The 72,089-nt window shown below is 39.5% G+C and overlaps 2 long non-coding RNA genes across 3 annotated transcripts; both read left to right on the top strand.

Moving 5' to 3' along the window:
* Window positions 1–47,869: 47,869 nt before the first annotated feature.
* LOC142181946 (uncharacterized) lies at window positions 47,870–56,890 on the top strand. 2 transcript variants are annotated; one of them, XR_012710846.1, is made up of 2 exons: window positions 47,870–48,370; window positions 55,162–56,890. It is a non-coding gene; the product is annotated as an uncharacterized LOC142181946 (long non-coding RNA). The 2 variants fall into 2 exon arrangements; XR_012710845.1 differs by having other exon boundaries at window positions 51,343–56,890.
* A 445-nt stretch (window positions 56,891–57,335) lies between these two features.
* LOC142181945 (uncharacterized) lies at window positions 57,336–66,040 on the top strand. The gene is made up of 2 exons (XR_012710844.1): window positions 57,336–58,013; window positions 65,749–66,040. It is a non-coding gene; the product is annotated as an uncharacterized LOC142181945 (long non-coding RNA).
* The last annotated feature ends 6,049 nt before the right edge of the window (window positions 66,041–72,089 follow it).

Raw genomic sequence — 72,089 nt, 5'->3', positions numbered from 1 at the left:
TATTACTGCCATAATACCATAATGAGGTTTAACTAAATCCTTTATAAGCTCGCGCAACACAAACCATCTAGTACTTCAAATCGTCTGCATATCTCGCACTCACCCTCGTAACAATCAAGACTACCCTCATACGCGATCCAAACTCAAACTACAGCACATGTAATTCTCTGGTGAAAGAGGACTTTCAACAAAAAACATAAGGATCACACAAACTTCAGAACACTCCGTAAGAGATAATCCACCTACTCTGCCTCAAACTAACTTCTCTTTATACCATTCCACCGCCATAAACATCACGCAATCGCCTAATATTCATGAGTCTGAACTCATATCACGACATAAAATCTGCCTCACTCCCTAACTAAACAACATGAAAAGATCCTTCAACACACCCCTAACTCGAGACTATACATCAAATAAAGATGGAAATAAGCACCAAATAGTTTTTTCTACCCTCGAGCAGACCCTTCTCGTTACATTCAAATTATATGAACACATATCGCAGTAACATCATGTTACGCCCCGCAATATTACATAGATATTACGCCCTGCAGTATTATATTACGATGATGTTACGCCTTGCAATATTACATTATGATGATGTTACGCTTCACAGTATTATATTACGACGATGTTACACCCTATAGTATTATATGTGAAATTGCCATAAGATAATTGACCTCAATTCAAGGACAAGATTATTTGGAGATTATAAGCATTATGCGATTTCAAGCAAGTGATGAGTAAATTCGTGAAGGTGAGAGGGGAAGCAAGTCAAAGAAAATGAATTTTCGTCCAAGTTTGACATGTTGGATGAAATACTGCCCGAGCTAAAATACTCGATATTAATGGATTAGTACCATACAAGGTACCACATGGCCATGATAGTAAGGTGTATAAGGTGTGTTAAAAGTGAGTAGTATTTTGAGTAATTTGAGATAATTCTTAATTATGTGGATATTTGGTTAATTGTGAATTTTTCGGGGAGGATTAGCAATTAACTAAGAAATTAGTGAATAAATCTTTGGGATAACCCTTTAATTTAACGTGATAGCAAGTGAGGAAGGGCTCAAAGCCCAAAATGTGACTCTTAAGTCCATAATATAAGGTGGCACATTAAGAATGTCTTTATGGCCAAGTCATCTTTCAAATGGGTCCCACAACCATATTAATAAAAAGGCCTCCCTAATTCAATTCATAAAATAAAGATTCTATATTTTTAAAGTTACGGAGAGAGCCACAAAAAAAATCATACGAGACTTCACAATATTATAGCAGCGTGCAATTGCGATTCTAAGAGAGCTCGGTATAATCTTTCTCAAGAATATCACACGGATTTTTTTCCTACTTCAATCTGATGTTACGTGTTGTCACAATCAACGGGTGTTAAAGGGATTGTCAAGAGAATCGGTTCAGGTATGTTAATGCTATCCCTTCTTCTTTTTGGCATGATCCAAATAATACAAATGAAATGAGCAAAATACGCAACTTTCATAAATTAGTCTATTCATAGAAATACTAGGGGTGTCTATATCCTTGATTCCCTATGTTAATTATTATTATTATATCTTCTATTCATGGGTCTTAGAAAATTACGTATTTGATAAAGTTTATCCAAAAGTTATATTAATTTTTATGGCATTTTGAGAAAATCTTATTAACGTATTTCTTATGCATTTCATGCATTATTGACCCATGATTAGATGTCGTTATATACGCATATATATGTATATATATGTATATGGGATATGGGAAAAGGTTACGGAGTTATATACATACCACCTCATGATCAGCTGGTATACGTTGATGATTTTGCTCACAGTGGCCAAGATGATATGATGGGATGCCCTCAGAGTCTTGATGATGTTATGAACACATGTACCTATGCATGACATGACATTCATACGCATATGCATGACACTATAAGTATTTCATGATTTACAGATTTATCCAGACTTACAGGTTAAGTCATTTACTCTATAATTCTTCCATGTCTTGTACGTACTTATCTGTATGCCTTATATACTCGGTACATTATTCGTACTGACGTCCCTTTAGCCTGGGGACACTGTGTTTCATGCCCACAGGTCTCGATAGAGAGGTCGAGAGTCCTCCAAGTAGGCGATCAGCTCAGCGGAAGATGTTGGTACACTCCATTTGCTCCGGAGTTGCTTGTTTGGTTAGTATGATTTAAATGTGTATTGTTTGGTATGGCGGGGCTCTTTCTAGACCTTTATGACAATTATGTATCCTTAGAGGCTTGTGGACAGATATCATGTACGTAAAAGATTGTATGGCATTATCGGCCTATGTTTAGTGTATGAGTAGTTACTTTTGTCTTTTCGGCCTATTGTGACTAATAAACAGGAAGTGAAAATCAGAAGTGATATTCAAGATCATATGAGTGGTATGGAATTCCAACATGAGTGAGAACTAAGATATGCTAAGTATGAACGCAACAAGGGGGCAGAAAGACCAGGAAAAGTAATTGCTTACATATAAAATAACATAAAAGCTGAGAAGGAACGAAAAGAATTATTCAATTAATGACCCAGAGTACGTTATGAACGCAGTTAAGAGTTTGGAGTTTTATACATGTAGCATATATGTTGAGAATCATACAGACATAGAAGACTCCGGTATAAGTTAAAAGAAAGAATTGAGCCCAGGGTATAACAAAAGATTGAGTTGTTAGAATATTGTATCATGGATATTCCATAACGCTCATGAAAGGCTAAAGTAATAACTAATATCAGGAGCCGCAGATCAGAAGATAACTTAAGACCACATAAAGGCTATTCAGAAGGAAAAGGAAACTAAAGAATTACATCAACCAAGTAAATCAGGAGTTTGATTATTGGACCCAGACAATTATAGACATCATGATTGAGAATACTGCAGAATCACTCTTAATATCAGAGGTACAAGATAGATAGTACAGTAGCCATATTATATAACAACTCTACGAGAAAGCCAATTAGAAGAGTACCATCCTTATAGGAAGTCATTATGAAGCTCCCACCGGATTGTGCATGCACCAGAGGTGCAAGTATTACAATAGAGCTTCAAGTTATGGATGTAAATCATACCTATGTGGAAGGGAAGTTATGAAAGAGATAGAAGAGGCGATGCAAGGTTTCAAAGCACGTAAGATAAAGGTGAACAACGTATGAAATACTCAAATGTAGAAGGTTGTGAATAGTCCATACTTCAAATAGAAGGCTAGGATCGCTAGGATTCAGTATCCAGAAATGATAGCAGCATCGTCAGTGGCATATCTTCAAGTATATGGTTTCTAGGTATCGAGAGGTCTACTTAAAAGAGTAAAGAGGAGTTTGAGATGATGTGATGTCTCTCTTGATGTTCCAGAATAACACAAGGAAATCGATAATGCGGACAAGATGAAGGAAGGTTGCGAGTAGTATAAATAGATATGTGTAGGTCGCAATCCAAAGTATGGTATAGTGATAAGGTTTTAGGAAGACAGGAGTAAGGATAAGAAAGGGTAAGTGAGAAGGTGATGAGAATGGATAAGTCCTCAGGATTAAGCCCATGAAAACAAGAGAGCTAATCGTTTCTCTAAATTATATAAAGCTCAGTATAGTCTGAATGAGCTCAAAGGAGTCTACGACTAGTAGCATTTAGAAGATATGTAATGCTACCCTAATAGTAGAATGAGGTTGTAATTGTGATAGATAAAAGGATGACGTTTGGGCCTTCGATTGAGTAATGATTTCATGAATTGTACAGTATTAAAATACCCATGTAAGGTAAATCATATTAGGATGCTATGAAATATGATTATGGAAGTATAGTATCGTATCTCCCCTAGGTGGATCAGGAAAATCACTTCAAATGTTCCATGATGCAACGTAACCCTAGTGGCAAGATATTACATAAGAGGTTTCAGTTATCAGTGGTGGATTGTAGATCGATATTGAGGTGAATCAACAATGGATGGATAAAAGTTACAAAGTATGAAATGAGGTTAGGTCGTCACTCTTAAGATGAATAGTAATGAGAAAGAATTAAAGGACTTAGACTTATACATATAGGATAAGCAACGAGAGTAAGCTGGAATTTGGTAGCAGACCTCAGTAACGATAAATCAAAGTAAAAGTTATGGTATAGTATGACGTATCTCGATGCAGTAAAGTCATACAGATGGATAAACAGATCCATGGAATAAGGTATAGCAATATTCGTAAGTTCAACAAAGTACCGAGCGAAGAATTTCATTATACCTATAGATGCCCAGAGGGACATTTTGTCAAGCTCCGTATATGATCACAAAGTAAGTCTTAGAGATTGGCTACGCTGGAGGAAAAAGGAGAGAAGTGTCGCATAGGTGCACTTACAAGGTGAGAATCGTACATGTTACATAAAAGAAGGTAGCAACAGTTGCGAGATTGGAAGGATTCCAGCCACAAGTCGTGGCATGAGAAAGAGGCCTAAAAGGAGGAATGCTATGACCTTTGGGTTTATTCACAGAACAATTGCCTAAATGGCAAGAAGAGGATTAAGGTATTCACAAGAGCTATATGTTATGAAAATGATAAGAGCATCAGTCAACATTCGAGGATGAATGTTCCAAAGGGGGGAATGATGTTACGCCCTACAATATTACGTCGATATTATGCTCTGCAGTATTATATTATGATGATGTTACACCTTGTAGTATGACATTACGATGATGTTACGTTTCACAGTATTATATTACGACGATGTTACACCCTGTATTATTATACGTGAAATCGTCGTAATTTAATTGATCTCAGTTCAAGGACAAGATTATTTGGAGATTATAATCATTATGCTATTTCAAGAAAGTGATGAGTAAATTCGTGAAGGTGAGAGGGGAAGCAAGTCAAAGAAAATGAATTTTCGTCCAAGTTTGACATGTTGGGATAAAATACTGCTCGAGCTAAAATACTCGGTATTTATGGATTAGTACCATACAAGGTACCACATGGCCATGATAGTAAGGTGTATAAGATATGTTAAAAGTGAGTAGTATTTTAAGTAATTTGAGATAATTCTTAATTATGTGGATATTTGGTTAATTGTGAATTTTTGGGGGAAGATTAGCAATTAACTAAGAAATTAGTGAATAAATCTTTAGGATAACGCTTGAATTTAACGTGTGATAGCAAGTGAGGAAGGGCTCAAAGCCCAAAATGTGACTCTTAAGTCCATAATATAAGGTGGCACATTAAGAATGTCTTTATGGCCAATACATCTTTCAAGTGGGCCCCATAACCATATTAATAAAAAGGCCTCCCTAATTCAATTCATAAAAGAGAGATTCTATGTTTGCAAAGTTACGGATAAGAGCCACGAAAAAAAATCATACGAGTTTTCACAATATTATAGCAGCGTGCAATTGCGATTCTAAGAGAGCTTGTATAATCTTTCTCAAGAATATCACACGGATTTTTTCCCTACTTTGATCCGCTGTTACGTGTTGTCACAATCAACCATTGTTAAAGGGATTGTCAAGAGAATCGGTTCAGGTATGTTAAGGTTATCCCTTCTTTCTTTTTGGCATGATCCAAATAATACAAATGAAATGAGCAAAATACACAACTTTCATAAATGACTCTATTCATAAAAATACTAGGGGTGTCTATATCCTTGATTCCCTATGTGAACTATTATTATCTCTTCTGTTCATGGGTCTCAGAAAATTACACATTTGATAAAGTTTATCCAAAAAGTATATTGATTTTTATGGCATTCCGAGAAAATCTTATTAACGTATTTCTTATGCATTTCATGCATTTATACATGTACATTGACCCATGACCAGATGGCATTATATACGCGTATATATGTATATGAGATATGGGAAAAGGTTACGGAGTTATATACGCACCACCACCTGATCAGCTGGTATATGTTGATAATTTTTCCCACAGTGACCGAGATTATATGATGGGATGCCCTCAGAGGCTTGATGATGTTATGAACACATGTACCTATGCACGACATGAAATTCATACATATATGCATGACACTAAAAGTATTTCATGATTTCCAGAGTTATCCAGACTTACAGGTTGAGTCATTTACACTATATTTCTTCCATGTCTTTTACGTACTTATCTATGTGCCTTACATACTCGGTACATTATTCGTATTGACGTCCATTTTGCCTGGGGACGCTGCGTTTCATTCCCGCAGGTCTCGATAGACAGGTCGAGAGTCCTCTAAGTAGGCGATTAGCTCGGCGGAAGATGTTGGTGCACTCCATTTGCTCCGGAGTTGCTTATTTGGTCAGTATGATTTAGATGTGTATTATTTGGTATGATGGGGCTCTGTCCTAACCTTTATGACATTTATATATCCTTAGAGGCCTGTAGATAAATGTCATGTACGTAAAAGATTGTATGGCCTTGTCGGTCTATGTTTAGTGTGCGAGTAGTTATTTTGGTCTTAGAGGCATGTTGATACCCATTTTTTCCTTATATATTTTAATATGCATAAATACTTTCAAAATAGCATATAAATGCATATATAAGCATGCAAAAGGTTTTTATAATTTTCCTACAATTTTAAAAAAAATTAAATTGATTTATTTCCTTCCTTTTTACTCATAAAATCCCCAATAATTATCCCTGAAATTGTTGTTGGGGTGATTCAGTCATTTAAATTCTATATTTATCCCAAAATATTGTTAAAATATTTTTAGTGCATTTTTATAATTGCATTTGATATTTTTAAAGCTAAATTGCGTACAATTGCAATATTAACCTTATTAATGTATTTTATCTGTTATTTATTATAAATTATATAGGGATAAATTGGCTATTTAAAATATAGCCAGATTACATTTCAATCATAACCTCAATTAAACCCAATACCTAGCCAAATTCAGGCTAAAATACCCGACCCAAACCCTAAACCCACTTACCCGACCCAGAACCCATTAAATCATGGCCGTTGATCTGAGAGATCAACGGCCCGTATTAAATCTTGCCTCTTTTAACTCTAAACGACCCCTAACCCTAATTCATTCTCCCAAACCCGCCGCCTCTGTATTCTCTCATCTCCTCTCCTCTCTCAGCAACTCAATCAAGCCCTAGCCCTTCAACCGCCGACCTCTCTTCTCCGGTGATCTCTCATCGACTCCTAAGCCTCCAATGGCTTCTCTCATGCCATGCCTTCCTTCTCTAAGGTCTTCAAGGGCCTAGGGCCACGCCAGCTTGCACCTAGGGTTCGTCACTTGTCTATTCTTGACTACTCCAGTGTGATTTCGAGCAAAATCACGTTGTATTTGTAACGATCCTTGGGATTCTAGACAGGTTCTTTCATCTCTATATGGATTACTTCTGAAACCCTAATTTCTGCCTATATCTCCTAGATTTGTACATATTTAGAACGGTTTGAGTTGTTTCTTTAATGTTTTACACTGTCCTTGGAACCCTTTACGAGAATAATGTGATTTCAAGTGTTTTGGTCTTCTTCTAAAAATTAGGGTTTCAGAACTTCTTTTAAAACTTTGTTTAAATTGATTCTTTATGTTTAAACTTCTATTTCTTGATAATTTCGACTGATTCTATGATTTTACTACCTCTTCAACTCGCCTATGTTAAAAGCCCTAATTTTCTAGATTTTCTTCGTTTAGTTTTGTGTGTTAGCATGACTGATCGTTGATGGTTTGAGTTTCTGTGACTATCTTACTTCGAATATGTTCCTATTGTGTTTTTAGCCTAACTTATATCACCTCTATGTGCTTATGTTCATCTTGACTGTTCAGACTTGCCTCTTTCTATCAGTGGTGTTTAACCTGCATGTTTGCTATGTCTGGTTATTCTTATCTTACTCTATTTATATGCTAAATACTGAATCATGACTTCCTCTTTGATTGATTCTGGATTCCGTATTTCATGGTTTGATTGGAAGACCTTCCTTTAAACCCTCAATTTCTACCCTTTCTATTCAAATTAACTAATTCGCCTACCTTGTCTGCTATGGTACTTTATTCTTACTGACTATTTCCTTAATTAGAGTTTTCTGAACTTGGCCCTAATTGTTTACTCTATACTTACCTAATTTGAAATCTTTCCTTATTAGTCATACACTGATTTCATTCCTTATTTGTTACTTGCTCTTACAGTTTGAATTGATTCCCTTAACTTAAGGGAGTACTTGTCCTGATTTTGCTATAATTGGTTCTGAGTTCCATAATTACTATACTATTGTGATTCTTGCCTTATTTTACCTAATTTCGAACTACTATATATACACACTCTCTCATTAACACAAACACACGAACACAATTGGTTCAAAAACTTCCTCTCACAAAAAAACTCTCTTTTGCTCTCTTTTCTCTGGTTATTTGCTATTGTTCTAAGTCAGCTGGCTGATTACTCTATTTTCTTGATCCTCACTTTGTGTTTACTACTTTCTTTATTGGTATGTTCTGATTTCAATTCAAGTTCCAAAAATAATATGGTCCTTTTATTACTGCAATTCATCTTGTTTCTAGTCTGGTTTTACTTATGGTTTTGTTGTGAAACCTGTAGTTGATATATTTACATAATTAGCATGTTATGTACTCCCCTTCCTTAGGATCAGTATTAGCATGTTACCCCCTCTATGTATTCTGTCTCCATATGATCTTGCCCTATCTGGTTTCTGGTATGAATCTCCTTGTAAAGTAGTCTACACTCCTAAACTTGTATGATTCTGGGATTGATTTAAATCATGTTGATCCTATACTAAACCCTTTAAGCATTGCTGACTCTATGACTATGTCTAATCAATGTTTCTGGGCATATCTGTACCAATTCCAAAGACTTCTGCCTGCTATGTGTTTACCATTATGTGATTCACCTGTCCCCCAATTCCCATTTACCCCTGTGTGAAGGCTTGTGTTGCTAAACCTGTCTTGGTTCTTTGTTCTATGTGTGATTCTGAACCTGTTTTGGTTTTGAGATTGGTCTATTGTTTGTTGATTGCCCTACTCTTTCCAAAACGGTCTCATTGAATAACTCCTCTGTTGTTTTACTAAATTATTTCAAGCAAATCTCTTTTAAACATTGTTTTCTCACTAAAACCTTTCCAACTGTGTCAAGCACTCTCACTCTACTCCTAAGTCACTAGGTTCTGCCCCCTCCAGTGTGTGTACTACCTTGGTATCCTCTTGAGAACCTTCTGAACTCTGGCACACTAAGGCTGGCCCTTCCACACTGCACTTACTCAATTTGGTTACCAAGTCTAGGTGTGAGCACTGCCCGGGATCCGTGAGATCCTTAGGGAACTCTGACGCACCTAGACAATGACATTGTCTATGGGATTTGGGCATTTGAGACTATTGAAGGCTTTAGAAATCTAGGCCTATTTGTAGGCTCCCTATAGAATAACTTCTTGTTTTTCTTATCTACTTGTGTAATTCATTCATACGGTCTGTAATAATCTGTAAACGAATATTGGGGCAACTAGTGAAAGGGTAGGTAGTTACATATTTGTGGGGTAATACGGGTAGAAACCATGCCTATAAGACTTTATATTTTTTCTATGTTTTGCCTTACCATGTTAGAAATCATGCCTATAGGCTTCAAGTGGTTCCAATAATAGAAATCATGTTTATAGGTCTTAAAACCAACTTCACAAGTAGATAACATGCCTATAGGATATGATCCAGTTCAACTTCTGTTATAACGAATGTTTGCATGTGTTTTTCATTTATTATCATGCCTACAAGTTTCTAACATCAGTTCTTAAACAATTAGATGTCATGCCTATAGGAAACAACATCAGAAACTCTGCCTAGATCTAAAATCAGTTTAGCTTAAATAAGTCAATCCAGTCTGCGATTAGTTCACTTCGAAACTAGTTTAATTAGTGGTTTATCTTCCCTGAAATAAATCCTTTCAAAAAATGCCTTAATCTATCATTAGACAGCATGCCTATAGGGATTCAAGAGTCTATTTTAAAATCTGCCTGTTTTTTACTATATAAAATGTAGTTATCATTATTCCGCGTGTAGGCAAGCCTATAAGGCGTTTTCAAATCCTGTAACTCTGAAAACTATTTCTGTTACTTAATGTCGTTCTAATTTTAACAGATTTTTAAAAATCAGTAGGCAAACTGATAGGGCCATTACTTCTGAGTTTATAAAATAAATTGCCTATCTTCTATGTCCTTATATTCACTTAGACATCATAACTTAGGATACTGTTAACAAAAGTTCCTCATTTGTGTTTGAGTCGTGCTGCTTATGTGTATTGTATGAGGAGGTAAACTTGAGCCTCTAATTGCTCTCTTTTATCTTATGTTCTAAGGTCCTAATTGTGCTTGCTTGTCGCCTTAGTATTTTCACCTTTAAACCTTAGGGGTCTATCTAGAACTACCTATAGGTAGAGGTCCTAAATTTCCTCCAGGACCATTAAGAAGGGATGGGTAACAGCACACATTAGAGATCGCTGACCAACACTCGCTTTAATGACCACTAAAGGGATGGGAAGAGTAGATATGGGATATGATGACTACGCGCTAATATCACGTGTAGCCCCTCATTGAGGAGTGTTTACTGGACATTGTGTGGGGTGATCCTATAGGCTAACCAACCTAGGACTCCCCCTTTCCCAAAATTCCTTTTGTTTAAACTTTGTTTTATACGTATACAACTTGTTCAAAATTTTTGCCTTGTTATTTGAGTTATACAACGTCCAACGTGCTTTACTTGCAAAATATTTGATTCAAACTATTTATTTATTAATGGACTAATTCGTAAATATAAGTTCGGTTGGGACCCATAGTTGTGGACCGAGAGGGGTGCCTAACCACCTTCCCCTCAAGGTTACTTCAAGCCCTTACCCTAATATCTGGTAATGCAAACTAGTCTAAGAGTTAATCACCCTAGGTGCCCTAACGCACCATAATCTGTTAGGTGGCGACTCTTCAAATACCCAATTCCCAAAAAAAATGAGTTATTACCCCCATGAATGTCGAAACCCGGACTTCTCTCCGCGGAGGGAAAAAAGGGGAGCAACAAGGTATATGTCTTATATATAAGTTGGTATCACATATTGTATTGTACCTATTTCATGGCAGCCTCTCCGACTCAGTTATCTATGATAGTATGATACGAAAAGATACTTTATGTTGGTACTCGATTGAGTAAGGTACGGGGTGCCCGTCGTGGCCCATCGGTTTGGGTCGTGACACATCATGCTCATCACGTAGCCATCAATTCCACTGATAGGGACACTACGGAACATATAAATCCAAAAGCACATGCTTACACAATCAATACCTTAGTACTCAAGCTACATGAAAAGTCGGGCCTCAAGTCTTCTAGACTGTCCCAACATCAACACACGGACATAACATCTCGCCCCTCGTTCAGGGAATCACAAGCCGTCGATGCATAGCTGACTGAGTGCTCATGTGCGCACACAAATGCGTGGAAGGAATTCAAAGAGTTACATTTCAAGCTGAATCAATGCCGCACAATAAGAATTCAAGAATGTGGGATTTCCTAAAGGTTCTGCAACCTCTCGAAGATAAGTACTGATGTATCCGTATCGATCTGCAAGACTCTACTAAACCCGCTCATGACTCGTGAGACATATGTAACCTAGGCTCTGATACCAACTTGTCACGACCCAAAACTCATCCCGTCGTGATGGCGCTTATCATGGAATTAGGCCAGCCTCAACTCAACGCAACCCAAAACCATAATACTAAAACTAAATCATTTACGGAAAAACTTTTATCATTTTAAATAAATTGATTAAGACATAAAATAAAGATTTATATTACGATACAACCATCCCAAAACCAAGATTTCACCGAGTACATGAGCATCTAAGGTGAATACATGGTATATCAATGTTTCTAAAAAGGCAACTATAGTACAACTGGAAAAGGAGAAGGAGAGCCAAAGCCTGAAAATGCCATGCAGATACCTCAACAAACTCCATAGCCTGCAACCTCAATTAGCGACTGCCACTGGAGCCAAAAGTACCTTGATCTGCACACAAGGTGTAAGGGCTAACGTGGGTACACCAACTCAGTAAGTAAGAAGTCCAACCTTTGGACTGATAGGTAGTGACGAACGTAACCTCAACAGAAAACAGAAATAAGCTGTGCAGTAAAGTAGGCATGCTATTCTTTCAGGAATACAGTTCAACAGTGAAATAAATACATATTTGAATAATGAAAAATATAAGGCTCGACTAACCCTGCATGCCAATGTATGAAATGCAGCATGTGCTCCCACCCTCAAGTGCTCAACCACTCGGTACTGCATATGGCCACCCGACCCAGGGAAATCCATCCCGGAACATATATAACGCTGACAGCAAGTCATCCAGTACCAAGGAATAAGGGTAATCCAACCCTGAGGAGAAATCCATATCTAGGTATATTTGTATACACACTCAACCACTCGGTACGACATATGGCCATCCAGCCCATGGAAATCCATCCCGGAACATACTCACTAATGACTAGATGTCACTCGGTACCGAGGAAAAAGGGAAGTCCATCCCTGTGGAGAAATCCATATCCATATATCAATACTTCAGGCAAATCCATGTCTAGGGACATCCATCCATGTGGAAAATCCATATCCATATATCAATACTTCGGACAAGGCCATGTCCAGGGAAATCCATCCCTCAATAATATCATTCGTGCTCACTGGGGGGTGTATAGACTCCGGAGGGGCTCCTTTCAACCCAAGCGCTATAACAAGCCAACGAAGGCATAATCAATAATATGCTGCTGCGTGCAGCCCGATCCCATGACTTTACTCATAATCAGGCTCTCAGCCTCACTCTGTCATCACTCTCCAGTCTCACACACACGGGCTCACAATACCATGAAACTAGCCAAAATAATGATATGATTTGCCAAATAACAACAACCGAGACTGAGACATAATATGATATGCATGAACAAGACTAAGTATAGAATATCAATAAAACTAAAGAGATGACAGGAAGAAACAACCACTCGGGTATCAACAGTATTGGCATGAAGCCCTAACATGATAATTAGCATGATTTACAGTTCATTTCCTTAATCATATAATCACAACACAGATATCAATAAGAAACAGTCACTAAACTACATCGTGGAATGAACCAGGCCACAATTCTTATAGTGTATGCCCACTCGCCAGTCACTTGGCACTTGCGTCACCTCAATACAAATCATATAGCATAACGTTCGGGGTTTTGAACCCTCAGAACCAAGTTTGGAAGCGTTACTTACCTCAAACCAAGCCAAAACTCTAACCCATGGTGCCCTTGCCTCTCGATTCGGCCTCCAAATATCCGAATCTAACTAAAATCAGTATATTATCATCAATAAACGCTAAAGGAATGAAACCCATACAAAAATTACCAAATTAGATCAAAAATACCGAATTTTCTCAAACCCGGCCCCCGGTCCCACGTCTCGAAAACTGATAAAAATCACAAAACTAGAAAGCCCATTCACTCACGAGTCTATCCATATCAAATTCACCGAAATCCGATGTCAAATGGCCATCAAAATCCCTAAAATTTACTCTCCCATTCTCCTCCACGTTTTCCCCAAATTTTCACCCCAAATTCCCAATTTAGATGTTAAAAATCAAGACACAATCATGGAATCTAACCAAAATCAAGTGAAGAACACTTACCCCAATCACCTCTTTGAAATTGCCTTAAAAAATCACCTAATTTCGTGATCTCTAACTCAAAATATGAAAAATGGGCTCAAACCCTCGATTTGATATGTAACACTACTGCCCAGATTTTACTCTTCGCGAACGTGGTAGTGCCCTCGCATTCGGGAAGCACAACTGCATCTGTCCTAGAAATCCTACTACTTGAATCGATGCCCCACTCTCGAACGCGTACCTTAACCAACTCAACCATCGCGAACGCGACGCCCTCCTCGCGAATGCGATGCATACTCAGATCAAACCTTTGCGTTTGCGGCCTCCCCTTCGCGAACGCGAAGAAAAAAATCCCTCTGCTCTCAATAACCCTTCACAAACGCGAAGAAGGAATTCTCTGCAATAAAATACCAGAAATCTACCAAATTCTAAAGTAAAGAATTGATCCTTTAACCGCCCGAAACTTACCCGATGCCCTCGGGACCCCAACCAAACATACCAACACATCCCATAACATCATACAAAATTATTCAAACCTTCAAATAACTCAAAAAAACATCAAAATACTAAATTACCCTCGGATTCAAGCTTAAGAACATTTAAATTTTCTAAATTCCGCAAACAACGCCAAAACCTATTAAACTTCATCCAAATGACCTGTAATTTTGCACACACATCACAAATGATACTACGAACCTACTTCAACTTTTAGAATTCCATTCCGACCCTGATATCAAAATTTCCACTACCGACTGAGAAATGCCAAATTTCCAATTTCACCAATTCAAGCCTAATTATACCATAGACATCCAAATCACATTCCGAACGCGCCCCCAACTCCAAATCACCTAAAGAAGCTAACCAAATCATAAAAGTCCAAATCCAAGATCGAATACTAAAAAGTCAAAGCTTTCAAATTTAAAGCTTCAAGCTGAGAATCATTCTTCCATATCTATTCTGATTAACCTGAAAACCAAAATCGACGATTTACATAAGTCATAATACATCATACGGGGCTAGTCATGACCGAGAACTGGCGAGCAAAGGGAAAATGCTCAAAACAACCGGTCGGGTCATTACAGTAGCCATATCTCTTCGTTCGTCGATCTCATCGAGTTCTTGCCTTCTACTCTCATCATTACTATTACCGCATTTGTAGGAGTAACTTAGGCTGGATTCTCCATCTTTGAATAGTATGACTGCTTCGGTCCCATAGATCAGAGAGTAAGGAGTCTCCCCTATGCTTGTCTTTGGGGTCTATACGCCCATTGTACTTCTCGGAGTACTTCCAGCCATAATCCCTTAGTGTTTTCGAAGTTTTTCTTCATGATATTTAATATGGACTTATTGGAGGATAATGCCTGCATGTTACCCACCGGGTGATACGGGGTTGAAAGTATCCTCTTGATATGAAATTTCTCGAAGAATTCGGTAGTTTTATTTCCCGTGAACTGGGGTCCGTTGTCGCATATGATCTCTTTAGGTAGGCCGAATCGGCAAATGATGTTTCTCCGTATGAATATGATTACCTCTTGTTCGCGTTTTTGGGAGAACGCTCCTTATTCCACCTATTTAGAGAAAGTCAATTAAAACTAAAAGAAACAGAATATTACCTCGCCTTGATGGAAGGGGGGCCACGATGTCCATTCCCCACTTGATGAACGGCCACGAGGAGGTGACCAAGTGGAGATTTTTTCCTGCTTGGTGAATTATTGGGGCGTATTTTTGACATTGCTCACATTTCTTCACAAACTCTAAGGCGACTTTTTTCATAGTGAGCCAGTATTATCCTGCCCGTATGAGACACCTAACAAGTGCTCGATTGTTGGTATAAGCGCCACAATGGACTTCATAGACTTCTTCGAGGATGCGCTGGGTTTGGTTTGGGCCAAAACATTTCGCTAGAGGGCTTCCGTATGTTCTCTTGTATAGGTCGTTGTGGAGGAGGTTGTATCTAGCTGGCTGCATTCTTAGTTTTTTGGCTTCCTTCTTGTCGCTTGGGAGTGTGCCGTCCTACAAGTAGGCAATAATACGATTGCACCAATCTCAGGTTAAACTTATAGATCTTACCTCGATTTGGTCTAGCGACAAGTTGAGGAGGTGGACTACACTTTTACCCCCGGTCGTGCAGCTTTTGGTGGCTACAACTAATTAGGCTTTGCAGATACTTGCAGATCTCGATCTGATACTTCTGTAATCTCCGCTCTTTGATTTGGAAAGTCCTAGTAACTTGGTTGATGATGAGTTAAGAATCACAGCGTAGCTTCAATCGCTTCACCCCATATTCGAGTGTTAGTCTCAATCCTGTAATTACAGCCTCATACTCGGCCTCATTTTTAGTTATATCTAGGCATCTTATGGACTAGCAAATTACTTCGCCGGTAGGGACCTCGGGTACGAGTCCCTGTCCGAAGCCAGAAGCATTGGATGCACCATGGGTGTATAGGACCCAAAGGTATTTTTTTTGTAGAGAAGCTTGGATGGCTTCCTTCTCGTCCTCGGGCATTACCTTTGCCCTGAAGTCTGCGACGAAGTCGGTGAGCACTTGCGACTTTATCGCTATTTTGTTATACCCTGTGTGTCCCAGGTGACGTATAATGAATATGAGACTTGTAAATCATGATTTAAATGTGTTTAAAGTCATAATATGACTATATATGATGTTCAAATAGAAAATATAATTTTTTGGAAAAATCGGATTTAAGTAGCAAAAACGACTAAGGATTTGTCTTGTAATGGAGCTTTTTGAGACATAACTTCGTGTGCTATATGAGGACTTTTTGGGAAATATTATATACCAAATTGAAGGTCTTGGAATGTAGTTTCCAACGCACCTAACCATTCGTTCATACAACAACCGTATAAAAAGATATAAGTATCGGAATATGGTCCAATGCGAGGGTGCCAAGCTAGCACCTCTTTGACTTTTCAAAAGTTTATATATAGGTTTTAGCTCATCTCTCTCTTCACTTTTACATAGATCCCGACGAGAGAACACCATAAAAACCTATCCTTGAGCTCTCTAAAGGGTTTTAAAGAATACTAACGTCCCGGGTACGAAATCGAGAAGCGATAACATCAGAGCGATACCTATGACGTAGGTATCATTATACCGCCTTTTTTTTTCTTGAAGGTACTTAATAGTTAAGAAATGTCTAATTTCCATAATTAAGTATTTAAATATCAAGGAAGGTTGATAAATTTGTTTCCTAATAGTTAGAACTCACGGGACGGTGATTGGAAGCCGTGAGAGTTCGATTTTTTTCCACTTTTAGTGGGTTGTTTTGTAGTCCATTTGTGTTGGCCTATTTTGCTGCTGATTTATGGTGTTAGGAAGTATAAAAAGTCGTGGAGAAATGCCACATATGATAGGATAGTAGGTAGGTCGCTCGTCATTGCAGTTTCAGTCTAATTGATAACTTGTTGATTGAGTGTTTTATGGTATATTTGGGGTTTTTGTTGTATTGAAGGTCCCGAATTGTAATTAGGTTGGTTTTGAGTTGCTGATTGTATTGTGTTTATATCTCTCCTATTGTATGCTTGAGGGAGCAGTAAAATCAGGGGAAATGCTTCCCGTTTTATTTTAGAATCGAGTTTTTTTTTTTGATATATGTAATATACTAGTGCTATCTAAGTCGTACATGTATTTCTTTGTTATAGGTTTGGCGCACTAGTTATCATAAGCTTGTTGTGGAGCTGCATTGATGACTTGAGGTATGTTAAGGATATCCCTCCTTTTCTTTTGGCATGATCCATGTGATACAACGAAACGAGCAAGCAGACAACTTTCACAAATGATTCTATTCTTAGAAGTACTAGGGTTGCCTATGTTTTGGATTCCCCATATGTCCTACTATCATATCGTCTATTCATGGGTCTCATTACATTCCAAGAGATCTTATTGACTTACTTCATTATGCATTGCATCCATTTATACACATATATTGACCCATGATAAGATTGCATTATATATTTGCGTATAGTATATGCATATGGGGTATGGGTAAAGGTTATGGCGTTATATACACACCACCACCTGATCAGCTGGTATACGTTTATGATTTAGCCCATAGAGTCTGAAATGATATGATGGGATGCCCTCAGAGGCTTGATGATGTTATCTACGCATATACCTATGCATGACATGACATTTATATGCATATGCATGACATTGTAAATGTTTCATGGTTCATAGAGCTATTTAGACTTACATGTTAAGTCCTTTACTCCATGTTTCTTTCATGTCTTTTATATATTGATTTTTATGCCTTACATACTCGGTACATTATTTGAACTGATGCCCCTATTGCCTGTGGGCTTGCCTTTCATGCCCGAAGGTGCAGGTAGACATGTTGACGATCCCTCTTCTTAGGATCATTGCTCAACGAGAGTTGGTGTACTCCATTTGATTTGGAGCTGTTATTGAGTTTTGGTACTATACTTTTGTATACATATGGGTATGACGGGGCCTAGTCCCATCCTTTATACAATGTACACTCTGTTAGATATCTGTAGATAGTCATGTATAGTTAGATAGTATGTGTCTTTGTCGGCTCGCCCTACCATATTTCGTATATATATGTCTTTTGGGCATGTTTTTCCACGTATGTTATTTACATGATTCAGTAGTTTATTGCCAGACATTATGAATGACCTACACTTATTTCATGTTTATACATTAGATGTATGCTTATGGGTGTTCGATAGGTAGAATTCGGGCACCCATCACACCCATCGGTTTGGGTCGTGACAGAAGTGGTATCAGCGTAGTTCCATCCTAATGTTGTCTACGGACCGTGTCTTGTAGAGTCTTGTTTATGAGTGTGTTATGCACCACACTTATAAACAGGAGGCTGTAGGACATATAGGATGTTATTCCCCCTTCTTATCTTAGATCGTGTGATATGAAGATTCATTTTCCTAATGATATGTTATGTTTTTAGCCATGCCCAAAAAGTGTAAAGCCACTCACAAGGGAAAGTCCGTGGCTGATGAGACTACAAGTCGAGCACCACGAGTTACCAGGGCTCAGGGAGAGTTGCAAAGTGAGACTTCATCTCAGACTTCACATACCCTGCCCTCTCCTCCAGTCCCCCAACTCCTCAGCCAGATGCACTGGATTAGGAGATGAGAGATGTTATTCAGCTACTGACTCGATTAGTGGTCGCACAGGCTCGGCGCCAGGAGGTAGGTATTGGTCATGTAGATAGGGTCGTAGGTGCGAGGGTTCTTGATTACATTAATTTACACCCTCTTATATTCACTGGAGAAGATCCAAATGAGTACCCTCGGGTGTTTATTGATAGGATGCAGAGGACTTTGAGGGTAATGAAGTCCACTATGACTAAGTCAGTTGAGCTAGCTTCCTATAGACTTTGGGATGTTGCAACTAATTGATACGAGTCTTGGGAGTTGTCCAGAGGTGAGGATGCCCTTCCAGCAGTATGGAAGGAGTTTATAGAGGCTTTTCTTCGTCATTTTTTTCAACCAAAGCTTAGACGGGCCAGAGTTGATAGGTTTTTGACCCTTCGTCAGGGTAATATGAGTGTTCGAGAGTACAACCTTAAGTTTGATTCTTTGGCTAGGTATGCTCCCACTATTGTAGCTAAAATGGAGGATCGGGTTCACCAGTTCATGAAGGGGATGGAGACGCACCTGCTTAATGACTGTGTGTCAGTCTCACTTTATCTAGGCATTGATATTTCTCGTATTCAGGCATATGCTTAGGGGTGTAGAGGAGCGTAAGCAGAAGTAGAGGGCTAATTGTGAGCATGATAGGGGCCAGAGTAAGAGAGTGAGATCTTCAGGTCATTCTGGTGAGTTTCGAGGTGGCCAGAGACAGCAGTACCCGAGGTGTCTAGCACAACTGTCAGCTAGTGCACCCCCTTAGTTTGCCGGTAGAAAATTTGATCGTTCCACCTATACAGGGCCCAGTTAGATTTCCAGGGCCTCTAGTTCTCAGTATAGGGGTGATTCAGGTCAAATGAGGCCACCCTTTCCACGATGTGCTCATTATGGTAAGAAGCATGCCGGGAAAAGCCTCGTGGGTTGGGTGTTTGTTATACTTGTAGTTATCCAGGCCACGTTATGAGAGATTGTCCGATGAGAGGTGGTGCAGGTATAGTTCAGCCAACGAAATCTGTAGTTGGTTCGTCATCGTCAGTATGCCCCTTGGGCAAGGTTACCAGGCACCAGCCGGTTATGGTAGAGGCAAAAGTGGAGCATCTAGCTCGAACGGTCCTCAGAACCATGTTTATGCATTAGCAGGTCGATAGGATTAGGAGTCGTCACCTAATGTTATAGGTATATTATTAGTCTCCGCATATGATGTATATGCATTGATTGATCCAGGCTCCACCTTATCGTATGTCATTCCGTTGGTTTCTAGCAAGTTTGTGATAGAACCTAAGTTGATTAAACCTTTTGAGGTGTCTACATCTGTTAGGGATCCAGTGATAGCTAGACAGGTATATAGAGATTGTATAGTAGTAGTTCTTAGTTATTCTACACTAGCAGACCTGATTGAGCTAGATATGGTAGAATTTGATGTTATAATGGGTATAGATTGTTTGGCTTCTTGTTATACTAACATTGATTGTAGATCAAAGATGGTTTGATTTCAGTTTCCAGGGGAGCCAGTTCTAGAGTGGAAAGGTAAAACTGCATCGCTGAGAGGTAGGTTTATTTCCAATCTCAAGGCAAGGAAGATGATCAGAAAGGGCTATATTGTAACGACTCGGCTGGTCATTTCGAGAGTTGTAGCCCCGTTTTCCCCATTTCTGATTCCTTTTATGTTCTTCAGCTATAATTTATCGTATCGTGTTGGTTGGTTCGGATCCGGAGTGGAATGAGACACTTAGTCTCCTATTTAGAAGCTTAAGTTGGAAAAGTCAACCGGATGTTGACTTATAGGTAAATGATCTCGGATTTGGATTTTTTTGGTTTGGTTGGCTCCGTTAGGTGATTTCGGACATAGGAGCGCGTCCGGAATGTGATTTGCAGGTCCGTGGTAGAATTAGGCTTGAGTTGGCAAAAATTGGAAATTTGGCAATTTTGGTCGGTAGTGAAAAATTTGATATCGGGGTCGGAATGGAATTCTGAAAGTTGGAGTGGATTTGTAGTGTCATTTTTTATGTGTGTGTAAAATTTGAGGTCATTCAGACGAGGTTTGGTAGGTTTCGGCGTCGTTTGCGGAATTTGAAAGTTTAGAAGTGCTTAGGCTTGAATCTAAGGGTAATTTGATGTTTTGACGTTATCTTGAGTGATTCAAAGGTGCGACTAAGTTTGTATGAAATTTTGGGACTTGTTGGTATGTTTAGTTGAGGTCCCGGGGGCCTCAGGTGAGTTTTGGGTGGTTAACGGACTTGGTTTTGAGTTGGGGAAATATCTAAAGTTTCTGGTTTCTTCTCATCTAGTTTCCTTACACGCGATCACGTGGCAAGGTCCGCAATTGCGTAGGCTAAGTTGGTCGCTTATGGAAATTTCCCTACGCATCTGCGAGTGGAGGAGCACATTCGCGTAGCTTTGGGAGGCAGTGATACGCGAACGCGTGGGCTATGCCGCGTTCGCAAAGAGGAAAAGGGGTAGGAACTAAGGTCAAGAGTTTTGCTCATTGCGAACGCGTGAGGCAGTTCGCTATCACGTAGCTCAACGGGGCATAGCATCACGTTCGGGTGGGAGATTCCGCGTTTGCATAGAGTTAGTTTGTGGGGAAGCATAACTGTGCTTCGCGATCGCGAGGATTGTTCCACGATCGCTATGAAGGTATATTAGGGCAGATTTAAAAGATTCAAAATGAGGCTTTCTAGTTCATGTCATAAAATTGAAATGGCATCTCGATAGAAGGCAATTTTTGAAGGGATTTTCAGAGAATTGATTGGGGTAAGTGTTCTTCACTTGATTTTGGTTAAAATCCATGATTGTATCTTGATTTTTATCAACTAAATTGGAATTGGGGTGAAAATTTGGGGGGGAAATGGAAGAGTTCTTGAAAGAGTAATTTGGGAATTTGAGGGACCAAATGAGGTCGGATTTTGATGAAATTTGTATGGGTAAACTCGTGAATGAATGGGCTTTCTAGTTTTGTGATTTTTGTCAGATTTCGAGAAGTGGGCCCGTGGGCCGGGTTTGAGTGATTTCGGGATTTCTGTCTAATTAAGTAGTTTTCCTGGTGGAATTGGTTCCTTGCCCTATTTTGATTGCATTGTATTGCTTTTTGCTAGATTTGGAACATTTTGAGACCGGTTCGAGGGACAAGAGCATCACGGAGTAAAGATTTGATCGGTTTAAGGTAAGTAACGATGGTAAATCTAGTCATGAGAGTATGAAACCTCAGATTTTATGTCATGTGACTATTTTAATGTGGTGCACATGCTAGGTGATGTGCGTGTGGGCGTGCATCGTTGGAGATTGTGACTTGGTCCGTCTCGTATCAACTGTAAAGTCAAATATTTTGTTGAAACTACATGTTTGTTACTTCTTTTAGAAAGACTTTCTGTAAATCAGGTTGGATGCCATGTTTAGGCCTTATGCCAATGTTGTTTGGACCCTTAGAGGTCTTTTCTTACTATCGTCTCATTGTTTTCGATTGGAAATCTATACTCAGTCATATATAAACTTATTTATTTCTAACTCAGTCTCTATTACTATATTTTTGATGCATCGTATAAATGTTGTTTGGGCTGAAAACTTTATTTTTCTGAGAACCCAAGAGGCTGGAGAGGTTTATGACTGAGTGAGGCCGAGGGCTTGATTTGTAAGGATATTTATGGGATTGGGCTATACGCCACAGCATGTTTGATATAGGCCAAGGGCGTCATTGATTTATGCCATGATTGGCTTAATATTGCGCTTGCACTTAAGGATCCCCTCCAGAGTCTGTACACACCCCCAGTAAGCGTAGGTACCTACTGAGTGCGAGTGCTAAGTGCTGTGTGACTGGGAGGCATGAGTGATGGTGAGGTTTGGCCGAGGCGCTGTATACGAGCGATGGTGAGGTTTGCCCGAGTGGCTGTATATGAGTGATGTTTGCCCGAGGGGCTGTTTATGATTTCATCATTGTACTCACTTTTGCATTGAACCTTTGTTCAAAAACTGTTGAAAGATGTTTTCAAATTGATTTTACTAGAACTAGATTTAAACAAGTTGATTTGATTCAAACTATGGTTTTAAAATCATGTCGTATTTTACTGAGTTTTTGTGATATGAACTTTACTTGCATTATTGCTTGTCACTCTTCTCAGTCTTTATTTATTATTGTTACTTACTGAGTTGGCGTACTTACATTACTCCCTGCACCTTGCGCGCAGATCCAGGCATATCTGGTCACGGTAGTGGCTGTTGGCTATTTTAGTGGCATATTTTCTCAGAGATAGCAAGGTAGTTGCCTGGCGATCGCAGCCCTGCTCTTTTCCCTCTTATCTTCCTTTAGTTGTATTTAGTTATTTTCCAGATTATGTTAGTCTCGATATTGTCAGACAAATTGTAGTAGATGTTCATGACTAGTGACACCCCGATTTCGGGCTTTTTTCCCGCACTTTTGTTTTGATTTGAATTCCTTTATGAAGGTTTTATATTAAATAGCTTTGAAATTATCTTTGAAATGAAAATACCGATTTGTTTTGATAATGTGTTGGCTTTCCAAGTACCACGATTGGCGCCATCACGACAGGGTTAGTTTTTTGTGTCATGACAAGTTGGTATCAAAGCCTAGGTTACATAGGTCTCACAAGTCATGAGAAAGTTTAGTAGAGTCTTTCGGATCGGTACGGAGACATCTATACTTATCTTCGAGAGGCTGTAGAACCTTTAGGAAATTCCACATTCTTGAATTCTTATCGTGCGAATCTGTTAATACTGGTAACTAAACTTCTGTTATTCTACTCTCACAAATGGTGAGGATACGCACTACTAGGCAGGATGGGTAGCCACCAGAGCACCAGCCAGGCCTGCGAGAGGCCGAGGCCGAGGCCGTGGTAGGGGTAGAGGTACAGCCCGCACGGTAGCCGGGGTAGTACCTGTTGATCCTCCACTTGCTCCAAACCAGGTCCTAACCACATATACTCTAGTGGGACCAGCTCAGGCACCACATATGCTTATTGTGATTCCTGGCCTTCAAGAGGCCCTAGCTCAAATATTATCAGTGTGTACTGGCCTTGTTCAGGCGGTCTCTATATCTACGGCCGCAGCTACTTCTCAGAACGGGGAAGGCAATCAGACTACCACCGCCTGCACACCGCAACAAGTTGTTCAAGGACTTTAGACACCGGGGGTGCCTCCAGCCCAGCCGGTTGCAGCTGCTCAAGACTATGTGGTTCCTGCTATGCTTGAGGATTAGCAGCATAGATTGGAGAGGTTTGGGAGACTCCAGCCTCCATCTTTCAGTGGTGCAGAGAGTGAGGATACTCAGGGTTTATTAGATAAGTGCTAGAAGATACTCCATACAGCAGGCATTCTGGAGTCCAATGGGGTCTCATTCACTACCTTCCAATTTTTTAGGGCTGCATTCAGTTGGTGGGAGGCTGATGAGAGGAATAGGCGGTAGGCGTAGCACCCCTTACTTGCCAGCAGTTCTCCATCATCTTTCTGGAAAAGTTCGTACATCATTCCCACAATGAGCAGCCATGCATGCAGTTTGAGCCGCTTCGTTAGGGTGATATGTCTATGACGCACTATGAGATGCGGTTCTTAGAGTTGGACCGTCATGCTATCTGGTTGGTTCCCACAGACAAGGAGAGGGTCAGGAGGTTTATAGATGGCCTCACTTTTCAGCTGCAATTGCTTATAACCAGAGAGAGTGTCTGGTGCTACTTTTGATGAGGTCATCGACATTGTTCGACAGATCGAGATGGTTCATGGTCAGGAAAAGGTTAAGGGGGAGGACAAGAGGCCTCGTGGTCAGGGTGGATTGAGTGGTGCTCCTCATGGGGGTCAGTTCCATCATGGTAGAGGCCGTCAATTTAGGCATGCTCAATCAGCTCCGAGTTCACTATGGTGCATCATCGGGCCATGGTTCTCACAGTTCTCATCAAGGCCACTCATCACTTAGTGCCCTCCAAGACTAGAGTTCTTCCCGTGCTCCATCAATTCAAAGCTCCTCCATGTCAGGTTCTTCTGCCAGTTATCCCGGTGCTAGGGGTTCCCTTTAGTTCCCGTCACCAGCACTAGGGGGTTGTTTTGAGTGCGGGGACTTTGGACATATGTGGAGGCAGTGTCCTCATCGTCATGGGGGTCCACCTTAGTAGTGGATTCAGCCATTGACTTCAGCACCAGTTACTTCACCACTTGCCCAGCCAGTTTGGGATGGAGGTCAATCAGTTAGGGGTTGCCCTAGAAGAAGAGACCGATTAGGTAGCGGTCAGGCCCATTTCTATGCACTCCCTGCCAGAACAGATAATATTGCTTCAGATGTTGTGATCACAGGTATTGTCTCAATTTTCCACAGGGATGCCTTTGTATTATTTGATCCTGGTTCCACTTTTCCATATGTGTCGTCATATTTTGCTCATTATTTGGATACACCCTGTAAGTTTCTTATTTTATCTGTTCAAGTATATACTCTTGTGGGCGATACAATTATTGTGGACCACGTATATCGGTCTTGTATGGTGACTATTGGGAGTATCAATACCCGAGTAGACCTTTTGCTGCTCAGTTTGGTTGATTTTGATGTGATATTGGGTATGGATTGGTTGTCTCCATGTTATGCTATTCTAGATTGTCATGCTAAGACTGTGACGTTGGCTATGCCCAGGTTGCCACGCATTGAGTGGCGAGGTTCATTGGACTATATTCCCAGTAGAGTGATTTCATTCTTGAAGGCCTAGTGGTTGGGAAGGGGTGTCTTTCTTATTTGGCCCTTGTAAGGGATGTCAGTGCAGAGACTCCTACTATTGATTCGGTTCCGGTGGTGAGGAATATTCTGAATGTGTTTCCTACAGACCTGTCGGGCATGCTGCCGGACAGGGATATTGACTTCGGTATTGATTTGGCACTAGGCACTCAGCCCATTTCTATTTCACCGTATTGTATGGCGCCAGCGAAGTTAAATTAATTGAAGGAGAAGCTTCAGGAACTCCTTGATAAGGGATTTATTCGGCCTAGTATGTCACCTTGTGGTTCACTTGTTCTATTTATGAAGAAGAAGGACGTCACTATGAGAATGTGCATTGATTACATGTAGCTGAACAAAGTCACAATCAAAAACAAGTATCCTTTGCCTCGTATTGATGATTTATTTGACCACCTTAAGGGAGCGAGGGTGTTCTCCAAGATCGACTTAAGGTCAGGGTATCACCAGTTGAATATTAGGGACTCGGACATTCTTAAGACAGCTTTCAGGACCCGATATAGTTATTATGAGTTCCTTGTGATGTCTTTTAGGCTGACCAATGCCCCAGCAGCTCTCATGCAATTGATGAACAACGTGTTTCGGCCTTATCTTGACTAGTTTGTTATTGTATTCATTGATGATATTCTGATGCACTCGCGTATCCAGGAGGAGCACACTGACCATTTAAGAGTTGTATTGCAGCGGTTGAGGGAGGAGAATCTCTATGCTAAGTTCTCCAAGTGTGAATTTTGGCTCAATTCAGTGGTGTTATTGGGGCACGTGGTGTCCAACGAGGGTATTTAGGTTGATCCGAAGAAGATAGAGGTGGTCCAGAGTTGGCCTAGACCATCCTTAGCCACAAATATTTGTAGAATTCTTTATTTGGCTGGTTACTACCATCGGTTCATGCAGGGATTTTCATCTATTGCATCACCCTTGACCAAATTGACCTAAAAGGGTGCTCCTTTTAGGTGGTCGGATGAGTGTGAGACGCGCTTTCAGAAGCTCAATACTGCTTTGACCACAGCTCCAGTGTTAGTTCTACCATCAGCTTCAAGTTCTTATACAATATATTGTGATAATTCTCGAGTTGGCATTGGGTGTGTGTTGATGCAGGAGGGTAGAGTGATTGCTTATGCTTCTCGTTAGTTGAATCCCCATGAGAAGAACTACCCTATTCATGATTTAGAGTTGGTTGCCATTGTTCACGCGTTGAAGATTTATAGGCACTATCTCTATGGTGTATCTTGTGAGGTTTTTACTGATCTTCATAGCCTCCAGAACTTGTTCAATCAGAAGGATCTCAATTTGAGGTAGCGGAGATGGTTGGAGCTACTAAAGGACTATGATATTACCATTCTGTACCATTCGGGAAAGGCCAATGTGGTGGTCGATACCTTGAGTAGAAAGACGGTTAGTATGGGTAGTCTTGCATTCCTTCCTGCTAGTAAGTGACCTCTTGCAGTTGATGTTAAGGCTTTGGCCAATCGGTTTGTGGTGTTGGATATTTTGGAGCCCAGTCGGGTCCTAGCTTGTGTGGTTTCTCGGTCTTCCTTATTTGATTGCATCAAAGAGCGACAGTATGATGATCCTCATTTGTTAGTCCTCAAGGATAGAGTTCAGCATAGTGATGCCACGGATGTGACCATTAGTGATGACATGGTATTAAGGATGCAGGGCCAGTTATGTGTGCCCAATATGGATGAGCTTCGAGAGTTGATTCTAGAGGAGGACTATAGTTTGCGATATTCCATCCATCTGGGTGCCGCAAAGATGTATCAGGATTTGAGACAACACTATTGTAGGGAAGAATGAAGAAAGATATAGTTGGGTTTGTATCTAGGTGTCTCAACTGTCAGCAGGTAAAATATAAGCATCAAAGACTAGGTGGCCTGCTTCAGCAAATGGAGATTCCAGAGTGGAAGTGGGAGAGGATCACCATGGATTTCTTAGTTGGGTTCCTATGGACTTCGAGGAAGTTCGATGCTATTTGGGTGATTGTGGATCGGCTAACCAAGTACGTGCACTTCATTCCTGTGAGCACTACCTATTCTTCAGAGCGGTTGGCTGAGATTTATATCCGAGAGATTGTTCGCATGCATACTGTCCCAGTTTCTATCATTTCAGATAAAGGTACTCAATTTACATCGTAGTTTTAGAGGGTCGTGTAGCGAGAGTTGGGTACTCAGGTTGAGTTGAACACAACTCTTCACCCTCAGATGAATGGGCAGTCCGAGTGCACTATTCATATTTTGGAGGACATGTTGCGCGCTTGTGTCATTGACTTTGGGGGTTCATGGGACCAGTTTCTGCCGCTCGCAGATTTTGCATATAACAACAGTTATCAGTCAAGTATTCTGATGGCTACGTCCGAGGCTTTATATGGGAGGAGGTGTAGGTTTCCAGTAGGATAGTTTGAGCCAGGTGAGGCTAGACTCTTGGGTACAGACTTGGTTCAGGATGCATTAGATAAGGTGAAATTGATTTAGGAACGGCTTCGCACGGTATAGTCTAGGCAGAAGAGCTATGCAAAGAGGAAGGTCTGTGATGTGTTTTTATAGTTGGGGAGAAGGTTTTGCTAAAGGTATCACCCATGAAGGGTGTTATGAGGTTTGGGAAGAGGGGAAAGTTGAGCCCCCGGCTCACTGGGCCTTTTGAGGTGCTTCATAGGATAGGGGAGGTGGCTTACAAGCTTGCTTTTCCACCCAGCATGTCGAGTGTGCATCCGGTATTTCCCTTTTCCATGCTCCGGAAGTATGTTAGCAATCCGTCCCATGTTTTGGACTTTAGCATAGTTCAGTTGGAGGTTGATATGACTTATGATGTGGAGTCAGTGGCTATTTTGGATCGACAGGTTCGAAAGTTAAGGTAAAAGGACATAGCTTTAGTGAAGGTGCAGTGGAGAGGTCAGCCTGTGGAAGAGGCCACCTTGGAGAACAAGCGGGAGATGTGGAGCAGATATCCATACCTATTTGAGGCTTCAGGTATGTTTCTAGACTCGTTCAAGGACAAACGTTTGTTTAAAAAGGGGAGATGTAACGACCCGGCCGGTCATTTTGAGAGTTGTAGCCCTATTTCCCCCATTTCTACTTCCTTTTGTGTTCTTTAGCTGTACTTTATCGTATCGTGTGGATCGACAGGTTCGAAAGTTAAGGTAAAAGGACATAGCTTCAGTGAAGGTGCAGTGGAGAGGTCAGCCTGTGGAGGAGGAAACCTTGGAGAACGAGCGGGAGATGTGGAGCAGATATCCATACCTATTTGAGGCTTTAGGTATGTTTCTAGACTCGTTCAAGGACGAACGTTTGTTTAAAAAGGGGAGGATGTAATGACTCGGCCGGTCATTTCGAAAGTTGTAGCCCTATTTCCCCCATTTCTACTTCCTTTTGTGTTCTTCAGCTATACTTTATCGTATCGTGTTGGTTGGTTCGGGTTCGGAGTGGTTTCGGAGTGGTTTCGGAGTGGAATGAGACACTTAGTCTCCTAATTAGAAGCTTAAGTTGGAAAGGTCAATCGGATGTTGACTTATGGGTAGACGATCTCGGATTTGGAATTTTTTGGTTTGGTTAGCAACGTTAGGTGATTTTAGACTTAGGAGCATGTCTGGAATGTGATTTGGAAATCCATGGTAGAATTAGGCTTGAGTTGGCAAAAATTGGAAACTTGGCGATTTTGGTTGGTAGTGGAAAATTTTATATTGGGGTCGGAATTGGAATTTCGGAAGTTGGAGTAGGTTCGTAATGTCATTTGTGAAGTGTGTGTAAAATTTGAGGTCATTCGGACGAGATTTGGTAGGTTTCGGCGTCATTTGCGGAATTTGGAAGTTTAGAAGTTCTTAGGCTTGAGTCGAGGGTAATTTGATGTTTTGATGTTGTTTTGAGTGATTTGAAGGTGCAACTAAGTTTGTGTGATGTTTTGGGACTTGATGGCATGTTTGGTTGAGGTTTCGAGGGCCTATGGTGAGTTTTGGATGGTTAACGAACTTGGTTTTGAGTTGGGGAAATAGCTGAAGTTTCTCGTTTATGCTCATCTGGTTTCCTTATACGCAATCGCATGGTCAGGTCCGAGATCGCGTAGGCTATGTTGGTCACTGATGGAAATTGGCCTACACATTCGCGAAGTGGAAAAGGGGTAGGATCTGAGGTCAAGAGTTTTGTTCATCGCAAACGTGTGACGCGGTTCGCGATCGCGTAGCTCAGCGGGGCGTAGTATCGCGTTCGTGTGGGATATTCCACGTTCGCATAGAGTTAGTTTTTTGGGTAGCATAATTGTGCTTCGCGATTGCGAGGATTGTTCCGCTATCGTGATGAAGGTATATTTGGGCAGATTTAAAAGATTAAAAATGAGGGTTTCGAGTTCATATTATAAAATTGAAGTGGGAGCTCGATAGAAGGTGATTTTTGAAGGGATTTTCAGAGAAGTGATTGAGGTAAGTGTTCTTCACTTGATTTTGGTTAAATTCCATGATTGTATCTTGATTTTTATCATCTAAATTGGAAATTTGGGGTAAATATTGGGGGGGGGGGAAATGGAAAAGTTCTTGAGAGAGTAATTTGGGAATTTGAAGGACCAAATGAGGTTGGATTTTAATCAAATTGGTATGGGTAAACTCGTGAATGAATGGGCTTTCTAGTTTTGTAATTTTTGTCGGATTTCGAGATGGGCCGAGTTTGAATGAATTTCGGGATTTGTGTCCAATTAAGTAGTTTTTTTTGTGGAATTGGTTCCTTGCCCTATATTGATTGCATTGTATTGCTTTTTGCTAGATTTGAGACATTTTGAGGCTGGTTCAAGGGGCAAGAGCATCGCGGAGTCGAGATTTGATCGGTTTAAGGTAACTAACGATGGTAAATCTAGTCATGAGTGTATGAAACCTCAGATTTTGTGTCATGTGACTATTTTGAGGTGACGCACATGCTAGGTGATGTGCGTGTGGGCGTGCATCGTTGGGGATTGTGACTTGGTCCGTCCCATATCAACTGTAAAGTCAAATATTTTGTTGAAACTACATGCTTCTTACTTGTTTTAGAAAGACTTTCTGTAAATCAGGTTGAATGCCATGTTTAGGCCTTATGCCAGTGTTGTTTGGACCCTTAGAGGTCTTCTTACTATTGTCTCATTGTTTTCGATTGGAAATCTATACACAGTCATATATAAATTTATTTATTTCTAACTCGGTCTCTATTACTCTATTTTTTATGCATTGTATAAATGTTGTTTGGGCTGTATACTTTGTTTTTCTGAGAGCCCAAGAGGCTGGAGAGGATTATGACTGAGTGAGGCTGAGGGCCTGATTTTTAAGGATATTTATGGGATCGGGTTGCACGCCGCAACATGTTTGATATAGGCCGAGGGCCTCCTTGATTTATGCCATGATTGGCTTGATATAGCGCTTGGGCTGAAGGAGCCTCTCCGGAGTTTGTACATACCCCCAGTGAGCGTAGGTACCTACTGAGTGCGAGTGCCGAGTGCTGAGTGACTGCGAGGCATAAGTAATGGTGAGGTTTTCCCAAGGGGCTCTACGAGTGATGACGAGGTTTGCCCGTGGGGCTGTATATGAGTGATGTTTGCCCAAGGGGTTGTTTATGATTTCATCATTTTACTCACTTTTGCATTGAACCTTTGTTCGAAAACTGTTGAAAGATTTTTTCAAATTTATTTTAATGGAACTGGATTTAAACAAGTATGGTTTTAAAAGCATGTCGTATTTTTCAGAGTTTTTGTGATATGAAATTTTCCTGCATTATTGCTCGTCACTACTTCTCACTTTTTATTTACTGCTGTTACTTACTAAGTTGGCGTACTCACGTTACTCCCTGCACCTTGTGTGGAGATCTAGGAGTATCTGGACACGGTAGCGGCTGTTAACTATTCCAGTTGCAGATTTTCTCGGACATAACAAGGTAGCTGCATGGCGATCGCAGCCCTGCTCTTCTCCTTTTTATCTGCCTTTGGTTGTATTTAGTTATTTTCCAGACTATGTTAGTCTTGATATTGTCAGACAAATTGTAGTAGATGCTCATGACTAGTGACACCCCGATGTCGGGCTTTCTTTTTCGCACTTTTGTTTTGATTTGAACTCCTTTATGAAGGTTTAATATTAAATAGCTTCGGAATTATCTTTGAAATGAAAATATCGATTTGTTTTGATAATGTGTCAGCTTGCCTAGTACCACGATACGCGCCATCACGATAGATTTAGTTTTTGGGTCGTGACATATATTTATCAGTTAGTTCGGGTACAGGACGTGAAAGCACATTCACCGACCCTTGAATCTAACTCGATAGTTAATGAGTTTCCCGATGTTTTTCTTGATGAGCTTCAAGGACTTCCGCCAGAACGGGAGATTGAGTTTGCTATTGACACATTACCAGATACTCAACCGATGTCTATCACTCCTTATAGAATGGCACCTGCAGAGTTGAGAGAGTTCTAAGAACAACTGAGGGATTTTTTTGAGAAAGGCTTTATCAGACCCAGTATATCACCGTGGGGAGCACCTGTGTTATTTGTGAGAAAGAAATATGGTTCCTTGCGGATGTGTATTGATTACAGACAGTTGAATAAGGCTACAATCAAGAATAAGTACCCGCTCTCGAGGATTGATGATTTATTTGATCAGTTGTAGGGTGTCAGGTGTTTCTCAAAGATATACTTGAGGTTAGGGTACCATCAGGTAAGGGTTAGAGAGAAATATATTCCGAAGACAACATTCAGGACAAGATACAGGCACTTTGAGTTTCATGTTATGTCGTTCGGTTTGACTAATGCCCCAACAGTATTCATGGACTTGATGAACCGTGTGTTCAGACCCTTTCAAGATATGTTCGTTATTGTATTTATATATGATATTTTTGTTTATTCTTGTTTAGAGGCTGAGCATGTAGATCATTTGCGTACCGTGCTCAGAGTTCTACAAAAAAGGAAGTTGTACGCAAAATTCTCTAAATGTGAATTCTGGTTGAATTTTGTAGCTTTCCTTGGACATATTATTTCAAATGAGGGTATCCGTGTTGATACACAGAAGATTGAGGCAGTGAAAACTTGGCCTAGACCTACGACATCGACGGAGGTTCGTAGCTTCCTAGGTTTGGCAATTTATTACAGGAGATTTGTAGAGGGCTTTCTTCTCTTTCAGCACCATTGACAAAGTTGACTCAGAAGTTAACTAAGTTTCACTGTACTGATGCTTGTAAGCGGAGTTTCCAGGCATTAAAGGACATATTGACTTCAACACCGGTTATGACACTCCCAGAAGGTACCGATGCTTATGTTATCTATTGTGATGCTTCGGGCATTGGGATTAGGCTGTGTATTGATGCAACATGGTAAGGTTTCTAGACAACTAAGAAAGCACGAGAAGAATTACCCGACCCATGATTTAGAGTTAGCCGTAGTGATTCATGAACTAAAGATGTGGAGGCACTGTTTGTATAGTATTCATGTTGATATCTATATGGATCATAAGAGCCTTCAGTATGTCTTCAAGCAAAAGGAATTGAATTTATGTCAGAGGTGATGGTTGGAGCTACTAAAAGACTATGATATTGATATTTTATACCATCCAGGAAAGGCGAATGTAGTAGCCGACGCCTTCAGTCGTAGATCTATGGGTAGCTTATCATATTTACAGCCAAAGAAGAGTGAGATAACTTATGATATTCATCAGCTAGCTAATCTTGGAGTTCTATTACTAGATTCAGGTGACACTAGAGTTACTATTCAGGACACGATAACATCCTATTTGGTAACTAAAGTGAAGGAACGCCAGTATGAGGATCCTATGCTAGCCCATTATACAAATACAACCCCTTAAAAAGAGAAAACACCATTTGAGATTACACCATTATGGGAGAAACTCACTATTCTCGTTATTTTGTTCATCCATGAGCGACGAAAATGTATCATGATATCTTGGAAATATACTTGTGGGACAAAATGAAGAAGGATAGAGCAGAGTTTGTTGCTCAGTGCCCTAATTATTAGTAGGTTAAGATTGAGCATAAAAAATCCTATGGATTATTGCAGAATATAGAGATTCCTACTTGGAAATCGGAAGTAATTAATATGGATTTCATCATAGTCTTACCTTGTACCCAACGTAAGTTTGATTATATATGGGTTATTGTTGATAGACTTACAAAACCAGCCCATTTTCTGCCTGTCAGGCCTACGTATTCAGCAGAGCATTATGCAAGGCTTTGCACTAAAGAGATAATACGACTTCATGATGTCCCTATATCTATTATCTCAGATAGAGGTGCTCAGTTTACAACTAATTTCTGGAGGTCCTTCCAAAAAAGATTGTGGACTCAAGTAAGTCTTAGTACAACATTTCATCCCCAGATAGACGGTCAAGCTGAGCATACTATTCAGACACTAGAGGATATGCTACGGGCTTGTGTGATAGACTTCAGGGGTAGCTGGGATAATCATCTTCCACTTATTGAGTTCGTATATAATAATAGCTATAATTCCAGCATTCAGATGGCTCCATATGAAGCTCTTTACGGACGGAGGTGTAGGTCACCTATCAGATGGTTCGAGGTTGAGGAAACTAAGTTAGTAGGACCAGAGTTGGTACAACAGGTAGTTGAGAAGATTAAGTTTATACAGGAAAGGCTAGTAGCAGCTCAGAGTCATCAGAAGTCCTATGCAGATAATCGACGACGAGACATGGAGTTTCAGGTAGATGACTGAGTATTCCTAAAGGTATCATCGATGAATGGCATTATGAGATTCGGTAAGAAAGGAAAGCTTAGACCTCGGTACATTGGACCGTATAAGATCATATGCAGAGTATGCCAAGTAGTATATGAGTTAGACTTGCCTTCCAACTTGGAGTCAGTACATCTAGTTTTTCATATGCCTATGCTATGTAAGTCTATCGGAGATCCTTCTAGAGTTATTCCATTTGACGATGTTCACATCACAGAGCAGCTATCATATGAAAAAACTCCCATTGCAATACTAGATACACAGGTTCGGAGATTGAGAACTAAATATGTACCTTCGATTAAAATACTTTGGAAGAAAAATAATATGGAGGAGATGACTTGGAAAGCTGAATAAGACATGAAGTCTAGGTATCCTCACTTGTTTCCGCTTCCGGAGGAGGATCAGGCTATGATATCACAACCTTAGGTACGTATATGGTACTTGATACTTATGTTAGTTATTATCATTAGTCGTGTGAGGACATTAGTGTTATTGATGATTGTGGCCCTGTGCGGCTTTGTATTATTGGATTTTCTGTCTGACAGGTTGGTAGTGGTACCATTACAGAGGAGACTCTACCAAAATTTCTATAGATCTCTGGGAGTTTAACATTCAAGGACAAATGTTTGTAGGGGGAAGATTGTTACATCTTATGCGTCCCAAGGTGACGTATAATGAATATGAGACTTGTTAATTATGATTTAAATGAGTTTAAAGTGATAATATGACTATATATGATGTTTAGATAGAAAATATAAAGATTGGGAAAAATCGGATTTAAGTTGCGGAAAAATCGACGAAGGATTTGCCTTGTAACGGGTTTTTTGAGAAATAAATTTTGTGTGCTATATGAGTCTTTTTGTTATATCTCGCATTTTCCTACGTTAAAATTTCCTTTTTAGTTAACTGACGTAGACTCGGGGATGAGATCATCTTGACGTTAATGTACCTACGCTATTTATGACAAGCGATAAATATGTGTTATGAATGATAAAGGGGTACACGGATTAAAGAAAACGAGTTTCGTTGAAAGTGGCCAATTTGGAATAAAATATGTGTCGAGTGATAATACCCAATAATTATGAACTAGTACCATGTAAGGTACCATATGACCACGGTAGTATAATGTATAGAGTGTATATATATAGTATATTAAAAATAAATAGAATTTTAAGTAGTTTGGGGTAATTTTTAAATTATGCGGATAATTGATTAATTACTGGTTAACGGGACATTGTCCCGTTAAATAATAAGTGGATAAAACTTAATTAATTCAAAAACATGTGTCTGTACTAGCTTCCACATGAAGAGACTTAAAGTGAAGTCTTAATAAGACTTATAAAATCTTATCCATGAAGACAATCTGACTAAAGCTTCTTTCGTGTCTTTGTCTTCATTTCATGTCTATTTTGTGTCTTTGGCTTCATTTTGTTGCTTTGGCTTGAAACAAAGAATGTTGCAACAGAAATCATTTTCGTCCAAATCCTTAGCCAAAATTTCGATTGAAATTTCAAAGAGCAACCACAATTTCGTTTCAAAATTTCAAGAGATTCAAGAAGAATTTCATCCAACATATTTTACAGAAGTAGAAGCTTCATTCCGTTCAAATAATTCCATGAACAGGTATGTTTAGTCCATCTCTTCTTTCTTTTGGTATGGTCCGAATTATACAGAAGAAATGAGAAAATACACAATTTCCATAAATTACTCTATTCGTAGAGATATTAGGGGTGTCTATATTCTTAATTCCCATTAGAATTTTTATTATCTTCTGTTCACGGGTCTCAAAATAATACGCAGTTGAAACAGTTTATCCGAAAGGAATATTAGGATTATTATGTATTTTTCATGTATTTCACCCATTTATACATATGCATTAACCCATGACCAGATGGCGTTATATACGCGTATATATGTAAATATATATATATGGGATATGGGAAAAGGGTATGGCGTTATATACATACCACCACCTGATCAGCTGGGTATGTTGATGATGTTGCCACAGTGGCCAAGACGATATGATGGGATGCCCTCAGTGGCTTGATGATATAATGTACACCCATACCTATGCATGACACAATATTTATATGCACGTGCATGACATTATAAATGTTTCAGAATTTACAAAGTTATTCAGATTTAAAGATATGTTTCTATATTCCATGTTTCATCTATGCCTTTTACGTACTAATTTTCATGCCTTACATACTCAGTACATTTTTCGTACTGATGCCCTATTTCACGGGGCCTGCGTTTCATGCCCGCAGGTGCAGGTAGGCAAGCTGACGGTCCCCCTTCTTAGGATCCCTGATCAGCGAGAGTTGGCGTGCTCCATTTGATCCAGAGATGCTTTTGATTTTGGTACGATATGTTTGTATATATATATATGTATATGTATATGGGTATGACGTGGCTCAGTCTGTTTTTGTATAGTTATATTTCTATTAGAGGTCTATGGACAGTATGTCTAGTTGGGTTGGATGTATAATTGTCTATAGCAGCCTTGCTGGCTCACCCACTGTATCCTGTATGTATACGTACATATGCCTTGTTGGCAGGTTTCCTTCATATATGTTATTTTCGTAATTCAGCAGATGTTATTCAAATTCATATCTTAGATGCATGCTTAGGGGTCTTTGACAGGTAGGACTCAGGAACCCGTCGCGGCCCATCGGTTTGGGTCGTGACAAAAGTGGTATCAGAGAAGTTCTATCCTAGGGTTGTCTACAGATCGTGTCTAGTAGAGTCTGGTTTATGGGTGTGTTGTGCACCACACTTATAAACAGGAGCCTACAGGACATATAGGATGTTATCCTCTCTTTTTATCTCAGATCATGCGATGCAATAATTCATGTTCCTAACGAAATGTTATATTTTCAGCGATGCCTCCAAAGAGTACGGCCGCGCAGAAGGGAAAGTCCATGGCAGGTGAGACTACTAGTCGAGTGCCACGAGTTACTAGGGCTCGAGTAGAGTCTTATGGTGAGGTTCCATCTCAGACTTCACATACCCCGCCCTCTCTAGAATAGCTCCGAGGGGCACCAGCTCCAGCGCCCGCCCCTGTACGTCCAGCTCCGCAACCAGATTGATAGGTTCTTGACCCTTCGATAGGGTAACATGAGTGTTTGGGAGTACAGTCTTCAGTTTGATTCATTGGTTAGGTATGTTCCCACTATTGTATCTAAGATGGAGCATCGGATTCATCGGTTCGTGATGGGATTAGAGCCTCACTTGCTTAACGATTGTATATCGGTCTCACTTCAGCCAGACATGGATATTTCTCGTATTAAGGCATATGCTTAGGGTGTAGAGGATCGTAAATAGAAACAGAAGGCCGACCGTGAGCATGATAGGGCCCATAATAAGAGAGCGACGTCTTCGGGTCCTTCTGGTAGGTTTCGGGGTGGTCAAAGGCAGCAGTACTCGAGGTATCCATCCCAAACCTCGGCTAGCACGCCCCCTCAGTTTGGCGGTAAGAGATTCGATCGTTCCATATATTTAGGGTGTGGTCAGAATTTCAGGGCCTCAGGTTCTCAATATAGGGGTGAGTCAAATCAGATGAGGCCTCCCTTGCCACAATGTGCTCAATATGGTAAGCAGCATACAAGGCAGCCCCGTATGAGATTAGGTGTTTGTTATACTTGTGGTTATCTGAGCCACTTTATGAGGGATTGTCCGATGAGAGGTGATGCAAGCATAGCTCAGCCAACAGGATCTGTAGTTGGTTCATCATCATCAATACGCCCCCCTAGGCAAGGTCCCCAAGCACCAATGAGTCGTGGTAGAGGCAGAGGCGGAACATCTAGCTCGAGCAGCCCTCAGAACCGCATTTATGCGTTGGTAGGACGACAGGACCAAGAGTCATCGCCTGATGTTGTTACAGGTATATTATCAGTCTCCTCCTATGATATATATGCACTGATTGACCCAGGTTCCACCTTATCATACGTTACTCCATTGGTTGCTAGTAAGTTTGAAATAAAACCTGAATTGGTTAAACCTTTTGAGGTATCTACACCTGTTTGGGGACTTGGTGATATTAAAGCAGGTATATATGGGTTGTATAATAATAGTTCATGGTCGACCTACCGTAGTAGAGTTAATCGAGTTAGATATGGTAGAATTTGATCTTATAATGGGTATGGATTGGTTGGCTTCTTGTCATGCCAACATTGATTGTAGATCAAAGATAGTCCGATTTCAATTTCCAAGGGAGCCTGTTTTGGAGTGGAAAGGTAACACGGCATCGCCGAGAGGTAGATTTATTTCCTATCTCAAGGCATGGAAGATGATCAGAAAGGGCTGTATTTATCACTTAGTTCGGGTTTATGATGTGGAAGTGGAGTCACCAACCATTCAGTCCATCCTTGTAGTGAATGAGTTTCCTGATGTTTTCCCCTATGAGCTTCCGGGTCTCCCACCAGAATGAGAAATTGAGTTTTCTATTGACTTACTACCAAATACTCACCTAATATCTATTCCTCCATATAGAATGGCCCCCGCAAAGTTGAAAGAGTTAAAGGAACAACTAAAGGACTTACTTTAAAAAGACTTTATTATACCTAGTACTTCACCGTGGGGAGCGCCTATTTTGTTTGTGAAGAAGAAAGATGGTTCCCTACAAATGTGTATTGATTATAGGCAACTGAATAAGGTGACGATCAAGAATAAATACCCGCTCCCGAGAATTGATGATTTATTTGATCAGATGCAAGGTTCCACGTGTTTTTCAAAGAAATACTTGAGGTCCGGGTACCATCAGGTAAGGGTTAAGGATGAAGAAATTCCGAAGACAACATTCAGGACTAGATATGGGCACTTTGAGTTTCGGGTTATGTCATTCGGTCTGACCAATGCCCCAACAATATTCATGGATTTGATGAACCGTGTCTTCAAGCCTTTTTTAGATTTGTTCGTAATTTTATTTATCGATGAAATATTGGTGTATTCTCGTTCAGAGGATGAGCATGCTGATCATTTACGTACTGTGCTCAGAGTTCTACAAGAAGGGAAGTTGTATGCAAAATTTTCTAAATGTGAATTTTGGTTGAACTCTGTAACTTTCCTTGGGCATATCATTTCGGGTGAAGGCATCCGGGTGGATACACAAAAGATTGAGTCAGTAAAGACTTGGCGTAGACCCACAATACCGACGGAGGTCCGTATCTTCCTCGGTTTGGCAGGTTATTATAGGAGATTTGTAGAGGGATTTTCTTCCTTTTCAGCACCTTTGACAAAGTTGACTCAGAAAGGAGCAAAGTTTCAATGGACTAATGTTTGCGAACGGAATTTCCAGGCATTAAAGGATAGATTAGCGTCAGCACCAGTTCTAACGCTTCCAGAAGGGACCGATGGTTATGTGATCTATTGTGATGCTTCAGGCGTTGGATTGGGTTGTGTGCTAATGCAGCATGGTAAGGTTGTGGCTTATGCTTCTAGACAACTAAGAAAGCACAAGAAGAACTACCTGACCCATGATTTAGAGTTAGTTGGGGTGATTTATGTACTAAAGATGTGGAAGAACTACTTGTATGGAATTCATGTTGATATCTATACGGATCATAAGAGCCTCCAGTACATCTTCAAGAAAAAGGAATTGAATCTATATCAAAGGAGATGGTTGGAGCTACTTAAAGACTATGATGTTGATATTTTATACCATCCGGGGAAGGCGAACGTATTATACAATGCCCTCAGCCATAGATCTATAGGTAGCATATCGTATTTGTAGCTAGAAAAGAAGGGAATAGCCCATGAGGTTCATTAAGTAGCTAGTCTTGGAGTTCGATTACTGGACTCAGGTGACGTTGGAATTACTCTTCACGATACAACAATATCCTCTTTAGTAACTAAAGTAAAGGAACGCAGTACGAGGATCCTAGTTAGTTCATTATAGGGATACCACCCTTCAGAAGGAGAAGACGCCATTTGAAAGTATAGAAGATGGGGTCCTCAGATATCGAGGACGATTATGTGTGCTTAATGTTGCAGGGTTGCGTCAGCAGGTTATGGTAGAAACTCACTATTCTCGTTATTCTATCCATCCAGGAGCAACAAAGATGTATCATAATATCAAGAAAGTGTATTGGCGGGACGGAATGAAAAAAGATATAGCAGAATTTGTTGCTTAATGTCCTAACTGTCAGCAGGTTAAGATTGAGATTCAAAAACCCGATGGATTATTGCAGGCTATGGAGATTCCGACTTGGAAATGGGAAATAATCAATATGGATTTCATCGTAGGCTTACCTCTTACCCAGCGTAAGTTCGATTCGGTATAGCTGATTGTTGATACGCTTACAAAGTCAGCCCATTTTCTGCCTGTCAGAACTACATATTCCTCAGAGGATTATGCGAGACTTTATATTAAGGATATAGTACGACTGCATGGTGTCCCTATATCTATTATCTCGGATAGAGGAGCTCAATTTACAGCTAACTTATAGAGGTCCTTCCAAAACGAATTGGGGATAATCAAGTCTTAGTATAGCATTTCATCCCCAGACAGACGGACAGGCTGAGTGTACTATTCAGACACTGGAGGATATGTTACGAGCTTGTGTAATGAACTTCAAAGGTAGTTGGTATGATCATCTGCCGCTTGTTGAGTTTGCATATAATAATAGGTACCATTCCAGTATTCAGATGGCTCCATAGAGGCTCTTTATGGACGGAAGTATAGGTCGCCTATAGGGTGGTTTGATGTTGGATAATCTGGATTACATGGGCCAGACCTGGTTCAACAAGCTTTAGAAAAAGTAAAGCTTAACCAGGATCGACTATTGACAGCTCAGAGTCGTCAGAAGTCATATTATGACGTGCGGCGACGAGAATTAGAGTTCGGGGTTAATGACTGGGTATTCTTAAAGGTGTCACCTATGAAGGGTGTGATGAGGTTTGACAAGAAAGGTAAACTTAGCCCACGTTATATTGGGCCTTATAGAATCATTCGGAGAGTGGGTCATGTAGCTTATGAGTTATAATTGCCCTCAGAATTGGAGTCTGTTCATCTGGTTTTTCATGTATCTATGTTACAGAAGTGCATTGGCGATCCTACCCGAGTGGTGCCCACGAATGATGTACAGATTATAGAGGACTTGTCATACGAGGAAATTTCGGTTGCCATTCTAGACCGATAGATCCGCAAGCTACGGAATAAGGAGGTAACCTCCATGAAAGTACTTTGGAGGAACAACAATGTGGAAGAAATGACTTGGAAAGCCGAGGAAGACATGAAGTCTATATATCCCTACTTATTTACTCCTCCAAAAAGGGTTCGACCGAGACGTCATAACCTCAAGGTGCGTGTACGAATTCTTGTGCTAGCTATTGTTATTGGTAGTGTGAGGCCATCATCGTTATTAATGATTATGGTCCTATGTGGCGTTAAATTATTGGGTTTCTACAATAAGCATTGATAGTAGTGTTGTTACAAAGGCGACTCTACCAAGGTTATATACATCTTGAAGGGTTAAACATTCGAGGACGAATGTTTCTAAGGGGGGAAGGATGTTACATCTCGTGTTTTCGTACGTTAAAATTTCGTTTTCAGTTATCCGACGTAGAATCGGGGATGAGATCATCTTGACTTTAACATACTTACGCTTTTTATAACAAGCGATAAATAAGTGTTATGAAGGATAAAGGGGTACACGGATTAAAGAAAATGAGTTTTGTTGAAAGTGGCCAATTTGGAATAAAATACGGGTCGAGCGATAATACCCGATAATTATGAACTAGTACCATGCAAGATGTCATATGACCACGGTAGTATAATGTATAGAGTTTATATATAGTATATTAAAAATAAATAGAATTTTAAGTAATTTGGGGTAATTTTTAAATTATGCGGATAATTGATTAATTACCGGGTAACGGGACATTACCCCATTAACTAATAAGTGGATAAAACTTAATTAATTATAAGATGTGTGGCAGCACTAGCTTATCACATGAAATGACTAAGCTATTAAACATCCTAGGTGACTACCTATGAATATAACATAATCGTGATTTAAAGTGAAGTCTTAATAAGTCTCGTAAAATCTTATCCATGAAGACAATCCGACTATAGCTTCATTTCTTGTCTTTGACTTCATTTCATGTCTATTTTGTGTCTTTGGCTTCATTTCATTGCTTTGGCTTGAAACCAAGAACGTTGTAACAGAAATCATTTTCGTCTAAATCCTTAGCCAAAATTTTGATTGAAATTTCAAAGAGCAACCACAATTTCGTTTCAAATTTTCAAGAGATTCAAGCAGAATTTCATTCAACATATTTCACATAAGCAGAAGCTTCATTCCATTCAAATAATTCCAGGAACATATATGTTTAGTCCATCCCTTCTTTCTTTTGGCATGGTCCGAATTATACAGAAGAAACGATCAAACACACAGTTTCCATAAATTACTATGTTCGTAGAGATATTAGTGTTGTCTATATTCTTGATTCCCCATGAGAATTTGTATTATCTTCTATTCATGAGTCTCAGAATGATACGCAGTTGAAAATATTTATCCGAAAGGAATATTGGGATTATTATGTATTTTTCATGCATTTCACCCATTTATACATATGCATTGACCCATGACCAGATGACGCTATATACACGTATATATGTAAATATATGTATATGGGATATGAGAAAAGGTTACGACATTATATTCACACCACCAACTGATCAGTTGGTATATGTTGATGATGTTGCCCACAGTGTCTTGATGATATGATGTACACCCATACCTATGCATGACACGACATTTATTCGCACGTGCATGACATTATAAATATTTTAGAATTTACAAAGTTATTGAGATTGAAAGACATGTTTCATGTATGTCTGTTACGTACTAATTTTCATGTCTTACATACTCAGTACATTTTTTGTACTGATGCCATATTTCATGGGGTCTGCATTTCATGCCCCCAGGTGTAGGTAGGCAAGTTGATGGTCCCCCTTCTTAGGATCCCTGATCAGCGAGAGTTGGCATGCTCCACTTGATATGGAGCTGCTTTTGGTTTTGGTACGATACATTTGTATATATATATGTGTATGGGTATGACGTGGCTCAGCCCCATCTTTGTAAAGTTATGTTTCTATTAGAGGTCTGTGGACAGTATGTCTAGTTGGGTTGTATGTGGCCTTGTCGGCCTTCAGTTTTGAATGTATAGTTGTCTGTAGCAACCTTGCCGGCTCACCCACTGTATCCTGCATGTATACGTACATATGTCTTGTTGGCAGGTTTCCTTCATATATGTTATTTTCGTAATTCAGCAGATATTATTCAGATTCATATCTTAGATGCATGCTTAGGGGTGTTTGACAGGTAGGACTCAGGTACCCATTGCGGCTCATCGGTTTGGGTCGTGACACTTTTTTGGGACATATTATATATCAAATTGAAGGTACAAGAATGTAGTTTCCAATGCACTTAATCGTTCATTCAGGCAACATTCGGATAAAAAGATATAAGCATCGGAAAATGGGCCAATGCGAGGGTGCCAAGCTAGCACGTCTTTGACTTTTCAAAAGTTTATATATAGGTTTTAGCTTGTCTCTCTCTTCATTTTTATATAAAGCCCGACCATAGAACACCATAAAAACCTATCTTTGAGCTCTCTAAAGGGTTTCAAAGAATACTAACATCCCAGGTACAAAATCGAGAAGCTATAACATCAGAACGATCCCTACGACATAAGTATCATTATACTGCCTCTCCTTTTTCTTTGTACTTAGAGTTTTGGAAGGTACTTCATAGTTAAGAAATGTCTAATTTCTGTAATTAAGTGTTTAATAATCAAGAAAGGTTGATAAATTTGTTTCCTAATAGTTAGAACTCACAAGATGGTGATTGGAAGCCGTGAGTTTAATTTTTTCCCACTTTTAGTGGACTGTTTTGTAGTACATTTGTGTTGGAGTATTTTTCTGTTGATTTATGGAGTTTGGAAGGATAAAAACACGTGGAGAAATGCCACATGTGGTAGGGTAGTAGGTTGGTCGCTCGTCGTTGCAGTTTAAGGCTAATTGATAACTTGTTGATTGAGTATGTTATGGTATATTTAGGGTTTTTGTTGTATTCAAGGTCCTGAATTGTAATTAGGTTGGTTTTGTGTTGCTGATTGTATTGTGTTTGTATCTCGCCTATAGTAGGCATGAGGGAGTAGTAAAATCAGGGGAAATGCTGCCTGTTTATTTTAGAATCGAGTTATCGTTTTAGATACGTAATATACTAGCTCCATCTAAGTCATACATGTATTTCTTTGTTATAGGATTAGCACGCTAGTTATCATAAGCTTGTTGTGGAGTTTCATTGACGACTTGAGTTATGTTAAGGCTTTCCCTCTTTTTCTTTTGGAATGATCCATATGATACAACGAAACGAGCAAGCACGCAACTTTCACAAATGATTCTATTCTTAGAAGTACTAGGGTTGCCTATGTTCTGGATTCCCCATATGTCCTACTATCATATCGTCTATTCATGGGTCTCATTACATTCCAAGAGATCTTATTGACTTACTTCATTATGCATTGCATCCATTTATACACATATATTGACCCATGATAAGATTGCATTATATATTTGCGTATAGTATATGCATATGGGGTATGGGTAAAGGTTATGGCGTTATATACACACCACCACCTGATCAGCTGGTATACATTTATGATTTCGCCCACAGAGGCTGAGATGATATGATGGGATGCCCACAGAGGCTTGATGATGATATTTACACATATACCTATGCATGACATGACATTTATACGCATAAACATGACATTATAAATGTTTCATGATTCACAGAGCTATTCAGACTTACATGTTGAGTCTTTTACTCCATGTTTCTTTTATATCTTTTATATACTGATTTTTATGCCTTACAAACTCAGTACATTATTCATGCTTACGCCTCTATTGCCTGGGGACCTGCATTTCATACCCGACGGTGCAGGTAGACAAGCTGACGACCCCCCTTCTTAGGTCTTTGCTCAGCAAGAGTTAGTGTTCTCTATTTGATTTGGAGTTGTTATTGAATTTTGGTACGATAATTTTGTATACATATGGGCATGATGGGGCCCAGTCCCGTCCTTTATACATTGTACACACTATTAGAGGTCTGTAGATAGTCATGTGTAGTTAGATAGTGTGTGTCCTTGTCGGCTCACCCTACCGTATTCTGTATATATATGTATATGTGTTTTTTGGGCATGTTTTTCCCCATATGTTATTCTCATGATTCAGTAGTTTATTTACAGACATTATGAATGACCTACACTTTTTTCATATTTATATCTTAGACGTATGCTTAGGGGTGTTCGATAGGCAGAACTCGAGCACTCGTCATGCCCATCGGTTTGGGTCTTGACATGTTTGCAGTTGATATGTGAGATCATGATCACTTAGCTCGGTGGCCCACTTGTCTAGGCTCCCCGATAATTCGGGTTTATGTAAAATGCCTCTGAGAGAAAAGGTGGTGACATATGAGATAGGGTGGCATTGGAAATAGAGTCTAAACTTTCGTGAAGTTATGACTAGTTCTAGGTCCAGTTTCTTGAGGTGTGGGTACCTTGTCTCAATGTCGATGAGTGTTTTGCTAATGTAATAAATGGAAGATTGCGTACCTTTACTTTCTCGGATCATGACTACACTTACTTCCACTTTGGAGATGGTCAAGTAGACGAGGTGATGTTCCATGGGTTTGGGCTTTGAGAGCAGAGCTGGAGATGACAGATACGCTTTCCGTTGTCATAGAGCTTGTACGCACTCGGGCATCCATTCGAGGTCGTTATTCATTTTGAGTATGCTGAGACATCTGTCAGATAACCGCGAGATGAATCTCGATAGGGCAGAGATTCGGCCCGTCAACTTTTGGACTTGCTTCTTAGTAGTAAGGAGCTTTGGTATCCCTTCGATAGCTTTGATTTGGTCAGGGTTGACTTTGATCTCCTGTTATGACACTATGAAACCCAAGAACTTTCTCGAGGCAACACCAAACGCATATTTCTCTGGGTTTAGTTGCATTTCGTACCGTCTCAGTATTTCGAAAGCTTCCTTCAAATGGTCGATATAGTCCTCCACCTTTATGGATTTGACCAGCATGTCGTCGATATATACTTCCATGGTCTTGTTGAGCTAATCTTTGAACATTTTTGTGACCAATCTTTGATAGTAGTTCCAGCATTCTTTAGCCCAAATAGCATAACCCTATAACAATATGTTCCTCGGTTGGTGATGAACGTGGTTTTCTCCTGGTCCTCTTATTCGATAAGTATCTGGTTATACCAGAGTAGGCATCTAAAAAACTCAACAGCTCGTGCGCGGTTGTCGCATCGATGAGTTGGTCGATATGTGGTAACAAGAATAAATCCCTCGAGCATTCTTTTTTCAAGTCTGTAAAGTCCACACACATCCTCCATTTCCTATATTACTTTTTGACCATCACTACGTTGGTGATCCGCTTGGGGTATTTCAACTCTATGATGGAGCCATTTTCTAACAGCTTTTCCACCTTCTCCTGGATGGCATTGTTGATAGCGGGGTTGAATTTTGGTCTAACCTGCCTTACCGGGGGTAGAATGAATCGATGTTTAATTTATGTGTGGCGATCTCCTTGGGGATTCCTGGCATATCTGCATGGCTGAAGGCAAACAAATTCGCATTAGTTATTAAAACTGACTAAATTTACCTGATTCTCAAAGTTTGCAGTCGATGTAGGCCTTTTTGCTGGAGTAGCTAGGGTCTAATTGGACGGGGTCGAGGTCCTCTATAGTTGAGTCCACTGCTTCTCGTCGACCTCTACCCTGTTGATTGCTATGCCTCTTTTTCCTTGTATTTGTTCTGTTTGGTTGTCGTGTTGTCTCAGGCGATGCGGTAGCATTCCCAGGACGTGCATTGTTCTCCCCGTATGCTGAATATTCCCCAAGGTGTTGGGAATTTGATTACTTGGTACAAGTTGGATGGGCCGACTCTCATGGGATGTATCCATGGTCGTCCTACTATGGCATTATATGCGGTGACCTGGTCCATGAGTAACGTTTTCCCCAGAGTTATGCTGCCGGCCAAGATCACCCAATGTTTGTTCAACTACACTATTAAAACTGGTTAATGGGCAAGGACTCGGGGATGAATAATGCATTCTCCAATTCCATCGTCTATTATGATGCGTTTGACATCGGTGTCTAAAATTTGATAAGCAATGACTGTGAGCACGTAATTTTTACCCTACATGAAAATAACTCCTAAAAATAGACCAAAAATAATTTTTTATTGATTTTAGGAATTTTTCTTTATTTATTTGTATTTCATGCATTTTTAATATTTTTAAATCATAGAAAAATCCTAAAATTGTCATTTTTACATATTTAACTTTTAGTCTTTAAAATTAGCATTTTTTTAGTTAATTAGTTGTTTTAATGTTAAAAATAAATAAAGAATTTTAATTTCTACAAAAATAGATTAATTTAGGATTTTAATTAATTAAAGAAAAGAAAAAAAGGAGAAAAGGAAATTAGGAAGAATATATTTTTGGTCTTGTTTCTTCTAAAATTGGGTCAATTCCTGAAATGACCCAAATTAATTTTAAACCCCAGCCAATTCCAATACCAATACCCATTTTGACTCATTACCCCTTTTTTCATTTTTTTTTTACCCTAATCTCTCACATAAAAGAGGAGCTAAGGCAAAAAAGATCATTCCCTCTCATTTTGTAAAACCCACGCACACACCATTCTCACTCAAAGATCACCCCTTCACAAAAGAGCCACGGCACAAGAACCCCTCCTTCCCTTTTCTTGCTTCTTCATTCTCATCTCTGAATCCTCGCACTCCCTGATTTCTTTCAAAAACCCACGCACACACCATTCTCACTAAAAGATCATTCCCTCTCATTTTCTAATCGGCACACACAAAAGTGCTCACTAATCTCACACACACAATTAGGAATATAGACCAGTAGCTAAGAGTAGCTAAGAGAGTTGGAAATAATCTTTTTTTTAGATCTAGAAAACAAGAACAAAAAAAAGGGGAAAGAGGATTTCAAGTTTTCTCTGCCTCTGCTTTTCAGCTTCATTTCTCTGGATCTAAAAAGCTGGTTGACTGTTGAAATTGTTGTTTTATTGCTGAGATTACCGCCGAGCTCTTTGGATTGATTTTCGGTCTTCATTTGGGCTCACTTTAACGCCATTGCTTTGTTCGATTTAGGTAAGTTTCGAGTCCTCAACGTATTATGTATGTATTGAGTGATTAAATTGTTAAATCCTTATGTGATTTTGCAAGTTTACTCGATTTTTGCTACTCTGAATCTAATGTCCGGTGGTTGCGCAGTGTGTTTTAATTTAGAAAAATACTTGAAATAGTGAAATAGATAAAAAATGACACCTACATAGGTTAATTTCGATTCCCGATTTTGATAAGAATACTGTTCTGGATTGCTTGACTGTTTTAAGTTTAATTTTTTTTTTATTTTTTTTACTTTGAAATTAGGTACTGTATTTGAGATTTTCATTTTTTTTAGTTTCTTATGTGAACCTCACTCATAATTTTGGACTTAATTGGAGACTAGCAGCATTTGTTGTGCAAAGAGTTTCATGGCAAGTATTTTAGATTTGTGTGAAAGGAAGTTTAAGGCCACCGTAGTTCAGTCGAGTACCATTCATGCAATGTGAGCTAATGTATGAGTTTTTTGCCATATTTTGAATCATAGTTCATCAGAACTTGTATAAACTTGTATGATTTTGCACTGTTAACTATGGTCATGCGAGTAAAAATAGTTTTTTCTGTGAAATCCCTTATTATCATGCCCCACCCCACTGGAAGGACAAGGCTCACGCGAGGCTAATCTTTTATTGTGAGTTAAGGTTAGGACAATATTCTTTATGGTGGATTATCAATAAAAAATCAGACTAGTTTGGCCATTGGCTAATATTTTCACAATGAAATAAATTTCAAAAAACGCTAGATTGTCGCACTAATCTCCTGAAAGGTGAGTCAAATATGCTTTCATAAATCAATGTAATGGTCCACTAATGTCTTACTATCTGAATTTAATTTCTAATAAGCCTTGGACCGTCACTGAGAATCCCAAACTTTAGAAATATAAAGAACTTTCGAACATTTGTAGCTTTCTTCAGGCGTGTTTTATAATAAATCATCGTGGCTATGGGTACGGTTTCCGTTACATAGTTATGAAACATAATTCCCAAATTCGGATGTGCATTTCATGTGACCCAATTTCAATTCTCAATATCGTTAAATAGAACGTGTCGCGAACCGCGGGTGCATTTCATGTGGCGTGGTTCAAGGCATGTTCTTCCTAAAATAATTAAAAGCGGTTAAAAGTTTAAATTCGCACCATAGGTTAAACATGTACTAAAATCAGATAGTAGGTCAATAATAACAGTTGAGCGACCGTGCTAGAACCACGGAACTCGGGAATGCCTAACACCTTCTCCCGGGTTAACAGAATTCCTTACCTGGGTTTCTGTGTTCGCGGACTGTAAAACAGAGTCATTCTTTTCCTCGATTCGGGATTTGAACCGGTAACTTGGGACACCATAAAATTATCCCAAGTGGTGACTCTGATTTTAATAAATAAATCCCGTTTCGATGGTCACTTTAATTGGAAAAAAACTCCCTTGTATACTCCCTTACGGGGGTGTAGTAAAAAAGAGGTGTGACAGCTCTGGCGACTCTGCTGGTGATCGAACCCAGAATCTCTGTTTCAATGTTCAAAATTCGAGTTTAGAATAGCTGTTATGATTGACTTTTATTTGTTATCTGATTTTTACATGTTTGAACCAAATGTGCTAAATGCCGCTTTTATCACTTTGATTTGGCTTGAACTGTATATAAATTGTCATGAAATCCTTCTTCTCTCTGAGTCTTCTGAATCATTTGGGAAGTGTGCACTTCGTGTGACTTCTTTTCTGTTAGAGTCATATCCCAATTTTAGAACGAGGTTCGGAGAAGTTGCAAAGCCGGTGAAGCTTCTGTATTCCCGGTACGAAGCCCCCCTCGGCTCGAGCTGTCCGCTCGGGTAAGTCGGGTCTAGAACAATACACCCAGGTTTTTAAACCTAGAATAACATAGCCTCATGTCGGATCTCTAGTAGGAACGCTTGTTTGCATCACTTGCATTTGACTTTGGGGACTCAACATAGGGGTTGAGTTCGTCTAGGACAGGTGTACCCAAATTAAAAGACCATACTGATGCATCGTACGTGCTACTTGCGTATCTGTCTGTTTCGGCTTACATGTTGACTGACTTATAGAATAGGGAAAGAAAATGAAAAAAAGAAAATAAAGAAAATCAAAAAAGAGGAGAAAGAAGAAAAAATAAACAAAAAGTGAGAGGTAAATATTTAGAAAATTCTGAAAATCTGCCAAAATTCTAGAAAAAAAAAGTCATTTCAAAACGAGCCAAATTTTTTAAGTGTCATGTTTTCCTGTTCCGTCAAAACTGGGCGAACTACGCGGGACTGATTCTCACCGGATGTGAGATACGTAGGCAAACCTCATCGGTTCCGGCCCAAAAAAATCCAAAAAATATTTTCCTCCACTTCCTCTCTAGAAAAGTCTTTTTTAGACCCCAATTTTCAAAAAATTCAAAAATATTTTTCATTACTTGCTTCTTTAGAAAGCCTTTCTTTTAGACCCTAATTGTTTTTTTTAAAAAAATATGCAAAAATATTTTCTTTTGATTTCTTCCAAAAATCCAAAAATATTTTCATTATTCTTTCAAAATTGAAAAGAAAATTCAAAATTCAAAAATATTTTCTTTTTTAGAAGCATTTCTTTCATAAATTCAAAATAAAATTCCAAAAATATTTTCTTTCTTCTTTAGAAGTCTTTCTTTGCAAAAATTTTGAAGAAAAATCAAAATTCAAAAATATTCTGTTTTTTCTTTATAAGTCCTTCTTTCGAAAAAATAAAATAAAAAATTCAAAAAAAGTTAGTTTATTTACTTTATTCATGATCTTTCCGAACTACGCAAGATCTGATTCATGTTTCCACATGATACGCAGGCAACCCACATCAGGTTCGATCAACCATTGAAAAGAAAAATGAAAAAAAAATAAAAAACAAAATGAAAAAAAAAAGAAAAAAATGAAAAATATTGATAATAATAAGGATCGACTGAGTCCATTCTAACATGTTTTGTTTTGAATTATGAAGAAAGTTGAGGTGGTCAGTTTGTGGTAAGCTGGAAGCACAAGATCCAAGGGAAAAATGTCATTGACAACTAACATCGAAGCCGTTACAACTGCTCAAGAGACTCAGGGTCAGAGGGTTCAACAAGAGTCTACCGTGTTTGAGAAAAATAGAATACTGAAATAGCAAATGACCGAAATGTGTCAAGCATGGGCCAGTGGTCAAGGACAGTCTCGTCATGAGTCACAATTTGCTACATAGCAAGAGCAGTACCACTCTCCTGAGTACCACTCGTACTTATTTGATCTTCCTGCAAACATCGAGAAGCCTGCCCGAAAGATGGTACAAGAAGAAATGACCCAAAGAGTGAAAAGCTTAGAACAACGGTTGAAAAACACGCAAGGGTTGGCAAGTCAAAAGAGTGTTGCCTTCAAAGATCTATGTATGTTCTCCGATGTCCACTTGTCGCCTGGTGTCAAGACTCCCAAATTTGAAAAATATGATGGACATGGAGATCTCATAGCCCACCTGAAAATGTATTGCAATCAACTAAGAAGTGCAGGAAGAAATGAAGAATTGTTAATAGCTTATTTTGGGGAAAGCCTTACGAGAGTAGCTTCCGAATGGTTTATGGATCAAGATACATCTCGCTGGTATGTCTGGGATGATATGGCACAAGCCTTTGTCAAACAGTTCCAATACAACATCGACATCGCCCCAGACCGCATTTCCCTTTCAAACCTGAAGAAGAAACCAACTGAAAGTTTCAGGGAATATGCCAATAAATGGAGAGAGCAAGCAGCTAGAGTTAAGCCACCCATGGATGACCACGAGCTAATCATTGTGTTCCTTCAGGCACAAGAGCCAGATTACTTTCAAAATATGATGTCTGTGGTGGGTAAATCCTTTTCGAAAGCAATCAAAATGGGGGAAATAGTTGAGAATGGTCTTAAGACATGCAAAATTATGTGTCAATCAGTTTTCAAAGCTGCAACTCAGACTGTCCAGATTGAATATGATAATTTTAGTGGCAGAAATGAGATGGATGAAGAAATCATGATGACATCAGGGTCGAGAAGAGGTCCGAGGATAATGTCTCAAAGGTATGGCCAGCCTCGTATGTTGTCCAATAACTCCCTTGAGCATTACTATCCACCTCTTAACCCACAATACTCTGTTGCTCCACCTCAGTATGTTGGCTAACCACCAAAATACCCCAAAAGGCGAGCACGAGCATCACAAAATCTCTACCAGCCACCACAAAATTTTCAAGTGCCCTATAACCCACATCCAAGCCAGGGGTATAGAAGGGAACAAAGGTTGAAAGATAATTTTACGCCAATAAGAGAGTCCTATGCAAGCTTGTTTGAGAAGTTAAAGCATCATGACATGATTGCATCTATTCCTCCAAATCGTGTGGACCCACGTGTAAAGAGTTTTAACCCATCTAAAAGGTGTGAATACCATTCCAATGCCTAGGGGCACAATGTTGAAAGTTGTTGGGATTTGAAAAGAGAAATAGAAAGGATGATCAAGGAAAACCTGATTGTGATCCAAGACAGTGACACCCAGAATATCGCGCAGAATCCTTTACCTGCACATGATGATGCACACTTTGTGGGGATGATGCGTGGTGACAAGGAGTATGAGAATCCTCCCGGAAATTTGCTAACTGAAGTTAATGATTTTGAAATTGGAGAAGGCTCTGCTGATTCTGATGAGCAAATTTGTGGCTAAGTATCAAGCCTAGTAATTGAAAAGTCATTCCCTCCGCACTAGGAAGGAATCTTGGTAGCTTGTTTTGATGTTTTTTCTATTATCTGGGTTATTTCAGGGTTGTGATCCAGATTTTATTTGTTTTATTGAGTCAAATCCTTCTATCCCTCCATTCTGTTTGTGTGAGTCTTGTCTTTCTGTTCTATTGCTATTTTCATTAGCTGGGTTATTTAGGGTTGTAACTCGAATTTTAGGTTGTTTGTCTTGTTGTTTACTCAATGAAATATAGTTTGTCCTTTTGTGTCATTCCATGCTTAGTTCTTTTCCTGCTAGTCTTAATGACATGACATGCATGCGAAAATATTGGCCAGATCTTAGGAACTGATTTAATCTGGAATTCGATAACTAAAAAAAATACTTTTGAGGATGAATAAAGAGTTGAAATACTTTGGAACTAAGGTCGAGTAAAATTCACCTTCAAATCATTGTGAAGATCAGGCTTGAGGATGTTTAATCAATTGATGTTTGTTGGAAAATTTGTCACTAAGGGATGAAAAAAATGTCTTGTGACCACGGCACACCAAGAAGACACACATGTTCGTCAATGTTGTGATCGCAAAAAGATACCATATTTGACGTTCTTGAGGTTGGGATGCCCTTTTTCTGCTACCTAAACACTTTATATCATTTGCTCCCCCTTTTGAGCCTGTGTTATTTTTCTTTGACTACCCTCTTTTGGAATCAAGTTTAGAGTAAAAAAAACGGAAAAAAATCCATGTCCCAAAAGTACAAACTGGGGCAATTCTTAGAAAGTCCAGAAAAAAAAAAGAATTGTCAAAGGTCCATGCCCTCAAAAATAAAAGCTGGGACAAAAAAAAAAGAAAAAAAAGAAAAAAAAAGAAAAGAAAAAAAAGAGAAATAGAAAGAAAAATTAGAAAAATAAAATTAGTTAGGTCAGATGTTTGAACTACGTTCGACCTGATTCCTTAAAAAATAAGGATACGTAGGCAGCCTCACGGTTCGGTCCAACCAAATAAGAATTCAAAAGAAAAAAAAGAGAAAAATCCCAAAAATCCCTAATAGCTGTAACTGGGGAAAAGATTTTATTTCACTTTTGAAAGAGTCTATTCCAAGAGTTGTAAGTCCACAACCCCCTTTACTTTGAGTTTATTTTGAGCCTTCATGACATCCTTTCTTTCCAACCCTATCCAAAATTCTTCCAAATAAAGACCTCCTGATATGCCTTCAAGAATGCCAAGAGAATCATGCAATGAGCAACGGTTGTCACATGACGTAGAACACCGTCGAGTTTCTCACAAAAAGGGAAAGAAAAAGAAAAGAAAAATGAGAGAGTCTTGCTAGTGAAAACCTTCACGGGCACTGTAAGGTGACGGTAAGCAGAGGTGAACAAATGAGAGAGACTTATTGGTGAAAACCCCTCGGGGCACCACTAGTCGAAAGTGAGTCGTGAAGATGATGCGAAGGATTGGCACGAACAAGCCCGACCTCACAGGTCATAAGAATGGAAAAAAGGAAGATTGGATTAGCTTGATAGATCAGGCCGTTGAGTCCAAAATGCATGTCATGACCATTAAAGCTAGTTATTGAAAAAAAAAAGCTCTTCTTTCTGTCCTTCCGACAGGTGGCATTTCTTGTTAATATTGTTTCTTTATAGCATTGTGTCCTTCCCTCTGAGTCAGTCCTTGTCAAAATAAGTAAAAAAAAATTTCAAAATCTGCTACCAGCTTTTCAGTTGCATAAAGTAAATTTGGCCAGTACACTCGGTTGTTACTATCAACGTGCCTTGAGGATTCATGCAAAGGCTCCCCCAAAAGACTATTGTCAGCCTATTTAGCGTAAGGAAAGATAATTTGTGATTCTCTCTCACAGACAAATTGCTCAAAAGCAGGAAGTCATTCAAGATATCAAAAAAGGTCATCTAAGAAAAGATCTCTAGTTGGGATCACTTCGAATGGTACCGGGTGTGAAACAATTAGGGTTGATGCAGAACAAAAGTCTCTTGAAACCGACTCAAGTTGATTGAGCAGAAGTCAAGCTGCCCAAGACTCAAGGCCACAAACCGACCACCATTTTTAAAACTGACAATTTTTTCTTTGTGTGGAACAGGAAATAAAGCAGTGCAAGGAAAGTGGTTCAAAAAAAAACAAAAAAAGAAAGAAGAAAAAGAAAAGACGAGAAGAGCCGACAAAGGGAAGTTTCTCAAATCTTTGCCTTTATTTGTCTTGCTATTGTGCATAAAATCTTGCCATTGATCTTCACATTTTTCCTCCTAGAATAAAATTCCTAGTCTGATGGATTTTCCTCCCAATATAAATCTTAGTCTGATGAATCTTTCTCCTAAGATAGAAAACCTAGTCTGATGAATTTTCTCCTAGGATCACAATCTTAGTCTGATGAATTTTTCTCCTAAGAAAGAGGACCTAGTCTGATGAATTTTCTCTTAGGATCAAAATCTTAGTCGGATGAATTTTTTTCCTAAGATAATAAATTAGAAGACCTAGTCTGATGAATTTTCTCCTAGGATAAACGTCTTAGTCTGATGAATCTTTCTCCTAAGATAACAAAAAGAAGACCTAGTCTGATGAACTTTCTCCTATGATAGAAATCTTAGTCTGATGAATCTTTCTCCTAAGATAGAAATCTAGTCTGATGAATTTTCTCCTATGGTAAACGTCTTAGTCGGATGAATCTTTCTCCTAAGATACCCCAAAAAAAGAGAAAAAGGCCTAGTCTGATGAATTTCCTCATAGGATTAAAATCTTAGTCTGATGAATTTTTCTCCTAAAATAGAAGACCTAGTCTGATGACTTTTCTCCTAGGATCAAATTCTTAGTCTGATGAATCTTTCTCCTAAGATACCAAAAAAAAAAGAGAAAAAGGACCTAGTATGATGAATTTTCTCCTAGGATAAACGTCTTAGTTTGATGAATCTTTCTCCTAAGATAGAAAACCCAGTCTGACGAATTTTCTCCTAGGATAATTAGAAAAAAGGAAGTTTGGATTTGAAAAAAAAGGGGTCAATTTTTAGTTTCTTAAGTTATCAATATTTAGTTTTCTTGAAATCAGGGGTCCCACCTGGAGAATAGGGACAGTCTTTACTTTAGTCAAGCTTAGTTTATAGTTTTCCTAGTTTATTCTTTAGTTTACTCTCATCATTGCATCAATAGTACAAGTGGTTTACAATTTTGCTAATAACTCACAAATCTTCCTAGTGCAAACTGGGGGAGAAAAAATTTCTTTTGTTTTGTCTATTTTGTTGTAATCAGGCGCCCACCTGGAGAACAAGGGAAGACACCTCAAGTTTTGAGGTAAAATGGTTCGAGATGCAAGGGAAGACGATTCAAGTTCAGCAATCAAGCGTCCACCTGGAGAGCACGGAAATACAGTTCAAGTTTAGCAATCAGAAGCCCACCTGGAGAATAAAGCAATTCAAGCGTCGGTAATCAGGAGCCCACCTGGAGAATAAAGCAGCAATTCTAGTGTTGGTAATCAGGAGCCCACTTGAAGAACGAAGGGAAAACAACAATGTTCGAAGGAAGACAATCAAGTTCAGCAATCAAGCGTCCACCTAGAGAAAAGGAAAAGCATCTCAGATTACAATTCAAGTCAGCAACAAAGGAATTTCACGTGGAGAATACGGGTCGACAAAGCAACATGAACTGCAAGATCAAGTTTGAAGATATAGATAGGATTCTTGTAATGCATAAATCATAGTTTAGTCTAGCTTCTTTTATTTTGTCATGGTGTAATAAGGAGTTCAGTAAGCAGTAGTAGCAGCAGCAACAACAGTGAAATCACAGTTTCATGGTAGTCCCAGCTACCGAAACTTCTCGAACTACACTGATCTGATTCCTTTATAGCCAAGGATATGTAGGCAACCTTGAAAGCAGGGTGCGGTCAAATCTTTCAAAAATGCTTCCCACAGAGTATTCAAATGGGCAAAAATCGCTCGTATCCGCTCACTTTATCTTTGCACGAAAACTCTTCGTGTTTCCGAGCAAAGAGAGGCAGCTGTGAGCACGTGATTTTTACCATACATGAAAATAACTCCTAAAAAATAGACCAAAAATAATTTTTTATTGATTTTAGGAATTTTTCTTTATTTATTTGCATTTCATGCATTTTTAATATTTTTAAATCATAGAAAAATCCTAAAAATTGTCATTTTTACATATTTAACTTTTAGTCTTTAAAATTAGCATTTTTTAGTTAATTAGTTGTTTTAATGTTAAAAATAAATAAAGAATTTTAATTTTTACAAAAATAGATTAATTTAGGATTTTAATTAATTAAAGAAAAGAAAAAAAGGAGAAGGAAATTAGGAAGAATATATTTTTGGTCTTATTTCTTCTAAAATTAGGTCAATTCCTAAAATGATCCAAATTAATTTTAAACCTCAGCCCAATTTCAATACCCATTTTGATTCATTACCCCTTTTTTCATTTTTTTACCCTAATCTCTCACATAAAAGGGGAGCTAAGGCAAAAAAGAGATAGATCATATACCCCTTCACAAAAGAGCCACGGCACAAGAACCCCTCCTTCCCTTTTCTTGCTTCTTCATTCTAATCTCTGAATCCTCGCACTCCCTGATTTCTCTCAAAAACCCACGCACACACCATTCTCACTCAAAGATCATTCCCTCATTTTTTAATCGGCACACACAAAAGTGCTCACTAATCTCACACACACAATTAGGAATATAGACCAGTAGCTAAGAGTAGCTAAGAGAGTTGGAAATAATCTTTTTTTTAGATCTAGAAAACAAGAACAAAAAAAAGGGGAAAGAGGATTTTAAGTTTTCTCTGCCTCTGCTTTTCAGCTTCATTTCTCTGGATCTAAAAAGCTGGTTGACTGTTGAAATTGTTGTTTTATTGCTGAGATTACCACCGAGCTCTTTGGATTGATTTTCGGTCTTCATTTGGGCTCACTTTAACGCCATTGCTTTGTTCGATTTAGGTAAGTTTCGAGTCCTCAACGTATTATGTATGTATTGAGTGATTAAATTGTTAAATCCTTATGTGATTTTGCAAGTTTACTCGATTTTTGCTACTCTGAATCTAATGTCCGGTGGTTGCGCAGTGTGTTTTAATTTAGAAAAATACTTGAAATAGTGAAATAGATAAAAAATGACACCTACATAGGTTAATTTCAATTCCCGATTTTGATGAGAATACTGTTCTGGATTGCTTGACTGTTTTAAGTTTAATTTTTTTTATTTTTTTTTAGTTTGAAATTGGGTACTGTATTTGAGATTTTCATTTTTTTAGCTTCTTATGTGAACCTCACTCATTATTTTGGAATTATTTGGAGACTAGCAGCATTTGTTGTGCAAAGAGTTTCATGGCAAGTATTTTAGATTTGTGTGAAAGGAAGTTTAAGGCCACCGTAGTTCAGTCGAGTACCATTCATGCAATGTGAGCTAATGTATGAGTTTTTTGCCATATTTTGAATCATAGTTCATCAGAACTTGTATAAACTTGGATGATTTTGCATTGTTAATTATGGTCATGCGAGTAAAAATAGTTTTTCTGTGAAATCCCTTATTATCATGCCCCACCCCACTGGAAGGACAAGGCTCACGCGAGGCTAATCTTTTATTGTGAGTTAAGGTTAGGACAATATTCTTTATGGTGGATTATCAATAAAAAATCAGATTAGTCTGGCCATTGGCTAATATTTTCACAATGAAATAAATTTCAAAAAACGCTAGATTGTCGCACTAATCTCCTGAAAGGTGAGTCAAATATGCTTTCATAAATCAATGTAGTGGTCCACTAATGTCTTACTATCTGAATTTAATTTCTAATAAGCCTTGGACCGTCACTGAGAATCCCAAACTTTAGAAATATAAAGAACTTTCGAACATCCGTAGCTTGCTTCAGGCGTATTTTATAATAAATCATCGTGACTATGGGTGCGGTTTCCGTGACATAGTTATGAAACATAATTCCCAAATTCGGGTGTGCATTTCATATGACCCAATTTCAATTCTCAACAACGTTAAATAGAACGTGTCGCGAACCGCGGATGCATTTCATGTGGTGTGGTTCAAGGCATGTTTTAAATAACATTAAATCTTCCTAAAATAATTAAAAGCGGTTAAAGGTTTAAAATCGCACCATAGGTTAAAACATGTACTAAAATCAGATAGTAGGCCAATAATAACAGTTGAGCGACCGTGCTAGAACCACGGAACTCGAGAATGCCTAACACCTTCTCTCGGGTTAACAGAATTCGTTACCTGAGTTTCTGTGTTCGCGGACTGTAAAACAGAGTCATTCTTTTCCTCAATTCGGGATTTGAACTAGTGACTTGGGACACCATAAAATTATCCCAAGTGGCGACTCTGATTTTAATAAATAAATCCCGTTTTGATTGTCATTTTTTAATTGGAAAAAACTCCCTTATATACTCCCTTACGGGGGTGTAGTAAAAAGGAGGTGTGACAATGACGAGAGCATCATTGTGAGGGAAAGTCAAACCATTGGCATCTGATTCGTCGAAGATGATACTTTCATCGAGTTTGTCATACCGTTCGTTGATAATAGATCTTTTGAGCTTGTGAGTGGCAGTGAATTTAACGCCATTGATGGAGGCATCGTCGCTGCTATCGATGATCATGTTGATGGTGCGAGCTAGTGATGGTGGTTTTTGTGGGCCTTGGCATTCACGACCTCTAGCGAAGTTGTTTCTCCCTTTGTCGCTCTGCAGCTCTTTGAGATGTCCCTACTACAACATGTTCACAACCTCTTGCTGAAGGGCGATACAGTCTTTTATCTGTGTCCGCGCTCTTGGTGGAATTCGCAGAAGGCTTCAGATTTTCTGGTGCTTTGGTCGAACCCACCTTGGGTGGCCATTTCCCCTTCGTTTCGAGTTTTTCCAAGGCATAGATAATTTTTTTAGGTGACACAAAAATTATGAGCAGATAATAAGGGGGACATACCTCTCTCGTTTCGACGAGTCCCTATTCTTGGCCTGGATGGGCCTTCATCATAGTGGAAAGAAGGCAGGGTGAGGGCTTTGACGTATGGCTGATGTCGATCCCTATTGGATCGTGAGATCGGGTGATCCCTCCTTATGTTATTTCTTCGCTCTTTCCTATGCTCGGCTTGTACCGAGACGAGCCGTCGAGTTGGTTCATTGAGGTTGTCATCATCTGCTCAGGCTTCGACACAATAAGCATTGTGGATTTCATCCCAAGTATTTGGAGGATAATTTTATCAATCGGCTCAGCAGTTTTTTGGTCGGTCTTGAACTCTCTTTACTCAACCCGTTCTGAAAAGCTACGACTACCATCCTTTCGGACACGTTTGGTAGGGTCATCCTGACCCTTTTGAATTGGGAGAGAAAGTCCCTTAGTCCTTCTCCCAAGGACTGCTTGATGGAAAAGATGTTGTTTACCCTTGTTTCGGCTTTCTTGGCCCCGGCATGGGCTGTTACGAACTTGTCGGCCATTTCTTCGAAGGTTTCTATGGAGTGGTCTGGTAGCTGTGAATACCATGTCAACACCCCTCAAGTGATGGTTTAGCCAAATTTCTTCAACAACAAATAGGACACTTGTTCCTTGGCAGGTCGTTGCCCTTCACGGCGGTGACATAATGAGTCACGTGATCTTCGGGTCAGTCGTTCCATCATATATCCTGAGATACGATGGCATTGTGAAGGTCTTTGATATGGTGTGTGGGACTTTTTCCTCATTATACGACTGTTGTATGAATCTACCGGTGTCCCTTTTTAGTAGTAGCTTAGGGTCACCCCGTATCTTGTCGACCCGCTCCTGATGTTCTTTCATTTGATCCCTGAGCATCTTATTTTAATTTTCCATTTCTTCCATCCTCTTATGAATAACAGCGAGGACGGTGTCACCTGCATTGTTAGTGATATTGTGAGTTATACATGGTGTTGGAGGGTCTGGTTGGTTGCCTTGCTCGTCTGCTCGTAGCACTGTGTGGACTCTTGCGGTATCTATGGTCGTGCATGGAGCAGGTGTGTTGAGCATGCTTACTAGTGTAGCGGTCAACAATGCTTCGAGGAGCTTTTTCATGGCCAGTGACATCCCTTCTCCTGTGGACGTGGAGCCCCTTTCCATTTGGTTTTGTTATGTTACAATAGGGGGAGGCGAGATCTCGTGCCTGGGGGATACAGTAGGTGTCATGTCATCGCCTAGCATTTGGCAGCTCTCGTTGATAGCATTCATGAGGTTGCCAGGGAAGTCACTTGTCACTTTGGTCCTATCTCCTTGGTTACCTGCCATGTAGTTTTCCATACATGTAGAGAAAGAGAAAGATCTTGCGGTTTTGTTAGGTTAATGACTCACGTGAGTTGTAGATCTAAAGTAAACTAAAAATTAGCTAAAAAGTCCCCACATACAGCGCAAAGCTGTTTGATCCAAAAATTATGATTCAGGTTCAACTAATTAGATTTAAATAAAATAGGGTTAATCTTAGCTAATATTAATATCCAAACGACAATATTATCCATTTTATGACAGATAGTATGTCTATTAAAGCGGGTGGCAATAAATGTGAGCAATAACAACGATATTCAATGATCCAAAAAGATGGCAGATAGCATTAAATAATAATAAGTAGCAATTAATGGCATTTAAGCAAATAAAAACGTATGAGTCGCCCCAAAAGGGGTGAGATATGTGGATATTCTTTTTGACAAGGATGAATGATTGATGAGCCTTTGAACAGTTAGGTCTTTCTTGGATTAGGTGGAAAAATTAGACAAGAATCTTAGTAAAAAAGTTATTTTTCATATACTTGTGATATGGCTAGATCCTCTCTATACAGTCAATGTATTTTCCTACAAGTGAATATCTCATGCCCCCGATCATTTTGTCTCTTTCTATTTATAGGGAACATATTCCTATAAACCTTAATAGTACAGGCGCAAAGAATATCCATTAGCATATTCCTTTTAGTATCCTATCTTAAAACTAGTTGTTATAACTCCATCTAAGATGTTCGACCTCGAACTTGATCTACAATGACTTCATGACCTTGATCTTCGCTGACTCTTCGTCCGCACCCTTCATCACTTCGAGGCCACTTCGACCTGCGACAGATCTTTGTTGAGACCTTAATAATAGCACGTGACGACCGATGAAGGCTATCATGGTGCTGACGTGGCTTACCTATATCAAAGATATTTTTTTGCCCATATATTTATGTTGGGGCCTTGTTGAAAAAATTGTGCGAGATGATTCTTAGGGTGTTGAATTGTTGATTGCGCCTTGGTTATGGTCTTCCTACTGTGGAATATTGTGCTATCTGTTTCTCCATGTTTATGGTCATGCACTTAGCGTGTTTGTTGTTGATATGCATATGGTTGTTGATTGTGAGTATCATGGCTCGAGGTATTCCACGTGGATTGGTGTTTATAATGGGTCACGTATCGCAGCAGAGTTATGTTGGGATATGATCCTTGTGCTTATTTCGTGTGTTTAGTTTCTCTTTTGTGTGATAGGTTCATAGAATTGTGTTTCGTGTGGTGGTATCTGTTGAGCTTGGGGGGAGGTTCTCTCATTTGATTCCTTTCCATCATTGGGTACATTCGAGTTATTGCTCGTTTGGTGCACAGATTTTATGATAAGTGGCTCTAGGTAGGATTGGTGTGGCATATTGTTAAAGCAACTTGTATTGGATAAGGTAAAGTTAGTGGGCATGAAATGAGTGCCATCGAATTTGATTAAGGTATGTTTAGAAGAATAATGTCACTAGTCAGCATAGATTTCGAATAAGGTTCTTGCTGGGCAAGAGAGCTCCATGACTTGTTGATGTAATGGGTGACTATGAGTTTCTGCATGTTTCATTCATCATTGTTAGTGTACAAAAATTTGGAACAAGGTTTATATTGAAAGGAGGTTAGATACCAGTATCGAATTTGCTATTTGAGCAGCTACTATGGTCAGGAGATATTGCCATGTGTATCTAAGTTATGTGGAATATTATGTGATTATATTTAGGAAATGGTTATGGCTTGATGCAGCTTGATTCAGACTTATACAGCGTACAGATATGAGAATCGGGCATTATAATGAATTGTAGAAGTTGGAGATTAGGTGTGAGCACGTGATTTTTGTTTTCGCACGACAATCGCTCCAAAAAGAAATAAAAAAAAATAATAATTGGCCCTGCTGTACAATTTCGGATTTCTGTGCGGCACCTTGTTGATTTATTTGTGACTTTGGCCCATTTTTATTTATTTACTTTATTAAAATAAAATTCAAAAAATATATGTGTCCTGCATAATTCAAACCGTAATCCGGTCGTTAAATAGAAAATCATGAATAGGCATTTTCGTCCGTGATTTTATTTGGTTTGACTTTACCTGTTTTGAAATATTTTAGTGTGTGTGCAAATAATTGTATTGAGTGTGTATTTAATTTTAATTTGATTTTTTGGCTTAGTTTTGTTTTAAAATAAATAAGAAAAAGGAAATAAATAAAAAAAAATAATAAAAAAAAAATAAAGAAAAGACCCCTTCCCTTCCGGACTTGGGCCAATTTTAACAAAATTGGCCCAAACAAACAGCCCAAGACCCAGGCCTGCCCGGTCCAGGCCACCTGATGCCCAGGACGTCCAAACGACGTCGTTTGAGTCGTGCCTGATCTGGGCCGTTGATCTCAGAGTGATCAACGGCCAAGATCAATTCCCCATAACCCATCAATAAACCCGACCCATCTTACCCGGACCGACCCCAACCCTTTACCCTTGAAACGACACCGTTCCACTTAAGCTATCAGATCCAGACCGTAGATCTAGATTGATCTAACGGTCGAGATCAATCCACCCATTAACTATATAAGGCCATAATCCTACCCTGCCCCCCCTATCCGAACCCCAGCCTTCGTCTTCAACCTCATCCCCTTCAAACCCTAGAGCCGCCCTTGTATCCCCCACCATGAAAACCGGCGGCATGAACGCCGGTGACCTCGCCATGAACACCATAGAACCCCCTCACCACCCTGAACATAGACCTGTTAACCGTTTGGTTCGAATCACCCCCAGGTCCTCGAATCTTCATTTGAAGATTCGAGTCAAAACTCGATCTACACCAAACAACCCCAGCTTCATACCAGACACTCCCCGGACCTTCCTCGTGACCAAACCATACTTGGTTTGGTCCGAATCTAACCAGGGAAGCACGAATATTAGATCTGAGTTTTGAAACCACAAGGTCCCTCGTCACTGGTTCAAACCGGTTCAAACCAAAGAGGTTAAGGTCTGATGGACTTTAATCAAAGTGTTTCTCATTTGAGAAACACTTCGATTAAAGCCCGTTCAGCCTTAAGAAAGTTGTCCGAGTCCGAGTTTGAAGTTTTGATTTTTCAAGATTTAAGGTGAGTTTCTTTCTCTTCTTTATTTGTTTTGGCCCATTTGATTGTGTTAAAGTCTGTTCATGCTTTGATTTTGTATCTTTGAATTTTGTCAACTGTGCCCCGTCCATTTGCCTGAACTTCTGTTTGTTTGAATAAGTCTTTCCATTTGCTCTGATAATGTATATAAATGTTGTGCAAGTAGCGGATTTTCAAGTTTGGACTGACTAATGACTCCTCGAGTGTATTTCTGCTTAGTCAGTATAATTCGAACCATGTTTAAATGTCTGATTTTTGGCTACGATTGTGTATGTTAATGCTAATATAGTCGAGTCGACATGTGTCGTCAATTAGTTTCAACTGTCTGAACAAAGTAAATCGATTTGCTTCTGATGAACATTTGCCTTGAGCCAATTAAGAACCAGTTTTTGCTTACTTATAGATTGTTTGAATTGATCAGTTAATGTAAAAAGGATTGTTTATGTTTAAATTCTGAATTGGAAGGCATGTGCACTCGTGCACAGCATGTGCATTGGTGCACCTCATGTGCCTTGTGCACAGCCTGTTTTTCTGCTTAAGAAGGCTTTTAAGTTTTAAACAATTTGACAGCATATGCTGTCAGACATATTCTACTGCCCATACCTTGCTTTAAGTTTAAAAAAGTATTAAACCTTTTAAAAGTAAGTCTGTCAGGGAATGTTGATGGAGGTTATATACTTAAATAACTAATTGGGATCTGAAAAGGTAAAAGACACATGGGAGGGGTACTGTGACATTTGGAAAACAGGCTGTTAAAAGAGATGGTGTTGAGGCTTATAAAAGGAGACAGAATTGGGCAGGAGAAGGGGGGCATTAGGAGATAGACATAAAAAAGGGGATAGAATCAGAGGATAGGGAGGATCAGACCTGAAAAAGAAAATATACACACACAGTGAGGGGATTGGGAACCTTAAGAGCTGAAAAGGAAAAACAAAAACACAGATAGAGAGAGGTTAAGGGATAGAAGCTATACAACCAACAATCAGAAACTTTTTCCTCCTATCATTATTGGTTTTCAGTTGTTCAACTGGTTCAGATCAAATTCTGATCCTTATGAAATTCCAGTTGTGTCCTTTAGTCGAGTGTTTGCATTGGTTTACTACTGGTTTGGTCTGTCTGGAGTTCTGATTCTACTCCACTGGGTGTTGCTGTTATTTGGCTATTGCTTTCTATTGGCCATAGTTGCATTTCTGCACTCGAGCCTGTTCTTGCTGCTGCTATTTTGCTCACTATTGTTGCTGCATTTCTGTCCTGCTGCTACTGCTATTCTGCTTCCTGCTGTTGCTGATTTCCCTATCTTCTTCCTCTTCTCTTTGGCATTTTCAGTTTGTTTCCAGGTACACATCTCAAGTCTCACATTGGTGTAGCTGAATGTAACATTGAAAAAGCATGAATAGAAAGATTTGAAGGAGTTATAATCACCCGTTTACTGACTGCCTTTTCATAAATGTTGTTAAGTTTATGTAAATTGTAGTTTATAGCTGATAGAGAATACATTATTAAGTTTGTACTTGTTGATTTGAACTGTGGTGTTCGATTCGTTTATTGGCATACAGAATGTGAATGGAACTCTTGGAATGTGAAATTATTTAATGTGATTGTTAAAAATTAAAATTCACTCCTTCAGCATGTATTGAATAAGTAAGGGCAAATGGCTATTAAAATAATGTGGTTTTGAACTGCCCGATCTTCGATTTCTTTAGGCCTTTACAGGATTAGTTTTTTTCGGCAGTATTCTTCAATAAGGAATCCTATTAACCCTGTTTAAGCAAGTTAATCTAATTTTTGACCTAAAGATATTTGTTCGGATTAAGTGTCGTATTTCATTAGAATAAGCGGATTTTTCTCTGTCAAACTAAAGCAATTTTCCATTGAAAAGTAGTGTTTTCTCTACTTTGTAAATAGTTAATCAGGTATTGGTAAGGATCCGGATTAGGCAAAAGTATATAGTTAAATTAGCATGTATCTTTTCTTCTAGTTTAGAGACAAATGCATTAGAAATGTAGCCACTTTAGGACGTCCTCTCTAAAATAGAGATGAGCCTCGCCGAATAAAGATGCAAAATTGCGGGGCCCTCAATAAATAACCATGATAATTATCTAGAATTCAGGATAGGCCATTTAATAAATTTCATGGCCTTCTACAAAATAATAACGCGTTAGACTCTTTAGGCGCGGCTTAATTAAATCATATTCTTAAATTCGGGTGCACATTGATGTGACCCAAATCCAAATCTCAATGAAGTTCAAATGTGTCGACGATCACGGGTGCATGGATTGTGACGTGGTTCGAGACGCATTTTCACGACGTTGCAATTCTATAAAAATAAATGATAATGATAAAAGCGGTTTAAACTTAATAAAAGCACATAAGTCACAACATGTACTTAAATCAGATATTTAGCCATTATAACAATTTAAGCGACCGTGCTAGAACCACGGGATTCGAGGGTGCCTAACACCTTCCCTCGGGTCAACAGAATTCCTTACCTAGAATTTCTGGTTCGCAGACTTCATTTGGAAAAGTCGAAAATTTCCTCGATTTGGGATTCAAGATAAACCGGTGACTTGGGACACCAAAAGCCAAACCTTTCCCAAGTGGCGACTCTGAATTAAATAAATAATCCCATTTCGAATATTGTCACTTAAATTGGAAAAACTCCACCCGCGCATCTAACCCTTCGGGGCGGGGCGCGCAAAAAGGAGGTGTGACAGCTCTGGCGACTCTGCTGGGGAAAAAACCCAGAACCGCTGGTTCAGGGTTCAAGAATTCGAGCTTAGAATAATTGTTATATTTGGCTTTATTATCTGATCTTTATTGCATGTTTTTGCGTAACGTGCTAAATATTGTCTTTTACCGCTTTGATATTATCTGAACTGTATATAAACTGTGCCGAAACCTTTCTCTTCTTACTTCCGGGGAGAAGCTCGCTGGTCGGGACTCCCTATTCTGTTAATGTCAATACCTAAAATAAGAAAGAGGACGGACAAGTTACAAAGCCGGACGATCTCGCGGGTCCCCGGTACGTAGTCCCCTCCTCGACTCGAGTTGTCCGCTCGGGTGCACAGTCTAGAACAAATACCCAGGTTACGAACCTAGAATAACTTGACTTCATGCCGGATCCCTAGTAGGAACGCTTATCTGCATCATGTTGCATTTGACTTAAGGGACTCAACACAGGGGTTAGGTCCGTCTAGGACATGCAACCTGAAACGAAAAAGACCACCCTGATGCATCCTATTTGTGTTGTGCATTTATTTGCTTCGGTTCCGCATGTCGACCGGTTCCTAAAAAGGGGAAAATAGCAGCGTAGGGGAGATAATTACTTATTTTTGGAAAATAAAACCAATGTCCATGTAGTGTCAAAACCTCGCCGGAATTTTTTCTAAAAAAAAACTGTCTTTTATTGAGAGTTATTAAAAAATAAAAAAATAAAATAAAATTTCTTTTATCACTTTCAAAATCAAAAAAAAAAAGAAAAAGTATTTATTTTAAAAGTAAAAAAAAATGGAAAATCCATAATTCAAAAAGTGTGTTGTTTCTTTTGTAGTACCCCTTTTATAAATTCAGACTAATGGTCCAAATATTGCAAAAAAAAAAAAATAAAATGTAAAAAATACGCATTCCTGATTTCTAGGTTTATTCGATTTTTTTTTCCTATTTTACGATATCCCGAACTACGCCGGTTTGATTCTCACCGGATGTGAGATACGTAGGCAACCCTCGTCGGGTTCAACTCCATTTTTCTAAATAGCCAAAAATCAGTAAATAAATAAATAAAAGATGTGTCAAATTTTTAATAGAGTCGTAAATAAGTCAGGTGACATTGTTTTATCATAAATAGCCGAATGTTCCCGAAAGGGACGCCGGAAGGCTGACTTTGCATAAACAGCCACCTTTGGGTCTTGTTTAGCGTTTTTTAGACCCGCACAACCTTAAAATCTTTGTCTCCGAAGTGTTTAAAGGCCGTGGTCAAAGCTTGATCCTCTCTAAAAAAATATATATATTTTTTGAGTCAGTCAATTTTGTTAAAATCACCTTAATAAATGTGCAGGATGAGCACGATGCAAAATGAACATTTTTCAATAATGACCAAAATCCCTATCAAGTTACGGCTATGGTGGAATGATCTAGGTGTTGAAGGAAAAAATGAGGTTAAGAAATATTTGAAAGGTCTTGTGGGTCTGTTGGAAATCTAGCCTCGGGGAGATATCATAAGAGCTTTGGTTACCTATTGGGACCCGGCGCACAATGTTTTCCATTTCTCTGATTTTGAGCTCACCCCAACTTTGGAAGAAATGGCCGGATACATCGGGAATACTGAACTTCCGTTGAGGGAAAAATACTTGGTCGCCCCAAGAGTCGTCACGGTACATCGGTTCCTGGATTCATTGAAAATACCTAGAACAGTCCACAACCCGGATCTAGCAGCCGGATTCTGTACTCCATGCTTCATATATGATAGATACGGTCACGAGGGGGGATTCAATAATCCAATCAACAAACTGTGCAGCAAAGGAGTTCGTCAGAAGTGGGACGAGCACAGACGGGTGGCGTTCATGATAATGTTTCTGGGTCTTCTGGTATTTCCGAGAAAAGATGGAAACATTGATTTGAAGATATCTGGGGTCGTCAGCACTTTACTCACGCAAAGTGGCAGCACTCTCGCGCCAATGGTGGTATCTGACATCTTTCGAGCTCTCACAGCTTGTAAAGCTGGGGGAAATTTCTTCGAAGGTTGTAACTTGCTCCTACAGATATGGATGACCGAGCACCTCTGCCATCATTCCGGGGTATTGAGCCATGGTTCCCCGGAAAAAACCCGCATAGAAGAATCTTACACGAGAACCAGAGAGATCATTTGGCCCAAAGGAGTCCTGGCATGGACCTCGTTCTTGCAAGCTCTTACTGCCAGCCAAATACAATGGACGTTGGGATGGTTGCCTGTTGATGAGATCTTATATATGTCGGCGGCTAAGACTCATTTCTTACTGATGGGGCTTAAGAGCATTCAACCTTACGCACCCGGCCGAGTTTTGAGACAGTTCGGAAGGTGCCAGACAGTACCTCATGAGGAAGATCTTAGCACTCAAACAGTTGAGATAAGTCCTAACAGACAGTTCCCAGAAGCGAAGATTCGCCAAATCTGGAATGAGGGTCAATATTTGAAATCAGATACTTGCGTGCGGGATCGAGCCAAGGGAGAAACGGCGCCAGGTTACCTTGCATGGTATAGAAAGGAACTCGAGCATGAAAGGCCAGCTAAGAGACCCCACATCCGGGATTTCACCGAGTCATCGCAAAGGCATTGGGATTGGTTAGCAAAGGAAAGAGTTTATTGTGCCGAAATCAGCAGATTAAAGCAACAAGTAGAAGGCATGAAATACGAGCACAACGTGCAAATTGCTACCGATTTGGGAGAGCGGAACAGGTTAACTCAAGAAAATGAGATGCTCAGAGCTCAGATCAAACAAATAAGGTTGGATGCAGATAGACAACCAAGGCGTCGATCGGACGAGCAGCTGATAAAAGGGCTAAAAGGTGAAATCAGGGAATGGCGAGATGGCTTGGAGAAATCTGAAAACATCATAGCAGAGTTCAAGGCACAATGGGATACAAGAGCAGATAAGCATCGCAGATACCTGAATCAATTGGAAGGCGACCACGAGAAGACTGTTGCTAAAATAAAGAGAGAGATGGCAGCACTTGAGATCAAAGCAGCTAGTCAGGCAAAGGATTTCCAAATTGAGAGCAGATACTGGTACGACTCAATAGCCCAGATGAAGTTGGAAGTACGGCGATTGAAGCATCAACACGTACAAGATGTTCAAGTCTTCAAGATATGCAGCGATCAGATAAAGCACCTGCTTGTAGAGAAGAAGCAAACCAGAGATAGGATCAAAGCCATTGCCCACGCCATCACCAGACGATGTCTACGATGTGAGAACATGTCCAGTGTTACCTTCCTCTCGGCAGTAATGGTTTATGTCAAGCAGACTATGCACGAGCTAGAGCAACTTGAGAGGGATCTCACGCCTAGGACCGCGGCGAGGCCGAACGATGCCCCGCGGAAACCAATTTTTAAAACCATAATGCATTCATAGGTCAAATCTGTATCTTAGCATCTTCCGCCTGTTTTTCCATCAGGGTGATTTTCAGTCTATTTTGAGTCTAGGTTTATTTTCAAAGTTTGCTCTTTCTTTTGCAAATGTAGCTTGTAATTGAACGTTTCAACAATAAAGAGGTTGTTTCTTTTACGCTCATTCGTGTTTTTCGAACTACGTAATGATCTGATTCACGTAAGCATCGTGATACGTAGGCAATCCTCATCGGATCCGGTCACATTTTCTTTTTACTACAAAAAATAAAAAAATAAATAAAATAAAAGGAAAACAAAAGAGAAAAAGAAAAGAAAAGAAAAAAAGGAAATAAGAGGAAAAATACCGGAATGACGCACGCTCTCGTAGCAGACATATAGTAATCCACTTAACTGTATAGGTGCATCATGCCCAACGTGAGATTAACTATCTGTTATTTGCTGCAAATTAACCGTGCGCTTGTCATTGAGCATTTTTCTAGGGTTTTTGAAAAGACGGTTGGTTTGGTGAAAGTCTGGCCTCGCACTCATACTTCACGAGGTCAAGGAGAGGTGTTCAACTACCTGTTGTTAGGACCAGAAGCAGTACTCACACTTACTTCACCAGGTCAAAAGGAAGTGTGGAAATGTCTTCGGAAATTCCATTGCAAACAGTCCCCGTCTCTGAGGAGAGCTCAATCTCAGCCGTCCTCACACCTGAATCCGCAACTGCGGAGGAAAATAGAATCCTACGGCTCCGCATGTTGGAAATGCTGGATGACTGGAACAATGGGAAAGAGCCGCCAAGTGTCGTCCCCGGATTCCCTGAATTATTCTCCAGGTCAAGTGGGACTTCTAATGTCCCCATAAATTACCCTGCTACCCCATTTGGGTACCCAGCCACCTCCGCCTTCTCCGCAGGATCACCTTCTGAGCCTCATCCCCGAATGTCGGCCACTGATGCAAGCATGAACATCTTTACTGCATCGCCTTGCCCAGCTACGGCACAGCCTTCCACATACAAGCCAAGCTTTGACTCATCCTCTTTTACATTCCAAGCACCATCGTTCTCAATGGAACCAACCAGGTTCGCTACCAACAATAATCCTCTACCGCCTCAGTGCGAACTCGCACCGGGACAGGATCAGAACCCCAGGATTACAGAACAAAATGAGATTGCTAAGAGAATGAGAAGCCTTGAACAAAGTTTGAAGAATATGCAAGGGTTGAGCGGACAAAAGAGCGTCTCTTACGCCGACCTGTGCATGTTCCCTCACGTGCACCTGCCAACGGGTTTCAAGACCCCCAAATTCGAGAAATACGATGGGCACGGTGACCCCATTGCACATCTTAAGAAATACTGCAACCAATTGCGGGGAGCCGGCGGAAAAGAAGAACTGCTAATGGCATATTTTGGGGAAAGCTTAGTAGGGATAGCTTCGGAATGGTATATGGATCAGGAAATGTCCCGATGGCATATATGGGATGATCTCGCCAGATATTTTGTAAAGCAATTCCAGTATAACATCGACATTGCGCCAGACCGAAACTCTCTGTCGAATTTGAAGAAGAAGCCTTCGGAAAGCTTTAG

The sequence above is a fragment of the Nicotiana tabacum genome, chromosome 1, assembly GCF_000715075.1.
Source record: "Nicotiana tabacum cultivar K326 chromosome 1, ASM71507v2, whole genome shotgun sequence".
Taxonomy (NCBI): domain Eukaryota; kingdom Viridiplantae; phylum Streptophyta; class Magnoliopsida; order Solanales; family Solanaceae; genus Nicotiana; species Nicotiana tabacum.
This window is presented reverse-complemented; position numbering and strand designations above follow the sequence as displayed.